Source organism: Symphalangus syndactylus, chromosome 4, assembly GCF_028878055.3.
Source record: "Symphalangus syndactylus isolate Jambi chromosome 4, NHGRI_mSymSyn1-v2.1_pri, whole genome shotgun sequence".
Taxonomy (NCBI): Eukaryota; Metazoa; Chordata; class Mammalia; order Primates; family Hylobatidae; genus Symphalangus; species Symphalangus syndactylus.
In genome coordinates this window covers 149,529,892-149,601,980 of record NC_072426.2, presented here as the reverse complement: position 1 = coordinate 149,601,980, position 72,089 = coordinate 149,529,892, and the positions used below count along the sequence as shown (strand labels likewise).

Sequence of the window (72,089 nt, the reverse complement as noted above, 5' to 3'; positions counted from 1 at the left end):
TTTTCTCTAGCAAAATTAAAGATGTACATGCCCCAACTGGCAATGATTCCACTCCTTAGAGAACGTTACGTAAATTTGTAACCAAATGTGTCCAGAAATATTTACAGTAACATTGTTCATAAGAGTTCAGAGAATAGAAGGAAGTGAAGCACAGAGTCCTAGGACATTAGCATTTAGAAATCCAACAGAAGCAGAGATACCAGCTAAAGAATCCAAAAAGGAGTATTGCATGAATTAAAAAAAAAAAAAAAGTAAAAAGAGTCATGGAAGATGCAAAGAATTTCAAGTAGGAGAGAGAGAACAATTGTTTCAAAAGCTCCTGAAAAGGCTCGTAAGATGAAGAGTCAAAGTAATAAAGATTTCCAAGATGGTGGTCATTGGTGACTTTAATATAAAACCATTTCTCCAGAGTGGTAAGATCAATTGTCCAAGAGTAATGGGTTGAAGTGAGATGAGAAAGGAAAGAGGAGAAGGAGAGATAAATATAAATAACTCCTTTAAAGTATTGACCTAAAAACAAACAGATTTGGGGAAGAACTTTTTTTTAGTATTGGTTTTTTTGGTGAGTGTACTTGAGGAATGTTAATGTGCTAATGGAAATGATTCATTAGAGACAGAGAAATCAATGCTGTCAATTAGAAAGGGAATGAGTATAGGAACACAGTCCATATAAGCCAAGAAGGAATGGGATGCAGAATGTAAATGGAGAAGTTAATATAAATACCATTGTTCAGAGAAGGAAGACAGAGCATGAGGGAAAGGACAAATGTATGTTGGTGGGTTTAGTAATGGGAAGATAAGTGTTTTAAATCATATTTATTTTTTAAGTAAGCATGAAACTAGGTCCTTAGTTTAAAATGTGGAAAGAAGATAGAAGTAATTGAATGTGAGAGGTAAACTAAAGAAGTTGTCAAATAATTGTCTCAGAGAGCGGGAAAGTTAATTTAATAGATAAATATAATGGCCTTGTTTGGTGCTTATTTGAAATGTTTGTTCACATATTTAAATTAAGATGTGGTCATGCAGATGTGTAATTCCCTTCTATCCATTCACTCAACACATAACTACTGATAATCATCTCCTATGTTTCAGGCACTGTAAATAAAGCAGTAAAGAAAACCAAAAATATTCCTTGTTCTTATGGAGTTTTCATTACAGTGGGAAAAAAGGAAAAAAAAACAGGCAAAATAAATAAGTAAACAAACAATATATATGTAAGAAGTGTTTAAGTAATAAAGAAAAAGAGTTTCGGGGTAGAGATAATGAATATAACGACGAGTAAGGTGAGCAGCTCAAGCCTCACTTAGAAGATGTGATGTGACCCAGGCAGGTGGATCATGAGGTTAAGAGATTGAGACCATCCTGGCCAAAATGGTGAAACCCCGTGTCTACCAAAAATACAAAAATTAGCTGGGTATGGTGGTGTGTGCTGTAATCCCAGCTACTTGGGAGGCTGAGGAAGGAGAATCGCTTGAGCCCAGGAGGCAGAGTTTGCAGTAGGCTGAGATGGCACCACTGCACTCCAGCCTGGGCGACAGAGCAAGACTCCATCTCAAAAAAAAAAAAAAAAAAAAAGCTTTGTTAGTGTTGGTGGGTGCTTTCACTAATGTTATTAGAGACATTATTACATCACAAAACCCTGAGTAAATAAAGTCTCAAATTTAGAGCTAACCCAGACTTGATCATCAAATACAATTAAAACTGGATATTTATGTAATATTTATTTATTTATTTATTTTATTTTTTTATTTTTTATTATACTTTAGGGTTTTAGGGTACATGTGCACAATGTGCAGGTTTGTTACATATGTATCCATGTGCCATGTTGATTTCCTGTACCCATTAACTCGTCATTTAGCATTAGGTGTATCTCCTAATGCTGTCCCTCCTCCCTCCCCCCACCCCACAACAGTCCCTGGAGTGTGATGTTCCCCTTCCTGTGTCCATGAGTTCTCATTGTTCAATTCTCACCTATGAGTGAGAACATGCGGTGTTTGGTTTTTTGTCCTTGCGATAGTTTACTGAGAATAATGTTTTCCAGTTTCATCCATGTCCCTACAAAGGACATGAACTCATCATTTTTTATGGCTGCATAGTATTCCATGGTGTATATGTGCCACATTTTCTTAATCCAGTCTATCGTTGTTGGACATTTGGGTTGTTTCCAAGTCTTTGCTATTGTGAATAGTGCCGCAATAAACATACGTGTGCATGTGTCTTTATAGCAGCATGATTTATAGTCCTTTGGGTATATACCCAGTAATGGGATGGCTGGGTCAAATGGTATTTCTAGTTCGAGATCCCTGAGGAATCGCCACACTGACTTCCACAATGGTTGAACTAGTTTACAGTCCCACCAACAGTGTAAAAGTGTTCCTATTTCTCCACATCCTCTCCAGCACCTGTTGTTTCCTGATTTTTTAATGATGGCCATTCTAACTGGTGTGAGATGGTATCTCACTGTGGTTTTGATTTGCATTTCTCTGATGGCCAGTGATGAGGAGCATTTCTTCATGTGTTTTTTGGCTGCATAAATGTCTTCTTTTGAGAAGTGTCTGTTCATGTCCTCTGCCCACTTTTTGATGGGGTTGTTTGTTTTTTTCTTGTAAATTTGTTTGAGTTCATTGTAGATTCTGGATATTAGCCCTTTGTCAGATGAGTAGGTTGCAAAAATTTTCTCCCATTCTGTAGGTTGCCTGTTCACTATATTTATGTAATATTTAAACAAAATCTCTACCTTCAGTTTTCACATGATATAGGAATAGAGAAAGTAGACATGAAAGTAATAGACTTTAAAGTGAATATTATATAGTATAGTATAGAAGTTTTTTTCCTTAAATTTGGAAATAATTTAGCTTAAATACGCTAGCCATAGAGCCATTTTAAGTGCATTTTCCCTCCCTAAATTTTCCAATTTCTTTAATGATTATCATTTTACTTAAATTTTTCCTTTGTCCTTAGTCAATCATGATAATTTGTTTTTTTCTCTAAAATTAACTGTTGGATCAAGATTTTCAAATGTATTACATTCAACTTTATGTTACCCTTATTTTCCATTTTTTTTTTAATTTCAGGTTTTTCTCCTTTTTGTTTCTTTTTAGATATTTCTTATTTATTTTTTTCAAGAACTTTGTTCTTACTTAGATATCCTTGATTGGCATTTTCAAAGAGCCTGATCTTGGATTGACTTATAAATTCTGCTCTGAAAAATCTTTTTAATTTTTTTATTTCTGTTTTTTTCTTTAATGTTTTCTTCCCCTTGCTTTCCTCAGATTTGCTCTTTATTGTTTCTTTAAAATATTTGATTTAAATGTTTAGCTTAATTATTTTTATTTGTATTTATGAACGCTTGTGATAAATTTACTTCTTAACAGAGCTATGGCAGTATTTCACCCATTTTCTTATATACTGTTGAAATCTGTATCTGCTGCCAAGATGGGATGATAGGTGGATAGAAAACACAAAGATGTTAGTAGTGGTTATTGCCATGTAGACAGGAATATGGCCTCTTTTAATAGTGCTGTCCTTTCACCACAGCATATCAGGGTGTGGGGTGGTGCTCACCAAACAGGCAGCAGGGACCTGTCTGGGCTTCTAGGCTGCTGTGGGGGCCCTGACAATGGCTGGTGCTTGTGGTGGAGGCGGGAAGATCCTAGTTGTCACCCTATTCTGTACAGTCCCTCCTGGTTCACTAGGCTCGTTTCAAAGCCCGCTGACAATCCTTTCATTACCTTCCTTCCTGCTCTCCTCCTCTCAAATTTAGAGGATTCTTTCTAGTCTGGGATGGGAGGAGATGTTTTGTGAATTTTACTCTTCCTTATTAGAATTCTCCCAAATCTGTTATTTCAGCCCCTGAGAGCCAGACTTCTGAAGTATAAAAGTAAATAATTTAATCCTGTTGTTTATACTTTCACTGTACTCAATGTATTCAATGGGGAAGGGCTAAATGGAGGAATAAAATACTGTAAACAAAAAAATACATTGGTTAACATTGCAGCTACCTTTCCTAACCACACTATTTTAAGTCACCTCCCCAACTGGATGTCACAGGCTACAGCTTTGAATATAGTATTTTACAGCTTGTTGAATTCAGAACTTTTGTTTCATAACACTTACAGTATTTTAACTGTTTGTAGAACTTTACCATTTTGCAATCTGTTTGGTTTACGAAGGCATCGTAGTCGGAAGTCTCCCAGTGATGAAAATGGTATTTTTATAGAATTAAGGCTCTCTGAAGCACAGGATGAAAATAATTTCTGATTCTCATAATCCAGTTCAACAAATTTGGGTAAATACTCAGCATTCATCAATTACATCTTCCTTTATGATATCATTTAGGAAGTGTTAAAACCTTTTAAAATCTTCTATAGTCGCCTAAGCTTAACAGGTGAATTTCCTTGTCTTTGAGGTGTGCTCTAATATATGGAGATGCCACGGAGTTTTCAAAAATTTGAGAGGCTTAATCTTTATTGAACAAGGAACAAATTTTACTTTACAAATTATAATTCTATTGTACCTACTTTTCCTGATATGTACTTTCCTTAACACTATACTCTATCAGACACCCACAAACAGCTCTCTATTCCTGTCTCTACCTGGGCTCAGGACTTGCCCTCAATGTGACATTATAACTGATCTTGTATGACAAAAGTCTCCATAAGTTAAAGGGCAAATGATGGACTGGAAGAAAATATTTGCAATGTATGTAACTGCTAAAGATTAAATTTAGAATATGTAAAGAAATGGTACAAATAAAACAAAAAAAGATAAACATAAGAGGGCAAAGTATGTAAATGGGCAATTCACAGAAGAGGACATATTCTGAAAGTTGGGTAAGTGAAAATTAACCAATAATAAAATTGAATACTATTTTATATATCATAGTGACACATTTTCAGATACAATAAAATCTAGTATCTACTAGGGTGTGGGGAAACTAGTATTAACTTACAATGCTAACAGGAACATAATTTGGTCCAATCAATTGAAGGTGGCTTGACAACATCTATTAAAATTTTAAATGAACATCTTTGGTGCCCCTGAAATTCTTATTTCTGAAGTGTACCAACACTGAAATATCTCAAAGACTATTAGCAAGTTTTTTTTTTTTTTTTTTTTTTTTGAGACGGAGTCTCGCTCTGTCGCCCAGGCTGGAGTGCAGTGGCACCATCTCGGCTCACTGCAAGCTCCGCCTCCCTGGTTCACACCATTCTCAGCAGGTTTTCTTAAAGCAAGTTGCAGCAGAAGAATAAACACGTGTATCACATAAAAAGTGACAAAACATTAAATGTCCAGCTAATAACCATCGTTAGCTGTGGGAAGGATTACAGATAGTTAAGGAGGCCTTTGGATTTATCTATATTTTTTTCTAATTTTAACAGTGAGAATGTATTCATGTGATAGTTGTGAAGTTGAACATAAAATTCATAATTGAGAACCCAGAAGAGCTTCATAAGAAATAGAGATATTTCCTCTTATTACCTTCTTTGTAAAGTATCCTGAAACCTGAAGAAGGAACCCCCTGATGGTGTCTTTCAATAGCAGAAATATTTCTTACTGAGAAGTGTTTTAAAAATTGCCCAGCAATGGCTCCTTCAGTTAAACCTGTATTGCTTAGGCGGGCTCTGTCTCAGCATCAGTGGCTTCTTAAGCTCTCTGGGTAATTTAGACATGCAGCTAGGGTTGAGATCTACAGTCCCAGAGGACCTGGCCTCTGCCTATCTTTCCCACCCCTCATCTTGGCAGCATGGATCTTCTTCCTTTCTTCCAATACATCAAACTTGTTTCCTCCTCAGGGCTTTTGATCTTTCTGTTCTCATTTGTCTGGAATATTCTCTTTCCAGGTCTCCTCATAGCTCACTTCCCCTCTTCACTAAAGGTCTTTAATCAATGTGATCTCATTGGAGAAAACTTCTTTGACCTTCCTATTTAAAATACTTCCCTTCTTCTTGTCCCATCCCCAACCCTACCTCATAGCTTTGTGTAGTATTACCATGCTCAATTCTACAGGAAATCTTGTTAGATTATAGATAATATTTTACTTCGAGTTCACTACATGCCAGATTTGCATGATCAAGGTTCTTTTCTCATTAACTATTTTATCCTCAGTAGGAATCTGATAAATATTTGTTGAATGAATGAATATAAAGCAGTAGACTGTTAGATAAGCCCTCAGGGAATGTGTCAAAGAAGAGGAGAGAGTGGAACTGAGTCTCAAAAAAGCTCACTCACTGTTTGGTGGGAGAGGGAGTGGTTGGAAAAGGGCAAGATGCAGGGAGAGAAATATTGCAGAAGAGAAAGGAAGACGTAGTGTACACAGACAAGGAGGCCCTTTGGCACTTTCAACAGCAGGTAGACTGTGAAGCTGAGGTTCGATGGGGAGGTGGAGCTATAGAAATGAATCTTTGCAGGTAGGCAAGTCCCAACCCTGATGGGCATTATGTAACAAGAACAAGCTGAATTGTATCCAACAGGCAATAGAAATCTAATAAAGGATTATAAGGAGCAGAGTGACATGATGATATTTATCCCCACTGATGCCATCTTAGAATTGACAGCATACGTACTATAGTAATATAGTGTTGGGACTCTGGAGTGAGACCAACCTATGTACAAATTCCAGAACTTACTACTCATAATTTTGGGCAAGTCACTTCACTTTTAAGAAAGAGTCCTCATCTTAATAATATGGATAATAATGTTTCTGAAGAAGATGTAATAAAATACTGAATGCAAAGAGCTAGCACAATATCAAGTACGTAGTATCTCTGCAATGTTAGCTCTTTGCTTTGGTATGAAACCTCATGGCAGGAAAGGCTAATGTGTTCTGTGCTTTTCCAGCAAAATTTCTCCCAACTGAAATGATGTATAGGTTGATTCTTCACCCAGCCACTTCCCTATGATTACAGCGTTCATCCACTTTACCCCTTATCATTTTCTTTTTCCCTCACTCCTGGGTCTTGAGTCGCTCACCAACCAATGTAAAAAATTATGGCTTTCATTGAAAGCCAATCCAATTCTTCCTTACGCCACTTCTACCTGACCTGCTTCTATTTTTTAGCCATTTCTTCTCTACTTTCCTTAACCCTGTTAAACTATCAAGGAAAAACCCTTTTCTTTGTTTTTTTTTTGTTTTTTTTTTTTTTTTTTTTTTAGACAAGGTCTCACTCTGTCATTCAGGCTGGAGTGCAGTGGGGCAATCTTGGCTCACTGCAACCTCCACCTCCCAAGCTGAACCGATTGCTCTGCCTCAGTTTCCCAAGTAGCTGGGATTACGGGCACCAGCCACCACACCTGGCTAATTTTTTGTATTTTTAGTAGAGACGCGGTTTCATCATGTTGGCCAGGCTGGTCTCAAACTCCTGACCTCAGGCAATCTGCCTGCCTCGGCCTCCCAAAGTGCTTAGGATTACAGGAATGAGCCACCATGCCCGGCCAAATATTTCATTTTCCAAACTTTCATCTATTAAAGCACATACCCAGCCAGGCGCAGTGTCTCACGCCTGCAATCCCAGCACTTTGGGAGGCCGAGGTGGACAGATCATGAGGTCAGGAGTTTGAGACCATCCTGGCCAATATGGTGAAACCTCGTCTTTACTAAAAATACAAAAATTAGCCAGTTGTGGTGGCACGGGCCTATAGTCCCAGGTACTAGGGAGGCTGAGGCAGGAGAATCGCTTGAACCCGGGAGGCAGAGGTGGCAGTGAGCCAAGATTGCACCACTGCACTCCAGCCTGGGCGACAGAGTGAGACTCGGTCTCAAAAAAAAAAAAAAAAAAAGGAAGAAAACGGACATACCCTTTACCAATTCAGTTGTGTAAAACACAACTTTTCCCTATTGACCCTTCTCTCCTTCTCAAATTCTCTCAGAAAGAAGTTACAAATTCACCCACATCCTCCAAACTCTCAGTGCTTTTCCTTATACTCTATCCCATTTTCAGACTTGTTTCAGGACGTTGGATCAATACGCCTTCACTGAAGTTCTACTAGATTGCCTGTGGGTGGAGACTCTGGTGTACTTTTTTTTTTCCTTTCTTAGGATTCTTCTCAGTGATTTCTACATTCATGTGCAGAGCCCAGGCAGGTCTTGGTGCCACATTCCTCTACATTGGTTCCCATCACATCCATGCCACTCAGATGTCACATAGGATAACATGTCATCTTCAGCATCTCCTTCTAAAACACTGTATTCTGAAATCACGTACTTTACAAAGAATCTCATCTCCTTCTAATTCTGGCACCCCTTATTCCCACTAAAATTGCTCTTAAATCTCTCCTGACCTTAAGCTCTTTAATGCTTTCCTGTTCTCTCTGGAGATCAATCTCTGGTCTCCATTCTTTATTTAATCTAAAAATTGTAACCCATTATTTCAAATATGCACACAAGTAACTCTTGAATGAGCCATAATCTTTTGTGTGATGAAATCTACATTTCATCATATTATTTAGCTAAATGAAATGTCTTTCTTCTTCATCAAACACTACAATTCTTTTTAAATTTAACCAACCTAGAAAAGTACTATTTGACTGTAAGGTATACCAGAACAGTGGTTCCCAACTTTTTGACACCAGGGGCCAATTTCATGGAAGATAATTTTTCCATAGACCAGTGATGGGGGATGGTTTCAAGATGATTCAAGCACATTACATTTATTGTGCACTTTATTTATATTATTATTACATTATAATATATAATGAAATAATTATACAGCTTGCCATAATGTAGAATCAGTAGGAGGACTGGGTTTGTTTTCCAGCAACTAGACGGTCCCATCTGGGGGTGATGGGAGACAATGACAGATCATCAGGCATTAGACTCTCATAAGAAGCATGCAACCTAGGTCCTTTGCATGCACAGGTCACAATAGGGTGTGCATGCCTATGAAAATCTAATGCCAGTACCAATCTGACAGGAGGCAGAGCTCAGGTGGGAATGCAAGCAGTGGAGAGCAGGTGTAAATACAGATGAAGCTTCCCTCTCTCACCTGCCACTCACCTCCTGCTCTGCGGCCCAGTTCCTAACAGGCCACGGACTGATCCCTGGCCCAGGGGTTGGGTATCCCTATACCAGAATATAGATGTGTAGGATGCTTATAATAGGGCTTTCATTGTCTTTACTTTGAGTACAAAATACACAAATATACTGTAACTATGCACACTATAATAATTAGCCAATAAAATTAACTCAAAGAAATAATGGACTTTATGAAAAATAATCAGTCATTGCTGTTTACTGACTCAATATAAAACAGCAGGACCGTAAGATAAGCATTCAGGGCAGGTGTCAAAGAAGATGAGAGGCAGGAACTGAGTCTCAAAAACTCACTCATTCTTTGGTGAGAGAGGGAGTGAATTGGTTTTATAAGCCAATTCAGTCAAAATCGCTGAACCAATCGTTTTCTCTTCAAATTTTTCTCCCCAATATTTTTCTCTATTATTGTCACACATGCAAACACACAGTGTTCATACATATTAGAGTTACATATGTTTACTATTTGTAGCACATAAATTTAGACTTCTAATTTGGAACCTTTCAGTGAGGAATTTAACATGTCAAAATTTTTAAAACTCATTCTATAATATACCAAGACTTTTGAACTAAAGTATTCTAAAAATCAAAACCCGGTCTTTAAAAACAGTAGCACTACACAGACTCTGCCAAAAAGTTCATGCTGTGATACATGCCCTTAGGGAAATAGTTGGACCAGCTTTACACAGTTATACAAATCCATTGAATTCAGTCACAATTGTTAAACAAACAATTTAGCTTTACATTAGACATGGGAGATGGGGGAGGTAATAGATACTTGGAAAGACTGGGAAGCTATTTTTCAGGATTATTAAAATAAGAATGAGTCTGAGCTAAGCAGAAAATAAGGACAGAGTACACAGGACTCATTTGAGTTGTAAAAACTGCATAATTACATGACATGGCTAATTAACTTAGCCTTTTATCTTTATATCTTCCCCCCTCAATACTTAGTACACTAACTTGCACTTATAGTACCCTCAAAAATATTTGACGATGTTCTATCAAGAATTGCATTCTTAAGAACCTGCATCTACAGCAAGTCCATTTAAATGTTATATGGAATGTATTTTTAATGTATTTCAAAATGGGAAAAGATAAAAGTCCAAACAGAAACAAACATAACAGTTCATCCTTGCGATAACATCTGAATGTGGGGGTTCCAAAGTGAAGAAGCTTTGCATTAAGGAGATAATACTATAGCAGCAAATGCAAGGTGCATTTTCTTTATAGTTACTGGATCAAAGAAGATGCAATCAGCCTATCAGCTGAAGCCTTTTTTTGTTTCCCTACAAGTGGAAGGTGGTTTCTAGGCTGCAAACACCACTCTCAGTCTTTAGAATTAACTGGTTCCCATATTCGTGATTTGAAGATCATTAAAGTTATCTTCCGTTATTAATGACAAATTATCAGATTAGTAGAAAGACACCTAACAATATTCTCTTGGTTAAAATTTGGCCATCTACCCACTCCTCCATCCTTTACCCAATAAATACCAAATTCCTTAGTTTGGTATATATGGCCCTCCAGGGTTTGGCCCCATTTGCCACGACTTCCTAATATCCACTCTAGTCACAGTCTCCCGTCAATATCACCTTCTCTTCTGACCTTTGTATATAGCTTCTTCTGCCTGAAATGGCTTGGTCTTCCCATGCCTCCTTCAAGTCCAACTTACCCATTACTGCTGATGTGAAGCCTTTCCTTACCTGCTTGCCTTGCCTTTATCAAGGTACAGTCACTAACAATAGTTATAATAATGGTGTAATGTGCTCTTACTATGTGTCAGGAAATGTACTTTTCCTTAGAAGGAAGTAAAGAGTAGTGGTTAAACTTAGAGATGCTGGAGTCAAACTACTTGGGTTGTCATCTTAGTTCCATTATTCCCTATGAATAAGGTATTTTTGGTACCTTAAGTAGTCTTCCTGTGCTTTCAGTTCCCTCTGTACAATGGAGCTAATAATAGTTCCTCATGATGTTGTTGTCATTATATCCAAAGTGCTCACACATAGTAAGGGCTACACGAATACATGTGTTTTCTCAATACAATCTGCTTCCCAGATAAAATAAATTAAGGCTTATGATTAAGTAACTGAAACTAGTAAGTGGTAGAATTGGGAATTAAACAGCGATCTCTGAATATGAAGCCTATCCACTTAACCATTGCATTATCCTGCATCCAGAAATTTGTTCAATTCTTTCAGATACCAAAGTGTCTTAAATGTTTCTTTATTAGCACTTACCATAAGCCATCAAATTATGTCCTTAAATATGGAGCACCTTGAGAATGGGACCTGTTCTCCTTTATCTCTTTGGTGAACTGCCCAGCGCCCAGCATGATGTCTGGCACAATACAGATGCCCCATAATTGTGTACTGAGGAAGAATTAACTTGTTACTAAGGATATAGAGGCAATATCTAAAAAAATTCTCTACTCTGTTTGCCAGAGCCTCAAAAGCGGTAATTAATTTGAAAGCTGAATATGGCCTGCAGATGGAATTAATATTTGGGACAGGATATCTTGCTCCTAAATAACATCATTTGTGTAGCCATTTATTATGTCTATTTCATTTAGATTCCCAAATTAAAAGTAAATTTAAGCAGCACCCTTACCTTATGACTGTTACTTTGTTTTTGTATATTCCCAGCTATTCTCAACACAGACTGTGATATAAGTAACAAGGATTAAAGTAACTAGTACCCTGTCCTGGGCCCTGTGTTTCCCTGGCCATGTCTTCACAAGAACTTCGGAGCTCATATGACCAAGGAGACATTATCCCTTCCCCACATGGAGCCCACACTAACCCTTCAAGACTTTGCTATCGACATATCAGTCCCCCAACTGCCTGCCCACATAGCTCTAAGCCTGTTTCCAGGATTGTTTTGGACTCTTCCCTACAAAGGTGAGTATGCCTAGGTGTCTGCACTCTTAGGCCCTAGGGGTGGCCAAGCAGCCGCTGTTTGTTGAATGAGGGAGGTATGGATGGAGCTTAGAAATGATCCAGGCAGCCAGGCGCGGTGGCTCATGCCTATAATTCCAGCACTTTGGGAGGCCAAGGCGGGTGGATAACCTGAGGTCGGGAGTTCAAGACCAGCCTGACAAACATGGAGAAACCCCTTCTGTACTAAAAATACAAAATTAGCCAGGTGTGGTGGCGCATGCCTGTAATCCCAGCTACTCAGGAGGGTGAAGCAGGAGAATCGCTTGAACCCAGGAGGCGGAGGTTGTGGTGAGCTGAGATCGCGCCATTGCACTCCAGCCTGGGTGATAGAGCAAGACTCCATCACAAAAGAAAAAAGAAAGGAAGAAATGCATCCAGGCTGGGCGTCCACACCTGTGCATGTGGGGCCTTTCATGGCGAGGGGCAGAGCTGAGGGTGGGAAAGGAAAATGTCAAGTCATATGCCTGAAGCCAGCTCCAAGTCTACCAGCACATTCCAGCTCAGGACCTGGAATGGTCCAGGGAAGTTTGAATTCAGACCTATATTTCCGAGCCATCATGAAAAGAAATGTGTTAAGATAGGAAAATAGGAAAGATTTTTTAAACATTCTGTTAGCTTGATTTATAATTGCTAGATATTTAGCCAAATATTATGGGGTTTACATTTGTACTTTTGCTCCAGATCCTGCTAAGGTTAGTGGCAGGTTTGCAAACAATAATATACTTACAGTTAAAACCACAGTCATTTCTCTCTTTTCCTAGAAAGAATTAAGGAGTTTAGTAAGAAAGCATCAACATATTAATGAGAAAATGCCTGGGTACATCTGTTTCCTTCTTGATGGTAGATTTAACCAATGTGGATAGGCAGCCTTGCTTGTAAGTCTCCGTAATCACCAACAAATGACTAACATGAGATTTTTGTAAAAACCTCTACTTTGTAGCATGACCGTTACCATATTTATTAGAAAATAAACGTCTCCAATGTTATGATTTTTCCTAACAAGATCCACACGCAAAAAGGAGAGAAGGTTAGCAATAGAAAGAAATAAATATGTTTGTCAAAATCTAGATCCCCAAGAAGAAAGCCTCTTTTCATTTTATAGCAGAGGGAAGTTTTCACTTTATCATCAGTAGAAATGCTTGTTAGCCAGATTAAAATTTCAGAGACTTGATGGTGGAAAACCCTTGTAAACAGAATGTGCAGCTGTGTTTCCAAACCAGTGAGGAAAAGCCACCTGCCAGTGTAAACTCAGGCTACATTGTTTTAAAGCAGTGGCTGCCTCTCTTATCAGAAATGTGCACATCAGAGAAGAAAGTGGGGAGGTCTCAGAAGCCCACCTAAGTTCAGCAAATCAAACGCCGTGTCAGACTGGTTCCCGTTATTAGGATGGACATTGTGAGTTATAATAAATCCAAGAGGTACCTTTGCTTTTTAAGGAAAGGAAAGGAAAGGGAACTGTGGGACTTTGTAGGAAAGGAAACTGCCAGTGAATCCAATCTACACAGAAATCAATTTCACACGGCCATAATTCAAGGAAATGGGGCAGTATGTAATGACGTGGACATTCATTTTGCTTTTTAAAATTCAAACGTTCTTCTTGGCTACTATAGTATTTTTGAAAGCAGCTTGGGCTTTTTTCCCTCTCATCTCCCTCTACAAGCATTTTTGCTGTACATGGGAATCTGTGAAACAGAGCCTTGCACTGTGACTCAGCCCATTGTTTCTTTTAACTTTTCTCACCATCTCCTCCTGCATCATTTCCCTTTCTCAGGACTAAAAAACAGTCACGGAAAAAAATCAGTGTTTTAAAACATACATTCAACAAATAGTGGGAAATATACTAAAATGAATTCACTAATTTGGCTTTGATTTTCACTAGTGCATACTTTGAAGTTCACACACAACTCACATTCTAGGACAGAATTGTATTCCTTGCATCATAATTAGTAAATTTCTGTTTCTTTTTCCCCTTCTTGTCGGGCTGGGGAAAGAGGGCTATAACTTTGTTCTAATTTCTACGTCTACTGAAGGTATGTTCTTGAGTATCTGTGTATGATATCTGCTATGAAGATAATGTTTTAACACATTTTAAATAACAATGGTAATAATAGCATTAATATATTGAAAAATATGTCCAGGACCTGAAGAGATGGAAATTTGTTTATTTGACTCCATACATTATGACAGCTATGACTTTAAGACTGACCAATAGATAATGATGCTCAGGTTAGATTTTTTTTAATAAAGATACTAATACTGTAATGTCACCTTTTAAAAAAAATTCAGAGGCAAAGACATGGCACTTTAAACCATATAATGGAAAACAGAGAAGAAGTGTCATATTCTAGTTATCTCTAACAGAAGGAGGACATCATGATGGGAAGTAACTATATACAGTTTATATTGGGGAGGAAGAATTGAGTACATTGTATAAAACAAACTCGGAGTGCAGTAATTAAAAAAAGGTATAGAATCCAGCCCCCACCACTGCCAACATGGACTTCAGAAATTAGCAATCTGATCATCTCATCTGCCAAATGAGGAGGTCAACACTCAAGGGTTGTGGCGTCTCAACCAGGTCACACCAAAAGGGCAAGATTTCTTAGATGAATTCTCAAGATTCCAAATAAAAGACCTGTGTCTCTGACTCCCTGCCTTTAACGCTAATAACACCATCCAGAATCAATTTTTTTTAACAACAAAAACTTAAGAGCTAGTAACTTTACTAATGATGCTGAATAGATACACTTTTTCTTGAGGTAGAGAATATATAAACATAAACTAGCATTGAATCTCATTCATTGATCCTTTCACTATTGTGTTTCCAGTATAATGGCAGCATCTTGTAGAAGAAATAAGCATGGACACTGGCGCAAGAAAGATCTCACAACTGCCAATGTCTTTTATGCATGACAAAATTACTCCAACTTTCTGATTAATTTTTATCTTGTGTACATCATGATAAATATTGTATGATTCATGAGCCTTTGTGAAAATTAAATTACATGACATAAATGAAAATACCAAGTATTCTGCCTGCCACCTAGGAAATGCAGAATATAATACCTGATGAAGAAGGATTAATACCTAAAAATTAAATGGGGATACAATTGAACCCTTTTTTTAAGAAAAAATAAATAACTAGAGAATAATTCGAAGTTGTTTGTTGAACAAGTATTTATATTTTAGTAGTGTGACAGACAAAAGCAATGAAATAGGGGCTGAAGAATTCATGAACCAGCAAGAACAACAGCAAAAAGAATCAGTGTGAGGGGTGGCTGCACAGAGACAATATCTTTAGCTGAGTTTGAAAAGAAAAAGAATAGGTTGATAGGTGGAGTTGACAATCAAAGATGTTCTAAGAACAGTATGAAAGGCTAGAGCTGAGAAGGAACCGTCATGTACAAAAGATATAGAGCAGGGGTGTCCAATCTTTTGGTTTCTGTGTTCCACATTGGAAGAAGAAAAATTGTCTTGGGCCAACATAAAATACACTAACGATAGCTGATGATCTAAAAAACAAAACAGCAAAAAAATCTCATAATGTTTTAAGAAAGTTTACAAATTTGTGTTGAGGCACATTCAAAGCCACCCTGGGCCTCATGTGGCCATGGGCCTTGGGTTAGACAAGCTTGATTGAGCATCATTGGTTTAGGAAAATCCGAGAAAACTTTGTAAGAAGTAGTAAAATATGGATAAATAAACTGAAGCCTATCAAACAAAGGCCTTGCATGCTCACCTGCGTGGCTCAAGTTTGATATAAAAAAAATACATACTAGATTCCAAAGTAGAGGAACGATTTAGTGATTTAGTGATCTAGTGATTTAGAAGCAAGCAATCTGGCAATCAAGAGCATGATGGATCACGCTGGAAAAAAACTTCAGAGAAGTGGAGAGCATGGATAAAAGCACTTCTAATAACCCCAAAACGAGGTGATGGAGGCCTGAAATGAGACAGTGGTGAGGAGTCCAGCTCTAGCCAAAAACCTATAATGCTCTTTCAAACCCGACCACAGACAATTGCAAAGGATTTACCTGGCAGGCTTCACAGGGAAAAGTTGTCCTCTCCACACCAGACTGTGTGCAGCCAGTTAACTGCAGTCTCTGAAGGGAGCTGCAGTCAAGGGCTCAGGCACTCCATCCTCAGCACCATGCGATTATGCATATCTGCATCTCTAGCCGTCCCTGCATTCAGAGAGAGGAGGTCTCTTCATTGGGGCATTCTGCGGAGGCCTCCTCACTGGGGAGGACACTTGAAGACTGTTTTTTCACTCTGACTCAATATTCCCTGTTTCCCACACTTAGTCCTCCCCTCTCCAGCTCACCCCCATCCCCACCCCTGGGTCCATAAAATGGCCAGAGCCCTTTGTTCGGGCTCCCGTAGGTGGTGAGATAATTCCCCGCCCCGCTCCCCCGTGTGCACTGATACATTGGACCTTCACCCAGTGCTCTTCTGTGGAGAAAAAAGGAACATTAAAAGGGTTAAGCTTTTTTCTCTTGCCTATTCTACTACCTTAGAAAGTCATTAAAGGCTTGGCTGTTACTTTCACTTTGGCTGGTTGTCTTAATTGACCACTCCAGCTACGGGCATCTCAGCTCTCTCCAGCTCATGACAGGTGGCAGAGCGGATTTTGAAAAATGTTAAATATAGTAGACACCCTAGTTCTGATCTCCATTCTTGTTTTAAGCAAATCTCCTACACTCTCAGAACTATAAACTACAATTGTAAAACATTTCTAAGAGAAAAACTTACAATATTTAAAAACTAGTTTTAAATTCTTTAAACAAAGATCATGACAGTTTCAATTTCAGATTTACAATATAATATGCTAAAAGTCCATACTTCATGGTCTAGACTAATTTGAATGAAATTTTTGTATCAACAGCATTTGTAATGTAAATCCAAGAGTCGAGAGATCTTTAAATTATTGCATTTCAAAAACATTACTGGAAAATGATAAACTATAGGGACCTAAAGTCTCAAACAACTATGACAATGATTGAATACCTGACAATCTTTAAAAGTAGGGATGTGTGAAAATGAGGAGAGGATTTATTTGCCTCCATTGCACTCATCTCTAACATTAAATATTCAAGTTCATGGAAAAAGCAATGTGTTTATTTTATGGTGCTCTGATACTGTGATAACTACTGTGACTTCTTATGGGAATATTGCTGCATAGCAATTGCCAGAGAAGCTCATCAATCTGTGTTTCTCAAATGTGAGCAGTTCATTAGTACAGTCTCCACCCAGGGAACACACAGAGCTCCCTTCTCTGCCTCATCCTGTGATCTCCATCATGTCCCTGGACCATCATTACTATTTGTATTTGTAAAATCCTTCTCTTGCCTCTTCCTTTCTGTTATCATTTGATCACTTTGCCCTAAAAGCTGGATAACTGAGTACTCAGTCACTTTTTTTTTTTTTTTTGAGATGGAGTCTTGCTCTGTTGCCCAGGCTGGAGTGCAGTGGCGCGATCTCCACTCACTGCAACTTCTGCCTCCCAGGTTCAAGCGATTCTCCTGCCTCAGCCTCCCGAGTAGCTGGGATTAAAGGCGTCCGCCACAACCCCTGGCTAATTTTTGTATTTTTAGTAGAGAAGGGATTTTGCCATGTTGGCCAGGCTGGTCTGGAACTCCTGACCTCAGGTGATCCACCTGCCTCAGCCTCCCAAAGTGTTGGGATTACAGGCGTGAGCCACCACCCTCTCAGTCACATCTAAAGGGGACAATGTGTGAATCAATAACAGACATGAGTATTGCTCTCTTCTTTTACTTTGTAAATTCCTATATATGCATTCCTATATATGCTTTGATAACGTAACATTTAAAGTTTTACAGAAGTTTTTGAGGAAAAGGCCTAGTATAAAAAGTTTTAAATCTAGTATAGAAACTACCATTAGGTTAGAAAACTAAGAGTTTTCTGCATACAAGCTTTTCAAAATGATAGCATTATTTCCCTTCTCAAATATTAAACTGTACTGTTTTTCTTAAAGTTATTAAATAGTTGTTTAGTATGAAACTAGGTTTCTTCTTTTCCTAGCTTTTCTCTAGTATGGTATCTTTTGTCCTGACAAATAACTACTGTTTAATATACATTCCTTAAAACTAGCTTTGTATTTAAAAGGTATGTAAATTATATACAAAGTGAAAAAAATCTTCAATAAATAAAATAAAGAGAAACATGGTAATTTTTATTTCACCTGGTTGCAAATGGCCTGTAGACAATGAGGATCTATCTAAGGGGCAGAAGCAGGTTAAGGTGGGATCCCTGACAAGCATTCTAGCTCTGTGTCCCTCCTTCAGCAAGAGCCATCAGATATGAGCAGAAATTCCTATACTAAAATACAGCAGCACTCAGCCAAACTGTTTCAATGAACTGATTTGAAATACAAGAATCACAAAACAGAAATGAAGAGACATCATCAGTTTTCCCACAATGCATTCGAGATTTGTTGAGAAAAACTGGTAATATTGTTCCCTTTTAAGGAACATATTCTTTGAGGATAAATGATTAATTCCTATTAAAAGGAGAAAGTAGATTTAAAACACAAAGATAGTTTGAGAAACATCCAAGGATTCATTGACTTTTGCACTTACTATATTTTCTTTAAAAAAAATAATTTGCACTTACTATATTATTCTGCAATAACACACTAACATAATCAGGGCAATTAGCTACATATTGTACTCTCTCACTTTTAGAAAAAACTCAATTTGTGCAAATTAAGCTTGTTTTACCCAGGTTTTATAAAATCTGCCCTTACCTGACAAGCCCTGTGCTAGGATCAATGGCTAGATATAATGATTGTTTGTGATTGTAGCAGGAATGATTAAAAGGCACATTGTTTCACCCACATCTGCATGAATATACACCACACTACATGACATTTTAAAATTCTAAACTATGAGTAAAATCATAACTTTACATTGACATCAAGGAGTGATTTGTCTTCTCACAGGCGAGTGCAGATTATTTTACCACAAGTGCAAATTTAAATTCTCTGCATGTCTTCTCTGGCTTCTCATTTATTTTCTAGTTGCACACTTTGGAAACTGAGATGGAGATTTTTTTAAATAATTAAACGAGAAAATAAAAATTCATCATTGTTTGAATGCAAAATGGCTCAAGTCCCTGATAGGTTAATAGGGAGCATTATTATTGTTACAGTTCAACAAACATGTCACTTTGACATAACTAAAGGTGATTTCCCTTCAGCTGGTCATAGGCAGGTGAGACTAAATGGAGATTATTTAAAGAGAATGACTGACATCTGCTGGAATACAAGAGAAATGAAAACAATGCAAGCATATAAATGCTCACAGTTAACAGTTTCAGAATACATCAGTGTTTACAATCTGTAACAGAACAATGTTAGCATAAATCCTCAAAAACAGAGGAATAAGGGGGTGTAATGGAAAGGGGTGCCTTGTGTAATTCTGTTCTGTTGCACTATGCTGAGTCCAATCAAGATAACTTCACCCTAGAGCAGTTATACAATCTCTAAAAATAGTGCATTTCTGTTGCCTGTGATTTTTCTACATGTTATTATTGATTTCTATAGTCTGTGGGTTCCTATACCTTGACTCTGGCCACGTCTGTGCAATCAACTAAATGGGCTTTACAAATCTACAACCAAGCAATTAATTAGAATTGATCATTTGGAGGGTCAGAACACAATTTAGCCCCAAAACAGACAGATCCATGCCATCAAACATTGCTGATTTATGCCTTAAATTGGGCTTTAACATAGTTCCCATTTTAAAAATGATTTCTTAATGAGGCAAGGGGAGAACTATTTCCTGAGAGCTTACTAAGTTATTCCATTTAGGATATCCTATAATTTCACGTGGTAGGTATTTTTAACTCCATTTTGTAAATGACAAGATGTAATGTCAGAGAGGTGCAGAAATGTGCCCAACATTACACAGATTGTAAGTGACAGAGCTGAAATTCATTACTTAATTCTGCCTGATTCCACGGTTGGTGCTTTTCGCCATACAATCTAATTCAAGGTACTTTTATATTTTCCAGTGTCAATACCATTTTATGCTACTTTTTAACTGTATACCTTTCTAATGAAAAATTTTAGGGACTGTCCTGAAGAGTATCACGATCTGGTCCTGCTTTTGGATATTCTCTGCAAGCAAGTATTTGGTAAAGATCTGTAAATCAGTAAGAGAGTACTCAACAGAGTCAATGGAACCCATCTTTCCTTTTTTTCTCTAGAACAGTTTAAAAAGCAGTCACAGTCCTCAGTTTCTTCATTAGTACAATGATGGAGATGGACTAGATAACTCCTAACGTATCTTCCAGGGGTGCATCTAGTTAGGAATACAGCAAAGGAAAACGGGTTCGTTCAGTTCATTATTATTCTGCAATAACACACTAACATAATCAGGGCAATTAGCTACATATTGTACTCATCATTCATTAATTGAAAAAGCGTTTTTTTAATTTTTGTTGTTGTTTATGATGCCTCACGGAAATTGAAGTGAAAATATGTACTCGAAGATAGTCTATTTTTACACACAAACACACCTGCTCAAGAGGCTATCTTTCCTGACAGAAACATTTGAAACAAAAATATTTTCATGTCATTTTTCTCTTACTCTTTCCATAGACTAAAAATGAAATCTACATTTTGCCTTAAAAAGAAAATGACTTTGATCAGAATTTAAAACACATGCAAAAATTATTTAAAAAACACTGTTTCATAATAAAAGATTATTTCTATGAATTACAATACATCTAATATTGTACCAGCTCCTGAAGTAATTTTCAAATTTCCAGAAGTTGTATTTTTTTAAAAAAATTCCAATACGCATAAACATAGCCTGAATATGGTTTCAAATATTAACATAGACGGTAAAAGTAACACAATACAAATGTCTTCTGTAATTTATCAAATTTCTGCATTAAAATATATAGCAGGTTGAATCTTGAATTCAATAGTACCATCTAGTGGAAATCAACCAAAAATGCAGCAGGTAATGCTACTTTTGTTTTTTCACAGGTACAGCTGCTATTCTTCCCATTGTCTTGCAACAACTAATCCAGTGGTCAAAAGACTGGTGAGAACCTCTTTGAAATAAGTATTTTCTTGTAACAAAAACGTTATTTGTTTTATTATGTAACACGCTTATGGAATATACTAAACAATCTGACCGATTATAAAAATATAAAGTAATCATGAGCTTATTCTTGACAACCAATCTCTCGTACAAGACATTTATATATATATGTGCTTTTATATAAACATAAGTAAGACATTTTATATATAAGACATTCTATTATATATGAAATTTATGTATATTTATTGTGTTTTGGATGCAATTTGCAAGTATTTTTTGAGGATTTTTGCATGTATATCCATCAGGAGTATATATATAATTATATATTATATATATTACAATATATTTTATATATATATATAATTTTAAGGAAAAGCAGAGAGTTTATTCAATGATTTAACTTCCTTAAAGCAAGCCCTTTTGAAATTCTTTTTGCTTTGTAAATACATAAACCAGTAACATAGTTGTTCATTATCATTATAAAGCATCATGTACTGTACATAATTTTATTTATATTTAGGAAATACAGGTACAAGTATCTTACATGCATATATTGTCCTGTGGTGAAGTCTAGGCTCTTAGTGTACCCATCACCCAAATAGTGAACATTGTACCCAATAGGTAATTTTTCAACTCTTACTCCCCGACCCCTCCCCATGTTTGGAGTCCCCAGTGCCTGTTATACTCATCTGTATGTTTATGTGTACCCATTGTTTAGCTCCCACTTATAAGTGAAAACACGCAATTTTTTATTCTCTGTTTCTCAGTTATTTCCCTTAGGATAACCACCTCCAGCTCCAACTATCCATATTGCTGCAAAAGACATAGTTTCATTCTTTTTTTTGGCTAAGTAGTATTCCATGGTGTATATATACCACATTTTCTTCATCCATTCCTCCATTGATTGAGACTTAAGTTGATTTCATGTCTTTAATATTGAGAGTAGTGCTGTGATAAACATATGAGTATAGCTGTTTTTTTTTAATACAGTGATTTATTTTCCTTTAGGTAGAAACCTAGAAGTAGGATTGCTGGACTGAATGATAGCTCTATTTTTAGTTCTTTGAGAGATCTCCATACTGTTTTCCATAGAGGTTGTACTGATTTACATTCCGACCAAGAGCATTTAAGTGTTCCCTTTTCTCCTCATCCATGCCAACATCTGCTAGTTTTTGACTTTTTAATAACAGCCATTCTAACTAAGGTAAGATGATATCTCATTGTGGTTTAAATTTGCATTTCTCTGATGATCAGCAATGTTGACAATTTTATAATATGTTTGTTGGCTGCTTGTATGTCTTTTTTTGAAAAATGTCTGTTCATGTCCTTTGCCACTTTTTAGTGGGGTTGTTTTTCTTGTTAATTTGTTTGAGTTCTTTATAGAATCTGCAACTTAGTCTTTTTCAGATGCAGACTTTGCAAATATTTTCCCCCTTTCTGTAGGATATCTGTTTACTCTGTTGATTGCTTCTTTTGCTGTGCCGAAGCTTTTTAGTTTAATTAAGCCCTCTTTATTTTTGGTTTTGTTGCATTTGCTTTTGAGGACTTGGTCGTAAATTATGTATCTAGGCCAATGTCCAGAAGAGTTTTTTCTAAGTTTTCTTCTAGAATTTTTATGGTTTTGGTTCTTACATCTAAGTCTAATCCATTTTGAGTTAATTGTTGTATTTGGTGAAAGGTATGAGTCCAGTTTCATCCTTCTACGTATGGCTATCCAATGTTCCCAGCACCATTTATGGAATAGGATGTCATTTCTCCAGTATATATTTTTGCAGACTTTGTCAAATATCAGTTGGTTTTAAGTATACAGCTTTATTTCTGAACTCTTCTCTTCCATTAATCTATGTGTTTATTTTCATATTGGTACCATGCTGTTTTGGTTACTATAGCCTTACATTATAGTTTGAAGTCAGGCAATGTGATGCCTAAGCCTTTGTTCTGTTTCCTTAGGATTGCTTTAGTTATTTGAGCTCTTTTTTGATTCCATATAAATGTTATGATTCATTTTTTTAATTCTATGAAAAATGGTATTCATAATTTGATAGGGATTGCACTGAATCCATAGGTTGCTTTGGGCAATATGGTCATTTTACCAATACTGATTCTTCCAATCCATGAGCATGGGATGTGTTTCCCTTTGGCTGTATCATCTATGATTTTTTTCCTCTGTGTTTTGTAGTCCTCTTTACATAAATTATTCACCTCTGTGGTTAAATATATTCCTATGTATTTTTTTGGTATTGTAAATGGGACCGAATTCTTGATTGGGGCCTCAGCTAGACTATTATGGATGTATAGTAATGCTACTAATTTCTGTACATTAATTTCATATCCTAAAACTTTACTAAATTTGCTTATCTAAGTGTTTTGGTGGAATAGTTTTCTAGATATAAGATCATATCATCCATGAACAGACATAATTTGAATTTCCGTTTTCCAATTTGGATGCCTTTTATTTTTCTTCTCTTGCCTGATTGCTCTGGTGAGGACTTCCAGTACTATGCTGAATAAGAATGGTGAAAGTGGGCATCCTTGTCTTGTCCCAGTTGCTCGAGGAAAGGCTTTCAACTTTTCCACATTAAGTCTGATGTTGGCTGTAGGCTTGTCATATATGGTCTTTATTATGTTGAGATATGTTCCTTCTATGCCTAGTTTGTGGAGGAGTTTTATCATGGAGCGATGCTGAATTTTAGTGAATGCTTATTCTGCATCTACTGAAATGATCACATGGTTTTTATCCTTAATTTGGTTTAAGTTGTATATGTTAAACATCATTGGCCGGGTGCAGTGGCTCACACCTGTAATCCTAGCACTTTGGGAGGCTGAGGTGGGTGTATCACAAGGTCAGGCGTTCAAGACCAGCCTGGCCAACATAGTGAAACCTTGTCTCCACTAAAAATACAAAAAATTAGCCAGGTGTGGTGGCAGGCACCTGTAATCCCAGCTACTCAGGAGGCTGAGGCAAGAGAATTGCTTGAATCTGGTAGCCAGAGGTTACAGTGAGCCGAGATCACACCATTGCACTCCAGTCCATGTGACAGTGCAAGGCTCCATCTCAAAAAAAAAAAATACTTGCATCCCTGGGATAAATCCCAGCTGATCATGATGTGTTATCTTTTGGGGGTGACTTTGGATGTGATTTGCCCGTATTTTATTGAGGATTTTTGCATGTATATTCATCAGGGATATTGGTCTGTAGTTTTCTTTATTTGTTATGTCTTTGTCTGATTTTGGTATCAAGGTGATACTGGCCTTGTAGAATGAATTAAGGAGAATTCCCTTCTCCTCAGAATTTTTTTGGAATAGTTTCAGGAGGATTGGTATTGGCTCTTCATTGTGTGTTTGGTAGAATTTGGCTACGAATGCATTTGGTCCTGGGCTTCTTTTTGTTGGGGGATTATTATTGATTCAATCTTGCTACTCTTTATTGGTCTAGTCGAGAGTTCTGTTTCTTTCTTGTTCAATCTAGGGAGGTTGTGTGTTTCCAGGACTTTATCCATTCCCTCTAAGTTTTCTAGTGTGTGACTGCATAGTTGTTCATAATAGTCTCTGATGATCTTTTGTACTTCTGTAGTATCAGTTGTAATGTCTATTTTTTTTTTTTTTTTTTTTTTTGAGACGGAGTCTCGCTCTGTCGCCCAGGCTGGAGTGCAGTGGCGCAGTCTCGGCTCACTGCAAGCTCCGCCTCCCAGGTTCACGCCATTCTCCTGCCTCAGCCTCTCCGAGTAGCTGGGACTACAGGCGCCCGCCACCACGCCCGGCTAATTTTTTTTTGTATTTTTAGTAGAGATGGGGTTTCACTGTGGTCTCGATCTCCTGACCTCGTGATCCGCCCGCCTCGGCCTCCCAAAGTGCTGGGATTACAAGCGTGAGCCACCGCGCCCGGCCATAATGTCTCTTTTTTCATTTCTGATTATGTTATTTGGATCTTCTCTCTTATTCTCTTGGGTAGTCTAACTAGTGGTTCAACAAAACACCTTACCCCTAAAGACTGACAGTAAAGGGATGGAAAAGATATTACATGCAAACAGAAACCAAAAGCGAGCAGGAATAACCTATACTTATAATAGATAAAACAGATTTTAAATAAAAAACAGTAAAAAAAAAAGACAAGATCATTATATAATGATAACAGGATCAATTCAGCAAGAGGATATAACAATCCTAACTATATACGCACCCAACATCAAAGCACCCAAATTCACAAAACAAAAATTACTAGACCTAAAGAAATAGACAGCAATACAATAATAGTGAGAGACTTTAACATCCCATTCACAGCACTAGACAAGACATCATCAAGACAGAATATTAACAAAGAAACATTGGACTTAAATGGAACTTTAAATGGACTTAACAGACATTTACAGAACATTTTACCCAAAAATTACAGAATATACACTCTTTTCATCAGCACATGAAACAATCTCCAATACCCCACATATTAGTCCACAAAACTAGTGTTAACAAATTTTTTAAAATCAAAATCATATCAAGGATCTTCTCAGACCGTGTTGAGAAAAAACTAGAAGTCAATACCAAGAGAAACCTTGGAAACTATATAAATATATGGAAATTGAACAGCATGCTCTTGAACAACCACTGGATCAATGAAGCAATTAAGACAGAAATTAAACATTTTTTGAAATGAATGAAAATGAAAGCATCCCATTCCAGAACCTGTGGGATACCATAAAAGCAGTGCTAAGAGGAAAGTTTATAGCATTAAATGCCTACATCAAAAAAGTAGAAAGATCACAAATGAACATCCTAACATCACACCTCAAGGAACTAAAAAACTAAGAACAAACAAACCCAAAGTTAGCAGGAGAAAAAGAAATAACAAAGATCAGAGTGGAACTGAATGATATACATTATTTAGCTAAGAAGTGGCCTAGAGGAAATAATACCTTTCAGTAAAAAATAGAAGACCATGATGTATAGAATCAAATATATTTGGACTAGCATCTCAGCACCATCACTTACTAGCCAAGAAACACTGGGTTTCAGTTCTCTCATCTGAAATATAAAATAGTACTTAATTCTGGGGGGAGGTTATAAAGAGTTAAATTGTATATGTGTGTGCATACATGTGTATGTGTTTGTGTGTATCACACAAACACATACACATGTATGCACACACATATACAATTAGCAATTGTTCTTATTCTTAATTCCTAATTTCTTTTATTTTGTACTTCTGCCACTATGCGTATATCCATGGTAGTCTTGCATAAACTCCTGTAGTCTGCTTAATCTTCTGTTGATAGACACTAGACTAACCCCCCGTGTTCCTCTGACTATTTCTACTAGTGTCACTTTCTAAATTATCCTGGCCACCTGATTCATGCTGTACTCATTTCTATACAGATCTATTCTTGATACTGTATTAAAAAGATGCCCCTTTTTTGCAGGGTAGTTCTGAAATTCTCTTGTAGTTAATTCTGGGCAATGGTAAAGTCAAGTTAGTGAAGGTTAAATAACTGGCTTTTTGGTAAAAAGTCACCAGAAAGAACAGTTCCTCCAGGAAGAAACAGACTTGTTATTTATTCCTGACTGCAACCATTGTCAAGATAAAAGAGAATATAGGCCTATGGATGTTTCAGAACTGAAAGATGGCTGATAATCCTGCACTGTTCTCATTGTATAGATTATAAATAGTCTCTCTATTCAAAGATGATCTAAAAGACTGGCATTGTCTGATTCACCATACTCTTTTTAAATTTTTTTTATGTATTTTCCAGCTTCAGAAATCCTGGAAGTTTGTGCTGAGATTGAGTCTCCAGTTGCCTAGATCAGGGGTTCTGATTACAAAGATCAGAGCCTCTGCTACCGTCTTAGACATGTATCACAAGTAACAAAATAAACATGTACTGTTATTAAGCCATTGAAATTTAGAGACTCTTCACATTTGCAGCACAACCCAGCTAATTCTGATGAAAAAAAATTGGTTAGTTAAATGTGAAATATATAAGGCAACTCATAAATCCATTTAGCTGAATAAAGAGAACTATATTTTAATACACTGAAAGCAAACAAGTGAGGTTATTCCCCAGACCCTCTGTATTTTCGATTCCTACATTCTCTGAGGATAGTGTATATGTTTTATGTGACCTCTGACTTGCTGACATCAATTGAACAAAGATCCTAGGGTCAGGATATTTACCCTCTCTGTTCACAACTGCTTCACCTGTAAAATGATGTTAATACCCATTGCCTGCCTAAAAGTAGGCATAATGACTACCAGGGTCCCTTTCAACCATAAAATTTATAATTCTTTAAAGTAGTTTTTTCCAATTCTGTGAAGAAAGTCATTGGTAGCTTGATGGGGATGGCATTGAATCTATAAATTACCTTCGGCAGTATGGCCATTTTCACGATATTGATTCTTCCAACCCATGAGCATGGAATGTTCTTCCATTTGTTTGTATCCTCTTTTATTTCATTGAGCAGTGGTTTGTAGTTCTCCTTGAAGAGGTCCTTCACATCCCTTGTAAGTTGGATTCCTAGGTATTTGATTCTCTTTGAAGCAATTGTGAATGGGAGTTCACTCATGATTTGGCTCTCTGTTTGTCTGTGATTGGTGTACAAGAATGCTTGTGATTTTTGTACATTGATTTTGTATCCTGAGACTTTGCTGAAGTTGCTAATCAGCTTAAGGAGATTTTGGGCTGAGACAATGGGGTTTTCTAGATATACAATCATGTCATCTGCAAACAGGGACAATTTGACTTCCTCTTTTCCTAATTGAATACCCTTTATCTCCTTCTCCTGCCTGATTGCTCTGGCCAGAACTTCCAGCACTATGTTAAATAGGAGCGGTGAAAGAGGGCATCCCTGTCTTGTGCCAGTTTTCAGAGGGAATGCTTCCAGTTTTTGCCCATTCAGTATGATATTGGCTGTGGGTTTGTCATAGATAGCTCTTATTATTTTGAGATACGTCCCATCGCATCGCCAAGTCAATCCTAATCCAAAAGAACAAAGCTGGAGGCATCATGCTACCTGACTTCAAACTATACTACAAGGCTACAGTAACCAAAACAGCATGGTACTGGTACCACAACAGAGACATAGATCAATGAAACAGAACAGAGCCCTCAGAAATGATGCCGCATATCTACAACTATCTGATCTTTGACAAACCTGACAAAAACAACAAATGGGGAAAGGATTCCCTATTTAATAAATGGTGCTGGGAAAACTGGCTAGCCATATGTAGAAAGCTGAAACTGGATCCCTTCCTTACACCTTATACAAAAATTAATTCAAGATGGATTAAAGACTTAAACGTTAGACCTAAAACCATTAAAATCCTACAAGAAAACCTAGGCAATACCATTCAGGACATAGGCGTGGGCAAGGACTTCATGTCTAAAACACCAAAAGCAATGGCAACAAAAGCCAAAATTGACAAATGGGATCTCATTAAACTAAAGAGCTTCTGCACAGCAAAAGAAACTACCATCAGAGTGAACAGGCAACCTACAGAATGGGAGAAAATTTTTGCAACCTACTCATCTGACAAAGGGCTAATATCCAAAATCTACAATGAACTCAAACAAATTTACAAGAAAAAAACAAACAACCCCATCAAAAAGTGGGCAAAGGACATGAACAGACACTTCTCAAAAGAAGACATTTATGCAGCCAAAAAACACATGAAGAAATGCTCATCATCACTGGCCATCAGAGAAATGCAAATCAAAACCACAGTGAGATACCATCTCACACCAGTTAGAATGGCAATCATTAAAAAAGCAAGAAACAACAGGTGCTGGAGAGGATGTGGAGAAATAGGAACACTTTTACACTGTTGGTGGGACTGTAAACTAGTTCAACCATTGTGGAAGTCAGTGTGGCGATTCCTCAGGGATCTAAAACTAGAAATACCATTTGACCCAGCCATCCCATTACTGGGTATATACCCAAAGGACTATAAATCATGCTGCTATAAAGACACATGCACACGTATGTTTATTGCGGCACTATTCACAATAGCAAAGAGTTGGAACCAACCCAAATGTCCAACAACGATAGACTGGATTAAGAAAATGTGGCACATATACACCATGGAATACTATGCAGCCATAAAAATGATGAGTTCGTGTCCTTTGTAGGGACATGGATGAAACTGGAAAACATCATTCTCAGTAAACTATCACAAGGACAAAAAACCAAACACCACATGTTCTCACTCATAGGTGGGAATTGAACAATGAAACTCATGGACACAGGAAGGGGAACATCACACTCCGGGGACTGTTGTGGGGTTGGGGGAGGGGGGAGGGACAGCATTAGGAGATATACCTAATGCTAAATGACGAGTTAATGGGTGCAGGAAATCAACATGGCACATGGATACATATGTAACAAACCTGCACATTGTGCACATGTACCCTAAAACCTAAAGTATAATAAAAAAAAAAGGGAGAAAAAAATAAATACATAAATAAATAAAATTACAGTTATTACATCCTTATAACTTTATGTTATGTGCTTTTAAAGTCCTTGTGCCAATAAGTTACAGGCTTTGACTCCTAGGTCTAAAAGGACACCAAGTTCTGCTGAATCTTATCACTGACAGCAACTAAAGCCTCTCTTCAGACCCCATAGAAGATACCAATCAAAATAAACTGTGTTTGTGAGACACAGGGCCAGAAATTAAAGCTATTCAACTCCTCAAGGCCCAGGAATTACTGTGGAAGTGGCCAGCACATGCGATTGTAAGAACCAATTTTGAGAGATAAAGTAAGTTCAGTTTCTCTATAAAGTAACCATTAATGTCAACAAAGGCACATTGATGCAAGCACAGCATATGGGCCCCAGTATCAGATTTACAAGGTTTTCCTGAAGCATTAGCCAACTCCTTAATAAAGGTTATAAAAGACTTACAGAAATTATATCTTATGTCAAGATGATTAAAATTTTATAGATTGTTTATAAAATTTTGAAAACAAATTTAACTGGCTTCATGATGTTTTCATTGCACTTATTTTTTGAAAAATTAAGTCTCCTCTCTCAAAGAATGAAGATTTTCATCTTTTTTTGAAATCCTTATTACTTTGGTTAAATGTATGATTTATTTTATGACGACCTGTGATCCTATCTTGTAATATCAAGTGTTTTAAACTTTTGATATTTGACAAACTTTCCAAAATCAAATTATAAATTATGTCTTTTTCTGACCTAATTAATCTTTTAAGGCATTAGGTTCCCTAAAGTCAAAAAATGACATATTTGGCTTACTTGGCATAAAAATCATACAGGAAGCATTGTCAAATACGAAATGTTGTTTGGCTTTCTTTGGGCTATAGTTCTAAAAATATGCTACTGGTAGGAGTTCCAACATTATGGGAAACTGCTATAATTCTGATATGACTTAGTGCACATTATCAGTCATAACTATAATTGTTATGTTAAATTATCGTGTGCCACAGAGGTAAAAAATTTCCTTGTCAAGTGTGTCTTTGACTATGGCTGCCTTAAAACTTTTTGTCATTGATAAACAATTGTCTTGTTTTGGTCCTTTTTAGAAGGTGGCTATATAATCAGCTATAAAACTCTAACAAGTGTTCTTCAATACAGGTTTATGATAACTTTGGAGATTGTTACATTAAAATAGAGGAAAACTTTCAGGACTCTTATGGTGGGATGGAATGTCCATGAATATCATGCAGAACAGGAGGTAACTGTATGGACTGAACTAATAGAAGACTGAATTAATCTTTTGACCTTTTTGCTTAAAACATTGCTGATCCTTTGTTTTGTTTTTCAGAAACAAGAAAACTTTTGAGCTATTTACAGCTTGTAGCAATTGAGTATACTCCTGTGAACAAAATTTGGAGCATATCTATTTCTACCTGATTTCTCCAGAATTTGTAAACTTCTGTGAGTATTCTTAATTTATGGCAATATAGTTATTTGCATAAGTGCAAATAATACTTTCTTTTGCAACAGGACATCATTGGAGAAACTGGTTATTTTACCAAGGCTTTGACTGGAATGGTGTGCTTTCCTTTAAGGAATCAAGCTTGACTTATAGAACCAATAAAAGCCTCTTGGGAAAACTGGCCTCATACCTTGCCTACACAGTTTTTGTATAGGGTTCCTGACCTGTAGTAAGCAAAGAATGTCACTTTCTGACAGGCTCAGGAGTCCCAAGTTTTCTTGGGACCTCAAGAGGAGAGGAATTTACCCAACTCATAGATATTTGATGGTACAAATCCATGGCTGGGCTTTTAAAAAGTCTTATCTGAGATTCTTTCTATGAAACAAAGCTCTGATTAATTAATAAATTAATGATTAATGATTAATTATAATTAATAAATTATTAATTAACAAAGCAAAATTAAAAAGCCTATGTGAAAAATAATTATTCTTGCTGCGTGTTGTACAAATAATCTGGCCAAGTATAATAAAACAAATCACTCCTACCATGATTTGTCTTTGGTAAAAATGGCAAACTGGAGACAGAAAAATTCAAAAACTATAGTACACCCATTTTTAGATTCTAGTCTTGCCTAATGTTTTTCCATTTTTATTATTTTCTACAGTTTGGACTGAATTATATTTTTTCCTGGCTATAATGAAAAATGTCTCCAAAATAATGTTTTCAATGTGTTTCTTCTTTCTTTTCCTTTTTTACCCCTATTTTTCCTAATTTGAAATTGTTGAAAACTAAGCTGTTTTCTTAAAGCCCTATGAGCTAAATCTAGGCAACTTAAACTTCAGAAGAAAATAACAGAAGCCTATTTACATACATAAGCCACTTTCATACCTGCCTACTAATGTATGGACTTCAGAGTAATGTGGCCTATATCGATCTTCCAGGGTTGCTCTTTCGTTTGTTGTTTTCTCCCTTCTTCCCCCTATTTTCTCTTCATAGGACATGAGACTTCACAACCTGTTAAAATGAGCTTTCCTAATAATTCAAGACCTTCCTGTCTAGGAATAAACCATCCTAGCCAAGAGAGATCAGACAAAACATGAGACCAGAGATTCATTTTCTTTTAAAATGCTTCCTCCAAAAAGATTTTTAAAAGAAAAGCAGGGGAAATGTGAAAGAAAAATAAGTCTTCGGGCCTTACAATCACTAAGCTAAAGGGAAAAGTCAAGCTGGGAACTGCTTAGGGCAAACCTGCCTCCTACTCTATTCAAAGTCATCCTTCTGCTCACTGAGATAAATGCGTATCTGATTGCCTCCTTTGGAAAAACTAATCAGAAATTCAAAAGAATGCAACCATTTGTCTCTTACCTACCTATGACCTAGAAGCCTCCTCCCCACTTCAAGTTATCCTACCTTTCTTTGAAGTGTCCCACCTTTTCAGACCAAATCAATGTTCATTTTACATATATTGATTGATGTCTCATGTCTCCCTAAAATGTACAAAACCAAGCTGTGCTTGGATCACCTAGGGCACATGGTATCAAAACCTCCTGAGGCTTTCTCACGGGTGTGCATCCTTAACTTTGGCAAAATAAACTTCCTAAGTTGGCTGAGACATGTCTCAGATATTCAGGGTTCACAATGAGAATGATGTCCAACTTTTGTTCAGTCTAAGAAAGAAGTAAAATAATGGACAATAGCAGCATTAGGTCATAAGCAGGTGAATGTGGCTAAGATGTTCTGAGGTCCATTTATTGCCCAGAAGTTTTCTAGGTGCTGGTGATGGCAGCAGTGGCCCATCTGGAGCAGCTGCTTTGAAAACACCAGCTGCATTGGGGGAGGTGTGGCCAGGGCTGTGTGCTCCACAGATCCAGCAGGAGCCAGGAATAGGCAGAAGCCTCACCCACTTCTGATTTCAAGGAGTAGGAGCCCCGCCCTCCAGGGTACAGCTGCAGCTGCTCAGCCAGGGCTGTGGACCCAGGCATCCCTGCGTGCCGAGACCAGCTCAGTCATAGAGACCCTAACCCAGTGGTGCTAGAGGAATTATAAAGACACACATACAGAAATATAGCATGTAGAGTGGGAAATCAGGGGTCTCACAGCCTTCAAAGCTGAGAGCCTCGAACAGAGATTTACCCACATATTTATTGACAGCAAGCCGGTGATAAACATTGTTTCTATAGATTATAGATTAACTAAAAGTATTCCTTACAGGAAAGAATGGGATGGGCCGAAATAAAGGGATGGGTCTGGCTAGTTATCTGCAGCAGGAACATGTCCTTAAGGCACAGATCACTCATGCTGTTGCTTGTGGTTTAAGAATGCCTTTAAGCGGTTTTCCACCCTGGGTGGGCCAGGTGTTCCTTGCCCTCATTCCAGTAAACCCACAACCTTCAGCATGGGTGTCATGGCCATCACGAACATGTCACAGTGCTGCAGAGATTTTGTTTGTGGCCAGTTTTGGGGCCAGTTTATGGCCAGATTTTGGGGGCCTGTTCCCAACATGTCCCCCTTCTTTGTTTTGCAAAGCGATAAAAGCAAAGGCAGCTTTGTCCCAGTGAGCTACTTCTCACAGGAATCTGGATCCTCATCTGCAGACTATACAAAGACAAAAAACACAGCTTAAAAGCACAATCATCATTGAAATCACAGAGCTTCCAAGTGTTTTTATCCATTTTAATGGGTTACTAGCTGCTAATCTGTCTGCAGCTCCTTCAAGCACTCCAGTTCCTGGCATTTAGGTCAGGTGTGCCTGGGATGCTTTAAATATTTGTTCTTTTAATTTTGCAATGTTCAAAGACAAGTTTGGAGAGTGTCCTTCTAGATGCTTTTTTGTTCTTTCATAAATTTTGATCTTATTAAGAGCTATTAATAGTTTCCACAAATCCTTATGTTTAGCTCCTAGAGCGGGCCATATCATTTGAGATTGAGGTGCCAGTATACCGCCATGTTTCCACATAATAGGAACTCTTGCCATATTTCTTGCTATTTCTACTATCTGACCATTTAGTTCAGACCAGCTAAACATAGTGTGGCCATGGCATCCAGACTGAGAGGTGCAATTCAAGCTAAACGTCCCCTTAGGGGGCCAATTAATAATGATTCCATAGGAATTGTTGCATAGCACCTCTGTATGTTCTGCAATGCAATCTTCCCAAACGAGTATGTTCATCACTTCTGGCCAGGTCCAATCCTGTTTACAAATAGGTTTTTGAGGGTTGTATGCCTCAATTATAGGAGCAGATTTATTACAGTAAATACTAAGATCAGAAAGCATGTGTAACTGTGTCATAGAGTGATTACATCCAGGCATTATTGCCAGCCAAGATTGATAAATATGCCCAATATGTATAATTGTTCTCTGTGTCAGCCCTTGTTGAAGGAACACTCACAGCAATGGTGATCACCACTATCATAGCTACCATTAAATTACTCATTGTGACTGGCTGTCCCGCTTTCCTCAGGTTTTCTTCCGCCATCTGTGACAGCTTCTTGATCTGTTCCCAGGTGGGTGGCTGTGTTCAATGGGTGTTGCCTGTAACAGTTGGGGTCCTCCTCAGCATCAGTCTCGACGTGGCTGCAACTGGGGGGGCGTCCTCGGGATCCTCCGAGAATCTCTTCCTCAGCATCTGGCTCATTATAAGATTTCAGGTGTCTTGATGGTATCCAAATCAGCTGTTGATTCGGTCCTGGAGGAACACAAGCATAACCTCTACCCCAAGTTATTGTTTTACCTATTTCCCAACTTTTTGTTATCGGATCTCTCCACCAAACCAGTTGTTCTGCTTTTGTCTTTGTAGCTGGTTTCTGTAGATGCTGTTCAGCTGCTGATAACACCTGGCCTTTAGGCAGGCTCAAAAAATTTAAAGTTAATAATGCTAGATTCAGTTGCATATGGGGTGTCCTGTAGTCCCTGTTTCTCTTCCTTTTTTTGTTTTTGCAACTGCTGTTTCAGGGAGAGATTCATTCTTTCCACTATGGCTTGTCCTTGAGAATTATATGGGATATCAGTAATGTGTTTAATATTCCACATGGAGAAAAATGTAGCTAGAGCTTGGCTAGTATAGCCTGGGGCATTATCTGTTTTAACAGAAGCTGGAATGTCCATCACCACAAAACACTGCAAAAGGTGACATTTATCACAGGCAGAAGACTATCCTGATTGGCATGTAGCCCAGAAAAAGTGAGTAAAGGTGTCCACACATACATGTACATAAGCTAGTCTCCCAAATGAGGGAACATGTGTGACATCCATTTGCCAAAGAGAATTAGGTTCCAATCCTTGAGGATTAACTCCTCCAGTAAAAGATGAGGAATGCACCATTTGGCAAGTTGGGCATCACTGGATAATAGCTTTAGCTTCTTTCCAGGTAATGTTGTATCTGCGTTTGAGACCAGAGGCATTAACATGGGTTAAATTGTTAAAGTGTCTAGCATTAGCTATTGCATTAGCAACTGGCGATCAACCATTTGATTTTCTGCAGTCAAAGGTCCTGGAAGAGGTGTATGAGCCCTAATGTGAGTGATGTAAAAAGGGTACATTCTACTCCTAACTGCTGTTTGCAATTGCGTAAAGTCATCAGTTGTTCATCTGTATGAAATCATAACTGAGCACTTTCAATTAATTGTGTGGAATGAACCATGTATGAAGAATCAGAAATTGCATTAATAGGCATATTAAAAGCAGTCAATACCTCAAGTACAGCTATAAGCTCCACTTTTTGAGCTGAAGTATAAGGCATCTGAAAAACTTTATGTTTCGAGGCAGAATAAGAAGTTTTACCATTACCAGACCCATCTGTAAAAACATTCTCAGCACCTTCAATTGGTTTAAATTGAGTTATCTTAGTGAGAACTCAACTAGTTAATTTCAAAAATTGAAACAGTTTCGTTTTAGGAAAATGATTATCGAGAATACCCACAAAGTCAGCTAAATGGGTTTTCCAAGTAAGACTATTTATAAAAGCTTACTGTATTTGTGCCTTTGTGAGAGGGATAATAATTTTTTCCAGGATCATATCCATGTAATTTAACAATCCAAGTTCTCTCATTTCCTATCATAGTAGCAATTTGATCCAAATAAAGAGTTAGAGTCTGTGAATTAGTATGTGGAAGAAAAAGCCATTCTACTAAGTCCTGTTCTTGGACAATAACACCAGTAGGTGAATGCTGAGTTGGAAAAATTAGCAAATGTAGAGTCTTCTCTGGATCTATTCTATTTATTTGAGCTTTATGGACTTGCTTTTTGATTAGCTGCAGCTCTGCCTTAGCTTCTTTTGTTAATTGCCGAGGGCTAGTAAGACTAGGATCTCCTCTAAGGATAGAAAATAGATTACTCATGGCATAGGTAGGAATGCCTACAGCAGGTTGTATCCAATTCATGTCCCCTAGTAATTTTTGAAAGTCTTTTAATGTTTCAATTGATCCCTACGTATGGCTACTTTCTGAGGCACAATGGTAGTGTCATTTACTAAGGTCCCCAAGTAGGAGTAAGGAGTAGTCTGAATTTTATCAGGAGCTATAATTAAACTAGCACAAGAAATCAAATTTTGCAAGTGATCATAACATTGGAGTAATATTTCTCAAGTGGGGGCAGCACAAAATATATCATCCATATAATGAATAATGTAACACTGTGAAAATTTTTTATGAGTAGGTTCAATTGCTTCCCCTACATACGTCTGGCAAATTGTTGGACTGTTTAACATGCCTTGTGGCAACACTTTCCAATGAAAATACTTAGCAGGCTGCAGGATGTTTACTGCAGGAATTGTAAATGCAAACCGTTCATAGTCCTGCTCAGCTAAGGGGATAGTAAAAAAAACAGTCTTTTAAATCTATGACTATTAAAGGCCAATTTTTTGGAATCATGGCAGGAGAAGGCAATACTGGCTGCAATGCTTCCATAGGTTGTATAATTGAATTAATGGAGCTCTTAAATCAGTTAACATTCTCCATTTACCTGATTTTTTCTTAATTATGAAAACTGCAGAATTGCAAGGGGAAAATATTGGAGCTATGTGTCCTTTTTCTAATTGTTCAGTAACAAAGTCCTCTAAAGCCTCCAGTTTCTCTTTACTCAGCGGCCATTGTTCTATCCAAATTGGCTTATCTGCTAACCATTTTAAAGATATAGGTTCTGGAGGCTTAACAATGGCTGCCATCAAATCCTAAATCTTGGAACATTGTCTTTCTGCTTGAAGCGGTTCCTTCAAAACTTGCAAATGTTTTCCTAGTCCCATACCAGGGGCATACCCCATTTCATGCATCATATATTGACTCTGAGGCCTAAATAATTGTTCTGGAATTAGAACTTGTGCTCCCCATTGCTGTAATAAATCTCTTCCCCATAAATTTATAGGTACAGAAGTTATAATTGGTTGAATAGTCCCAGGTTGTCCATTGGGCCCTTCACAATGCAAAATATAACTACTTTGATATACTTCAGGGGCTTTACCAACTCCAACTATGTTAAATTGAGCAGGTGGAATTGGCCACATGGACGGCCAGTGCTGTAGAGAAATGATTGAAATGTCCACTCCTGTAACTACCAAACCTTTAAATTTCTTTCCCTGAATAGTTATTTCACAGGTAGGACATTTATCAGTAATTTGACTTACTCAATAAGCTGCTTTGCCTTGTTTATTTATGCTTCCAAATCCTTGTTCATTTAATTTCCCTTTTCTCCATTTCCACATACAGCACAATCAGGAGCTGTGCTATAAGCTCTCCTGGCTCTGCTTTCCAGGGAACAGAAGCAGATATAACAATTTGAATTTCCCCAATGTAATCTGAATCAATGACTCCTGTTTGTACTTGTACCCCTTTTAAATTTAAACTAGACCTGCCTAGAAGTAACCCTATTGTCCCCGCTGGCAAGGGTCCACAGTCCCCTGTTGTAACTTTTTGTGGGGGTTCCCCCAGCAGAAGACTCACAGCTTTTGTGCAGCATAAATCTACTGCAGCACTACCGGCTGTGGTGGGGACAGACATTGTACAGTGGTAAGGGAATGGTCTGAGCTGGAAATGCCCCGGTTTGCAATGGGGACCAGGAGGGGCCCCTCATGGCATTTCCTGAAATCAGGTTCCCATCTTTATCAAATTTAGAGTGACACTGATTAGTCCAATGTTTTCCTCTTCTACATTTTGGACATATTTCAGGCTTAGCAGTTTTCTTTTCTCCCTATTTGGCAGCCTGACTCGCTGATTTTTTCTACATTCTTTTTTAGTATGACCATGCTTCCCATAGTTAAAACAAGCTCCAGGAAATGGAGTATTTCCTTTATCCACTCTCAGTCCTGCCACTGCCTGGGCTAGCAGAGTAGCCTTATGCAGATTATCTCCGATACCATCACAGGCCTTGATATAATCAACTGAATGTGCTTTCCCTCTAGTAGGTCACAGAGCAGCCTGGCAATTGGGATTAGCATTGTCGAAAGCTAGTAACCACAACACTATATCCTGAGCAGCCGAATCTGTAATCACCTTTTTAAGAGACTCCTGTAACTGAGTTATAAAATCTGCATATGGTTCTTTTGGTCCCTGTCTGACAGCACTAAAGGGAAGGTATTGTTCTCCTCCTGAAGTGATTTTTTTCCCAAGCTCTAATGCACACTACTCTAAGCTGCTCTATGGCATCATCCTGCATGACCTCTTGTACATCTAAACCAGCCCAGCTGCTGACCCCTAAATGTTGGTCTGCAGTTATATTAATTTGAGGTTGGGCCTAGGCATTGTGAGCAGCCTGAATGGAAACTTCATCGGCCCACCAAGTTTTAAATTGTAAGAACTGAGAAGGAGTTAGACAAGCTTGATTGAGCAAAAGCATCCCAGTCAGTAGGAATCATCTGACTGGAAACAGCAACATTCTTTAACAGTTCCATTACAAAAGGAGAACCTGGTCCATATTGATTAATAGCTTGTTTAGATTCTTTGAGTAATTTAAAAGGAAAAGGCTCAAATGTAGCTATAATATTTCCCTGTTGATCTGGGGGGTGTATTCTAATGGGGAACTGCCAAGCCTCTAAATCACCCTCTCTTCTAGCTTGCTGAATTCCTGCCTGAATAGAACTGAGAGCAATCGCTTGAGGCACTGCTTTAACAGTCACTGGGGCAACCACTTTTTGCCCAGTGTCCTCCAGAAACGATCTGGAGGGTCAGGCCACTCTTTTTCTTCAAAATAAGGAGGGGGTGCAGAAGGGTAGGGATAAACCTCTCCCTCCTTTGCCACTTTAGCTTTAGCTGGCAAACAAACCTGCTCTGTTACTTCTTCTGTTACTTCATTATACTCTCCTTCCTCCTCATCATCAGTGTGAAAAGGTTCCAAGGTGGAACGAACCAGAGCCCACACTTGTCCCATTGTTACCCTGATGCTTCTGAGCTCCCCTTCTTACTCACCATGGGGATAGCTTAAGAGTACTCAGGTGTCCTCCAGCATAGTTCCACATTCTCCAACTGTCGCTCTGGGGACCCTTCGACCTGGGTTCGAACCTCCATGTCGGGAGCCACTTGCCGAGACCAGCTCAGGCGTGGAGACCTAATCCAGTGGCACTAGAGGAATTAAAGACACACACACAGAAATATAACATGTGGAGTGGGAAATCAGGGGTCTCACAGCCTTCAGAGCTGACAGTCTCAGAGATTTACCCACATAATTATTGACAGCAAGCCAGTGATAAACATTGTTACTATAGTTTATAGATTAATTAAAAGTATTCCTTATGGGAAACAAAGGTATGGGCCAAAATAAAGGGATGGGCCTCGCTAGTTACCTGTAGCAGGAACATGTCCTTAAGGCACAGATCGCTCATGCTATTGTCTGTGGCTTAGGAATGCCTTTAAGCGGTTTTCCGCCCAGGACAGGCCAGGTGTTCCTTGTCCTCATTCCAGTAAACCCACGACCTTCAGCATGGTTGTCATGGCCATAACGAACATGTCACAGTGCTGCAGAGATTTTGTTTATGGTCAGTTTTGTCGCCAGTTTATGGCCAGATTTCGGGGGCCTGTTCCCAACACCTGTGCTCTCCAGAGCCCAGGAAACCTTCCTGCCCCCGCAGGCTCGGAATTGCCTGCTCCCAATGCCTGGCCTCTCCCTGCTTCTGGCACCCGCTCCTATTTTGTAGTAAATTTGAGGATGAGCCTGGGTGCTGTCACAACCTAGCTGGGTGTGTGTGTGCTTGAGGCAGTGCTGACATGCCAGCCCCCTGCCACCTCAGCCCCCACTCGACTTTGGGCACTGACAAGCACAGGAGGGAGGCTGAGGGGGGGCTGAGGGCAGCCCAGCGCAGGGCCTACAGGCACCCCTTGGCACAAACAGCCTGGGCACTGTGGATGGCAGGTTGATGGTGGCAGGAGGTAGACACGCTCCCGGGCACAAAGGAGCAGGTCCCCCAGTGAAGCCCCACCTTCAAGCCAGGGATAGATTGAAGCCTGAGGGCCAGGCTATCAGTTCTGCAGACTGGATAGAGAACTTATGGTGCTTTTTTCGGGCCTGCCCATGGAACAGTCAGCAAGCAGTATCTCCCCTCTAAAGCCCATAAAACCCCCAGACTCAGCCAGGATTGGGTAGAGGATGGGACAACTTGCCTGTGGATAGGAGCTACCAACTCTGGGCCTCCTCTCCACTGAGGGCTGCAGACAACAGGTTGACCTGGCTGCAGAGAGGAGCTACCTCTGTGGTCTCCTCTGAGCTGTTCTGTTGCTCAATTAAGCATCTCTTTGCCTTGCTCACTCTCCACTTGTCCACATACCTCATTCTTTCTGGACATGGGACAAGAACTCAGGAACCGCCAAATATGGCAGGGCTGAAAGAGCTGTAACACAAGCAGGGCTGAAACATGCCCCTTGCTCACCACATTGCAGGCAACAAGAAGGAAAGAAGAGAGAAAAAGAGAAGACTTGCAGCCTTTCAAGGAGCCCAGATCTAGGAGCTCCCAAGCCAGGGCTGTGAGGCCTTCAATGGGGCTCTGCAGTTCCTGGCATCTCCAAGCTTGTGGATACCACCATGTTCCCCAGTGCCAGCCATGGAAGATGCTTGTGGTATGCCTGGTCCAGCCACAGTCTAGCAGGGAGCCAGCACCCTTGCCAACATCTGGAGCTGTCCACCCCACCACAGCTGGCATACCTCAGTGTGTGCAGTGACTGAACCCCACACTCACTTGCTCACACACTGCTCAATACTCTGCACCTGGGTTTCCCTTGGCAGGTGAGGGATCCAGGCCAGTTACATGAGTCATGCACAGCCTGCCAGGCTAAGTGGGCAGAACGAGCCCAGCAGGCCTGAGCGAAACGCGGGCAAAGACACCAGCAGCCACAGAGGTTTCTGGTGGAAAAGCGACACCCCAAGGATCCTGTGACTCTGGGAATACAGCAGTGGACAAAGACAAAAATCCCAGCTCTCATGGAGCTCACATTCTTAATACCTTACATTTTTAACTAGTAAGAATCACTAGCTTAAGAATTTGTTAAATCTGCATGACAGTATTTCAAGGTTAACATAAAATTTTTTAAATCAATGAATACAAAATGTAAAGACAAAGATTCAATTAATTCAAAATAAAACAAGATGAACAAAACAAGTATAAAAATACATTATATACGAATAAGAGGGGCAAAACAAGCCCAAATACATTATTAATCACTATAACCACCAATTTAAATTTAAATAGCTTACCAGACTGGATTTTAAAAATCCAGCTCTACACTATTTAAAAGAGACATACCTATGAGGACATGAGGACAAGGAAAACACTTCCATAGTTTTAATGATAGAAAATCATGTAGTGTTGGGCCATACTGTTTCCTGTTGTCAACCAATTTGTAGTTCAGATTGCCCAGAAAAATACCATGCTGTCAGTGGGTTATTCACCATTTTTAATTTACTTGCCTTGTTTCAATGAAAGGAGATTTATTGGCAATATGCACAGAGAAGTGGTAAGACTGATTTATTTCTGTTAGTCTATTAGAGATTTAAAAATTTTGTTCTTTGCCACTGATTAGCGTAGTCTCAGTTTATGAAGTTAGACATTGCTGCTGGGTGCAGTGGATCATATCTGTATATCCCAGCACTTTGGGAGGCTGAGGTGGGTGGATCACTTGAGCTCCGGAGTTCAAGACCAGCCCAGGCAACATAGTGAAATCTCATCTCTACAAATACAAAAATTAGCAGGGCGGGGTGGCACGTTCCTGTGTTCCCAGGTACTGAAGGAGCTGAGGTGGGAGGATCGCTGGAGCCTGGGCGGTCCAGGTCGGAGTCAGTGCAGATTACATCACTGCACTGACGCCTGGGTGACAGAGTAAGAAGCTGTCTCGTGTTTTAAAAAGTAGAAAAACAAACCAACAAGACTCCCACAAAGTTAGAGATTGCTTTATCTTACATTACTGCTCTCAACTCAAAACTTTTAGCAATTTTTATGTGAGGCAAGACTAAATAAACTGATAAGTGTACAATTATTCTTGTGGGTAATTTTTCTTTATGCATTATGTTGTTGTAAATTGTGTACTCTAGATGGCAATACTATATAGTGTGAGAGACAGAATTAGCAATCTAGTACTTGCTTTCATCAGCTATATCACCAGAGGGCACCAAAGCACCAGTTATGAGCAAAAAAAAAAAACCCATTTGGGAAAAAACCACTGTAATGATTGTACTGTTTTTCCCCAACCTTTTCACAAGCACATATCTGGCCAGTGTGAAGACTTTCCACCTCATAAAGGTAACATGAAATACAAAGCTTCAGGGTATCGGGTCTACACAGTGCATAATGCCATGCCAAAGGCTCTCTGGTGCTATCACTTTTTATCATAAAGAAAGAAATTTTTAAATCAAGAAACTGGAAAAATTACTTTCCTCTCTAGTGACTTTACTGCTTACACTAGATTAAAAAATATTTCAATTATAGCGAAAATGATTCTCCAGTGCTATCTCACTAATCATTTAATTAATTGAAACAGTAATGCACTAGACATATTTGCCTCTCATTCATCTTTGGAAAGCTTGTAGTCCTGAGTGTCTTTCTTTTCTTGACAATTTCCTTTAAAATGTGATTTCTAGCAAGGGTAATTTGACTCCTTCAGTTAACCAGAAAATGTTAGATGGCCATCAAATATTTAGAGCAAGAGTCTGGATAATGACACATAGTAGATGAGCAGTCACTAGCACATGTGGTTATTTGTAATGAATAGAGCACTGACTTTGGAGTTAGTTAGACCTGTGTTCAGTACCCTCTAAGTCTGACCTTGAGCTCAATGTCCTAAGCCTATTGTGCATTTGAATCATAACTCCACTGTCCTATCCTTTGAATTCTCCAATATGCATCTTGCCTCAAGGTCTGGCTCTTGCTACACCTTCAGCCAGGATTTCTCTTCCACCCAATATCCCTGCGGCTTTCTCTCTCATCTCCTTCAGATATCACCTTGTGAAAGAAGTCTGCCATGACCATTTTACTTAAACTAGCATCCCAGTACTCCTTATCTGCCTTCCCTAATTATTTCTCTTCATAGTACTTACATCCTATGACATGAAATATGATTACTTTCTCATGTGTCTGTTAAATATTCTCCCTGCTAGACTGTAAATTCCATTAGTGAATTTTTTTTTTTCCTGCTTTGGTCACTGCTCTGTCAACTAGAACAATGCCTAGCAAATAGGAGCACAATAACTATGTGTTGAATGAATGAATCCCAAGAATGTTATGACTGGTCATTTTCTTGGAAAATCACCTACCACATAATAGGTAGCCAGTAAATTGTAGCTCTTATTATGAAAACCTTTAGGCTCTTATTATCATTACTTTTAATGGCAAAAACCGCAATTACTTTTGCACCAACCTAACAATTCTTACTACTGTTTGAACTGACTTTTCTTTTAAACAACAGTCTTGAACTTGATTTACCAGGTAATAACCACACATTTTTTTTAAATGATATGAAAGAATAAATGAGCATATCCAGAAGTGTATGTATTTCATGAAACTTTAATTGTAATTTTGTGTGTGTGTTATGAATGTGTTATAAAAGCACAAAAGATACTGACAGATCTTTCATAGGTTTTCCTGGAGATCGTATGCCTCTTAAATAATGGATCTTCCTTGCTGGAAGGAAAATGACCAACACAGAGACTTAGATTTGAAAGGACTGATCCACCTGGCCAAATTTGGCAATTCCAACCAGGTAGTGATGTTCCTTATTGTTTTCACTCATGGCAAAGATTCTCAGCTATCTAGGCCTTTGCATCCGTCGGGAGAATTCTAACTAGCTGGCTCAATGTGACAAGCGATATGTTATCCCCCTGCCTCCAACCCACTTTATTTATTCTTTAATTAATAATCACTGCAGTTGCAATATTTTAATTCTTGACTCTCTAAGACAAGTGGAGAAATCTTAAAGGCAGGTTTGAGAATTGAGGCCACACTACAAAACAAAACAAAACACCTCCCAAGAAAGTGTAAAGTGTTTTGAAGAACTGTCTGTATTACCACATTCCATTCCAGAGTATAAGCAGTGTCTGGCCCATTAAAGATACTAACACACACAAATGAACCATGTAAAACGGATGAAATCTGAAGAGTCTATTAACTGTACCAATGTCAATTTCTATGTTTTGATACTGAACTACAATTAGTAAGATGTCACCATGAGGGAGAACTAGGTGAAGGGTACAGGGGACCTCTCTGTGCTAGTTTTCAACTTCCAGTAAATCTATAAAAGGATCAATAAAGGCCTTTAATCAATATAGTCTCCTTACGATCCAAGACCCTTTTCAAAACTGAAATTATTGTATTTCTAGTTAGTAGGGATGGGTAGACAAAGGAAAAATCTTAGAACCTGTCAATGGTTTTATAGGATCATTTCACTATGGGAAAGATCATCAAAGATTGTTAAGTAGACAAACGACCAATGGAGTTATTAATATAATGCACTGATTTCAAGTTAAAAATTAAAATAAAGAACTTGCTAGAAAAAAAAAGATGCTGAGCAAATATTTAATTGAATTTCTTGATTTACAATCAAGTGCAAAGAGCTGGTCGGTGGCCAGTGAACTATCAGTCTTTAAGTTAAAGTTATAAATCATTTCGGATTTTGGGTTCCTCATCTCTTTGGGGGATTAGGCTCCTGATTAGGTTTGTTACACATTTGCTTTGACCATTGTGACTGCCTGAATACTGACCCATATCCTTGCTGTTACAGTAGAGGATTCCGCATTTTTCTTAGCTTTCCTAAACGCAGTGACAATGTTGAAAATTTCCAGAGCCCTGTGCTCCCAGGAAAAAGCAATGGTTTAAAAAAAAAAAAAAAAAAAATTCCCCCACCTTTTATGTTGTGAGAAACAGTTAACTTCAAGGAACCATTTCCCTTGGCATATCCAAGAACTAATCCCCCCATCCCTCCCCTTGACTCCCTTGTTTACCTGCCTCTATAAAACCCCAAGCCTCCTTCATTTCTTTGACACATTCTGCTGCGGAAGTGAAAATTCTCCCTATTGTAATATCTAGAGCAAAATTATCTTTATTGTCTGGTGCATTTTGTCTTTCATCCCAACTTCCATTCAAAGCTTTATTATTTGTTTTATCTGGCCCTTTTTAGGCCACATGGTTAAAATCAGGGTATATTTCCCTATACGCTTCAAGATCATTGAGAAATTAATCTATATGATTGAGCTAAGAAATTGATTTTTTTCTATTCTTACCAGAAAAATACTAAGTCTGTTGTTCAGAGAACATCTGTCTCCTACATCAAAGATACTGAAGAAAGACTCATTGTTTTGAACAAGGTAAAAGAATTATTCAATTTGCTCTACAATTATCTGTAAAAAAAAAAAAATACATACGACTTTGCAAAGAGACTTTAATGTTTGTGTTCTGTTTGGTTCTGTTTCGTCTACTCCCCTACATTTCACAGAAATAACAAAAACCTGCTATGTACTAAAAATGCTGGGAAGTCCTTTCCCATACATATTTTTTTGCTCACAGCAATTCTAAAAGAAAGGTATTCTCATTCCCATGTTTCTGAGGAAGAAGCACAGTCTGTATGGAGGAGAGTTCAGGCTCTGGTGCAGGTGCCAGCCTTTGAATATTGGCTTTACCACTACCTACCATACTGACCTGGAGCAAGTTACTCACCTATCTTGATCTCAGCTTCTTTTTCTTTAAAATGGGAATGATAATAGTACCTACCTCATAGGGTTGTTGTGAGCATTGAGTTTAATATATGCAAAGCACACATAATAATGCTAGGCACAAACAATTAATATCAAACATAAGGCTTAGACAACTTACTCTAGTGAGCATTGCTTAGCCAATTTCACCTTGCTAGAAAGTGGCCATACCAGAATCCAAACCCAGATATTGCTGACTTCAAAACTAAGACACTTTCTATTTCATAACACCGTAGAAGCTGGGAGAAAGGTTAAAAGAGCATTATTCAATGAAAGAAAAGCCTGATATATTTGATTATATTAAGAAGCTTGATTGATCAAAAGGAACCATGAAAAAGTGAAAGGGTAAGCCAGAAGACTCAAACTGAGAGTATATAAAGAAATCCTACAAATCAATAAGACAAATAGAAAATGGACAAAACTTGAACAGGCACCTTACAAAAGAAATCCAAATGAACAATAAACATGAATAGAAGTTTCTCATTTTAGCAAACAGAGAAATATAATTTACAACCAAAATAAGATACCATTGGATATTCACCAGCTTGGCAAAAACTAAAGTCTGCAAACCCAAATTTAGGCAAAGAGAACTCACACTTGGAAAAACCACTTCGGGAAAGTTTGGTAATATATAGTAAAGATGTTGATATGAATTCCATAAGACTTAGGAATTTCCAATCTTAGGTGTGTATGCTAGAGCAGTGGTCTTCGATTAGGAGGAACATGGAACTCTGTGCATGGTGACAGAGGGCTGTATGGAAATCAGCTCTGCTCTCATGCGTACTTCTAAACTGATCTGGCTGGTAATGCACCCAGGCTTGAGGTTCTTTCCCTCCATCATCCCTTTCACAATAGAAAGCCTCACCTCATCCAGAATCTTGCTACGGTGTGTTGCCACAAGGCATCAAACCTTGGGGACAAAGAAATAATTTAATAATTCCCTTAATGAAAGCAACATAAATTATCCCCATATCTAATTCCATCTCATCAAGAGTTACAATTATCTATCACATTTCTAATATACTTCTTGTTTTGATCAACTGTGTACTATTGATAACTGCAGAATTAACTTACTCCAGAATAACTTTTAAACCCTTAGAACTTAGAATATTGGGGTCAGAGGAAATTTTAAAAGATAAATTTCAATTTACATGCACATTTTTGTTACAAAGAAATGTGGTAGAGTTATCAATAAAAGACTTGAAAATAGCACTCTCTAGAGTATTACCCACTAGGACAAAATTTTGCTAGAGGCATGTAAATATAATTTGAAAAAGAAATGATAAGAACTTTGACCATTAAGGAAGAATTTATTCATTAGAAAATGAATGATTGTATCAAATCATGTAAATACCATATTCCACCGGATACATTTAGATACATTTTTAAAGTAATGCAAAAAAAAGTAATGTGCAGTTTCTACTTTAAAATGTTAATATTTGCAATGTGCCAAAAATTACATTCTATAACAAGATGAAAATTTTTCAGTATTTAAGAAAGTTTAAAAAAAGCTTTGATATGCTATACAAGCAACAAAATGTGAAGATCCCTTTCCTAGAGAAACACGTACATCAGGCTACCTGTACAAGAACTTTCAGAGCACATGTCTGTCAACAGAACAGGTAAATAAATTACGCCTACTCCGGATACCTACTATGGATGACTATATTACAATGAATTACTGCCTAATGATGAAAATGAACTACACCTTCACACAAAAACATAAATGATTCTCTTAAAGTTAATGCTGAGCCAAAGCAGCAAGACCAAAAATTCTTATGGTAAGATTACATTTATCTTCATAACCAAACCAAACTATATCGCTTAGGAATGTGTGATAGCTTATATTACATTTCTAAGAACTCCCTCCTCCTTTCCTGTAAGAGTATTACTCAGTGCCATGTGACTTGTGCTCTTTCCCTATGGAATCTAGCTCCCCAACCCTTCAACTCCTTGGCTTTGCCATGTGACATGCTTGAGTCAATTAAAGGAGTAGACTGATGCTCATCACCTTCAATCAGAGGCTCCAAGAGTTTCCAACAGTTCTAACTGCCCTTCGGAATCCCAAAAGGAACTGTTCTCTCAATGTGGAATCTGGAATGAAGAGATGTGAGGAGTATATCCTAAGCCCCTATTGATGCAAGAAATATACACTTGTTTTTGTAAGCCACTGAAATGTTCCTATTATCCATGATGGCAGTAAAGCTGATAGGATGCAACAGAGGTAGTAAAATTTTCAAGTAAGGCAAGAAAATGGCTAACACAAAAGTGACCACAGCAGAAAGGTAACAGGTTGTGATCCAGAAGAAGTATAGGGAGGGAGGCATGGAGTAATAGTATTGTTCCAACTGCTGATCTGAGTAGTAGTTACAAAGGCACATGCTTTATATTATTCAGTAAACTATATACAAATATCTCATAAGCTTTTCCACGTTTCCTTTTTTCCATTACAAATGTAAAAAAAATGTGAAAGACATTAATTCACAAGGACTTATGATTGTCCTTAGCCTAATACTTTTCAAATATAAATTACTCCATATACCTCCGTTTACCATTAATGTTAAACATTTATCACTGAGATACTACTAGGAGATAACATTTTACAGTAAAAATCCAGTTTATTTATCCTCTGAAAATCTGTCATGGAATGTCCTGAAATGCCTACCTTACATGAGACAAAACACCTGTGTAAGCCAACATAACTAAAATTTATTAATCACACATTTTTTGCTTTTAATTTACTCAGCAAATATGTGGTGTCTTGTAGTAAAATGAACAAGATAAACATAGCCTTCTCGCTCATGAAACTGACAAAACATGAAACATGTGTGTGTGTGTGTGTGTGTGTATATGTGTGTGTGTGTGTGTATATATATTCCCAAGGGCAGCAAGAGCTATAAATGCTGCTGCAAAGTAAGGAAATAATGTTCTAGGAAAAAAAAAAAGTAAGTACTGGATGATTAGGCTAGAGATTAGATCAGGCAACTCATGCCTGATAAGTGCTTTAAAATCTAACCCTTAACATCTAATATGCTCACCTTCAGAAAATCCTTAATGCACTACAGACAAGATACAAAAAAATAAATAAAATGTTGACTATAATAAACTGGTATTCCCTGCTGGGATATAACAGGGGCTGGTCAGCTTAAGCTGGTGAGCATAAGCAGAAAGTGATAGAATGACTATGTGAGAAAGATTTATGTTTACAATCCACCACACAGTTGTTTCTGAGAAGTGATTACCCAACTAAAGATTGTACTTCCCAGATGCCCCTTGCTTATCTGCACAGGGACGTGCAATTTGTTTTCACCCTTGGAATGCCAGTTGGTGATGTGATACTCTGGGAGAAGCTAATTAAGCAGGTGGGCCTTCTCCACTCTTTTCCTCAACCCCAGACTGCCAACTTCAAGTGAAGTCTTGTCAACCCTGGGGTGGCAGTCACAAGCTGGGAGACACGTGGGTCCTTCAGTCACACCATGTGGAAAGCTGCCTCAATACCCACATTGGTTCCTTGTAAAAACGAGAAATAAACTTCAGTTTTCTTTTGAGATGGAGTCTCACTCTGTAGCCCAGGCTGGAGTGCAGTGGAGCTATCTTGGCTCACTGCAACTTCCACCTGCCAGGTCCAGGTTCAAGCAATTCTCCTGCCTCAGCCTCCCCAGTAGCTGGGATTACAGGCACATGCCACCATGCCCAGCTAATCTTTGTATTTTTAGTAGAGATGGGGTTTCACCATGTTGGCTAGGCTAGTCTTGAACTCCTGACCTCGTGATCTGCCCCCCTCAGCCTCCCAAAGTGCTGGGATTACAGGCGTGAGCCACCGTGCCCAGCCAAACTTTTTCTTATGCTACCAAGTTTGATGTTACCTATCATAGCACTTGGTGTTATTTTAACTAACAGAGTGTTTAATTAGACTTTCAAATGTTGAGATGAGAGCAAGAGTCAGGTAGCAATCAATCTCTCAATCTCAATTAAGTGTGATTCCAGTTAGACTTTTAGTCATCCTTGGTTGTCGGTGCACGTGCAGAGAATTAACAGCATTTAGAGATTCTTAAAGCAGCAGCAGAGGCTGCAGCAGTTGGACAAGCCATGGACTTGTCAAATAAATTTGAGCGAGACCCACACAACCTTCAGCAGACTGATACGATGAATTTGTTTCAGATTCCTCAGCGTATGTCAGAACCCACTTCCTCCCCACTCACATCTATTAAATTCCTTGCCACCCTTTGTACTCACTCACTAGGGAGCTTGCAGCCATTCCAAACCACTCACAAGCAAGCGTAGGGATTAGGAGTACAAACATGGTAGTTTTTAAAAGAAATGCACAGAGGCTTTGTCTCCAGTACAGTACTCATCAGTCCCTTTACTTCTCAACTCTTAGGTGCCTATTTCCAACTATACTTAACAGATACACAAGTGGAATGTGTATAAATTATGCACATGAAAAGCGAATACTTCAAAGCTCCTTCAAGCTTGAGGTTTATTTGAATATAAAGGTATACTTATTAAAGTGGTAAGTTTTCTTTTCGCCATGGCAACTCATTAATCAGGCAACAATTTACTGAACTCAGAATTCTTAACACTTCACTGGGAGAGAGGGAAAAGGACAAGAGAGTATGAGGGAAAACATTTAAGAGAGAAAGTTCTGGTACACACTTGCCCAGGTTGATAGAAAACAAAGTAAAATGTAGCTGACCTCTTTTATCATTCCTGGTAAGGTACACTTAGGTTAAAATCTCTTACCCTCTCGAGACCACGGTGAAACCCCGTCTCTACTAAAAATACAAAAAAATTAGCCGGGCTTGGTGGCGGGCGCCTGTAGTCCCAGCTACTCGGAGAGGCTGAGGCAGGAGAATGGCGGGAACCCGGGAGGCGGAGCTTGCAGTGAGCCGAGATCGCGCCACTGCACTCCAGCCTGGGTGACAGAGCAAGACTCCGTCTCAAAAAAAAAAAAAAAAATCCCTTACCCTGTAAATGCAATGATTTTCTGTTGTCTTGAGGGAGTATTTCTGTTTTGATTGTCTGAATTCACTGGTAAATAAATGTTCCCTTAGTGAGCCAGACCAGCCAATGTGCCCAAGAAGCTGGTGGAGGATCAGCCAACACCCTGGCCTTTCAGAGTCAGCTACTTGTTTTAACCCATTTCTTCCTGAGCTATACTTTAAACGTGCATTCTGAGATTTTTTTTTTCTTGGTCAGGTCTACGGTAGGGTTTTCTAGTGTTATTTTAAAGTAAAGCAATTTATGTATCAATCTTATCACTAGCCACTATCACTTGGCTCTCTTAGCAAATGTCAGAAAGAACATAGGTCACGGCAACTAGAGCAAGAGCAGCATTTACCTTTACTGAACTGTCCAACTGACCTCGGTAAGATCTAATGTCATTAGCAGCTCAAGAATGAAAAAAAAAAAAACGGCACTTACAAAGGAGGGCAGTATTAATGGCAAAGAATCCCCATGGTTTGATCACATTAGAAACACAACGTCTTCATTCTTCATCAATATTTATTGGGCGCCTATTATGTGCAAGGCACTATGCTAGGCGCTGGGGAAGATACAAAGATAAATCTGACAGACTGCCCTCAAAGAGCTTACAGTCTAGTATAGGAGCATACAGTCTCTGGAGAAGATATTTTAAGTGTAACTAACCTCCCCCATCCCACCCCCACCAAAAAAAAAGAAAAAACCTACTAGACTTGGGTTTCTTCCATTCACTTTTAGTTTAGCAGCTTCACGTAAAAAGCATAAATCTGAAAGTCTTTTAAAATGTATACTTTTACTCGTAAACAAAATTCATTTTCGTTAGAAAAAATGCTGAATATTTATTGCAATTAAGAAAAATCTTCGGCCGGGCACGGTGGCTCACACCTGTTATCCTAGCACTTTGGGAGGCCGAGGCAGGTGGATCACTTGAGGTCAGGAGTTTGAGACCAGCCTGGCCAACATAGCGAAACCCCATCTCTACTGAAAATACAAAAATTAGCCGGGCGTGGTGGCGGGCTCCTGTAATCCCAGCTACTCCGGAGGCTGAGGCAGGAGAATCGCTTGAACCTGGGGGGTGGAGGTTGCAGTGAGCCAAGATCGCACCACTTCACTCTAGCCTGGGCGTAACAGCAGATCTCCGTCTCAGAAAAAAAAAAAAAAAAAAAAAAAGGAAAAGAAAAATCCTCAAACATATGCTCAGTATTTTCATGAATTTTTTATGAATGACAACATTGTGAAGTAAACAATTTCCCAAATTGCATCAAAAACATGCAACAACTTTTTGAAACATCTCTTTAAACTACTGAAAGTCACATATGTAACGTATACAGGCTTCTCTCTGCTAAAAGCAAGGAAAGCTTTGAAATGAATATATGCTTGTTTGCTACCAATGTTCACAGCTTATGGTTTTTCCCCCATGAACCCACTTCATGTCAATGCAAAGTATTATAAAATAATACCTCCAGTGACATATACCCCAAAGATCCGAAGCTCTAGATCTCTAAGCTTCAGATAAAAAAAAAAATAGTGAAAAATGTTCATTATCAATTAATAGCTGGGCTTTAAGATTATCATCTTAGAGAAAAAGCCCAGCTTTTCATCTCTAAGATGAAATCTTTCAAAAAGCCCATCTATCATCTCTAAGATGATAATCTTAAAGCCCAGCTATGAATTGGCTGACAAGACCCACCAAAGAACTGTAAAATAATTCCAGGAAACTCAAAACCCACTTTCTTATTACACCCTTAGGAATTTCTGAAGTTTTTGTTATTTTCCTTTCAGAATAAAGAAACCAAATGTAATAAATTAGGGCAATAAAAAAGCACTGACACAGATGTTTGTCTAGGTTAAACTGTTAGAGAAAGGGATATGTGAGCACATTTTTAAATTAATTCATTTCTAACCATGATTACTTTTAAATAAGTGTCTTGAAATTATTCTCTTTTCTCAGAATTATTTCTGGGCTCAGGTATTTCTAATCATACTCAGTTTTGTAGAAGCCTGAAGCTTTGTATCTTTGTAGAACATTATGAGGCTTCTTTAAAACACTGAGACTAAAGCAAATGAAGTGGTTATCACACTGAACACAAGTCAATTTTTTAAATGTAGAAACTGCACCCAAAAATGAGTTCCTGAGACTGAGGGTCCTTATTCACATGTTGGAGCATTCTTGTTCTGAGCAATTTCCCTTAGTCAAGCAAACAGAAAACTTTCTTCACATTGTGCTAGTTGGGCATTTTTACTTCTCTTCCTCACCAAACTCTGAAAAAAGTGGGCTTGTCAAATAACTGTAATTCAAGTAAATTTCAACATTAATCTCTACCAGACTAACAGATCCACTCATCACAGAAGTATAATGAACTGTTAAACTGGTACCAGGTCTGGTTAAGACTGCAGGCTTATTGAGCATACCTTCTTCAAAGAGGACACACCTGATTTTTAAGCTTTGACACCTGCACATTTTAAGTTTCCATGTCTAGTATTTGTACAAACTAAATGATGTGAAATTTTCGGGGCGTAAAATCTAACAGAAATAAAGTAGATCAATATGAGTTATGTGTTAGACTTTCATTCATTTGCCTGTCTTCATATTACTAACGTGCTTTTTTTGTTCAATCTCTTTGCTAAACAGATAAATTTTATAAACTTGTGTGGTATAAAAGGATCGCCATTAAAGTTAACTAGTACAACTCTGTCATTTTACAGATAAAGAAACCAAGACCCTGAAAAGTTTAATGAAAAAGCTGGGAGCCAAGCAGTTTAGCATTCATGGAACCTTTGACATTTCTGCTGGTTTGAAAAACCACAGGCTTTTGCACGAACTATACAACTCCATACAACAGATGTTAAAATCAATGTAATTAAATAGTGATATATTTCACATAAGGTAAATATAACAAATGTTTGTAATTTAAACTATTCTTAGAAAATATTAGCCCTTTTTGGTCACTGCTAATAGTGTAACTACAGTGTTTGGTCTTGCTTTTCTAAGGGTAACTGATTTGCAGTTCCTACTTTGAGGATGTTTATTTGTCCACTGCAGAAAAAAAAAATCATGTTAAATACAATCATGTATTCAATCATGTATTATGCACTGAATTTCGAAGTTATTTTTACATACATGTAGATTTCCTTATGCTTTTAATATAAGTGAAATGAATTTATTCAGAGAATAAAATATTACCTCGATATAAGTTGTTGGCAGCTTGAAAATTAGCCACTTCTATATAAAATGGGAAACCTTTTCTAGAATAGAAAGGGTGTCCAGGGTAACAAAAATATCAAGAAGGTTTTAAATGAAATTTGATTAGTCTGCAATCTGAGGTATAAGAGAAAGGATGAGCTCAGAAAATTAGAAGATCTGAGTTCAAGTTTTAACTCCACTCCTTGCTCGCTAGGTAACAATGGAGCAATTCAATAAACTTCTGGGTTTCAGTTTCTTATCTGCAAAGAGCTAACACTTACACTACTTACCTCATTAGATTATTAAGGATGACATACATTAAAGTATATGAATGGTTTGTAAATGGAAAGCATACCACAATTATTATTATCCCAATAATTATTAAAATATAGACCTACAAAAAGTAGTAAATAATTCACTTAGTGACAGTAGGCATGCTCACTAGAAGAAACCTAACTCAGAGGGTAAACCATGCAAACATTTTAACTTTCAATGACAACGCTAAAAAAAAGTACAAAGCTATAAAGGAACGTTTTTAGAGAAAGCACTGAAGACAGACATTTTGTTGACCTAAAAGATTTTAAAATGAATTAGAATAATTTACAGCATATAAAGAGGTATTTAGTCTTTAAGTGGAGAAAGTTGCTAGTCACATGTAAGAAAAACAAGTATTATGGGCCTTCCTAAGACAAATGGAATAAAATTCCATCACTTTTGGCTTTTTTATAAACCAGACTTCGAACAAATAACCATATTAATTTTCCAGTAATCAAACATATCCTAAAAGAGGAAAACAAGAATGTCTACTTTTAAATCACATTCAGCGTGAACCTGCCTGAATGCAAGGCATAAAATACAGAGTTGTTATGACTCTACAGGCACCTGAAAGTTTTAACTACCCTTCATGCTCACTTTATATTCCATAAAGAATAATGGAAATACAGGAAATACTTCAAATATGTATTTTTTACAAATCCGTTTTATGTAGTTCTTATTCTTGTAAGATAATATTCCACTGCGGCAGCCTTGTTTTTTTGTTTTGTTTGTAATATTAAGTAGCCCATTAAGCTTTCCCTTCAAACAGGCCTTTTGATGTTAGTTCTTATAACCAAAAAAAAAAAAAAAAAAAAAAAACAAACCAACAATAAATGAAGACGTAAGGGAAGAAATTAATGAGATACAATTCGTTAAGTATAAAAATATGTTGTTTCAAATTCAGAATAATTTAATAACTCTTCGTTATTTCATATGTATCTGGAAATGGGACAGATACGTGTCCTGATCCTGTCACAAGAGGTAGAATTCCAGCATTTGGTACGACGTTCCAAGACAGGGTCAAAGTGACATTCCTGTTTCCCCTATAAAAAGATATAATAAACACAAGTAATCAGAAACACTAGTAGTTCAAAAAAAATTTTTAAGTCAAACACTGAGATGTCAAATACTTTATTTATAACCATCTATTCCTAACAGAAATCCTAGTATGTTAATCTGCAAAAAGAACTATTTTCTCATGTCACTTAAAATCCAAGGACAATGCTAGAAGACATGGGCACTACATTTACTGATATCCCAGGATGACTCATCTGAACTCACAGCTGCAGTTAATAGAACTATCAACCGAAAAGTTTAAATGACTAAAACAGTAAATGTAAAAAGAGACGAGCTAAGAATCAGAGCAATGATTTGAAGCCTAACTCTGTCAATTATCTAGATGGACAAACCTGAACAAAATTCTCATGTTCTGAAATTTTCATTGCAAATACAGAGGTTTGGCTTGGTCAAAATAGCTTTCTTCTAAAATTATTTCCAATGTTTACGACTAGAGTCTAAGAGGTAAAAATAACCTGAGACATCAATCACTCTGAGTCAACTGAGCTTTAGAGAAGTCACATTTGGAGAACCAATACTACTTCTCTTAACTATTATCAACTCCTAGACTCAACATGCTGTTTCTAAGGTTTCCCGACTCACGCACAGAAAGGAGCCCTTTAATTTGACAACCACAGCCCTATCACATCTGAACAAGCCCGTATTCCTTGTACACGCTTAGTATAGAAGCTTTATTAGTTTGACTATGACATTTCACAAACTGCAAGAGAATTGCTTATCTTAGATCTCACTTTGCATTTCCACCCAATCTTTCAGTTCAGATATGCGTAAATACTTCTTTTCCAATTTTTCTTTTACTCTCGAGTATTTTTCTTTAAAATAAAAATACATCTTTCTCTCTTTTTCACCTCTTATTAAATGTAAAAAAATGACCAAGAATTGCTCACTTGAGACCATTTCCATCGTCAAAGAAAAAATATTTTGTTTTCATATCTTTCAGCAGCAGCTTCGGATTATCACCTCTCAAAACAATCTTGTCCCATAGGACAACTTGGTTCAGAGCCTATATTAAAATGAAAATTAATTAGATAACTCATCAGAAATACCATCTTATCACTTCACATTAAAAGTATTAGTAAGCAAATAGTTTGACATGTTAATGAATTCAACTTTGAGGAGCTTGCTGAAATCTTAATGCATACAAATGATAGCAAAGAGAGAGATAAAAAAAGGGGCAAACTTTTCTCGGAGAGAAGAATGATAATTCCCTGATGGAATTCATTCCTTCCGCTAACTCAACTGTATTACTTAGGGCCTTCATAACTTAATGCAAGGTTTTTGATTTATAAGATCTCCAAAAAGTGAGGCCTTTGGAGGAACAGATGAATTAAATCCCTAGAAGGGAAGTATTCTTTTAAATCACTTTTTCCTGTAAAATTTCTAAGACCCTCCAGCTCAGCATGGATCCTAAATGGTGCCAGGAAAACAGACAGAGCCAATCCCTGTTCCATCACACTGCTAATACAGGTTACTGCTGATTAATTATGTCATGAAAATTTATAAGAAATCTTCTCCAAGATTTCTTTACAAAATCTTGAAGAGATCACTAAAGAAATGAAGCCTTTTAAAGATCTTTTTTCCCTTTAATTAAAAAAATATATGCATCGTTGTCTCATCAAGGCAAAATTCTAGAGGTCAGACAATTCTTTTAAGCTACTCTTTCAACATATTACAAATAAGTTCCATTTAGAAAATTAAAAGTATGAAATGGAAATAAAAAAAATTTGTGGCCACTACTAAATCTCAAGGAATTTGTTCTTATTAAGTTAGCATCTATTAGCTTTTAAGGCCAATTACTCAGTGTATGATGATTACATTAACTAAAAAAAAATGTAGAGCAGTTCTTTCTTTCTTTCTTTCTTTTTTGGAGATAGAGTCTTGCTCTGTCACCCAGGCTGGAGTACAATGGCACAATCTCAGCTCACTGCAACCTCCACCTCCCAGGTTCATGTGATTCTCCTGCCTCAGCCTCCCGAGTAGCTGGGATTACAGGCACGCACCACCACACCCGGCTAATTTTTTGTATTTTTAGTAGAGATGAGGTTTCACCATGTTGGCCAAGCTGGTCTGGAACTCCTGACCTCAGGTGGTCCACCTGCCTCAGCCTCCCAAAGTGCTGGGATTTTACAGGTGTGAGCCACTGTGCCCGACCTGAACTAGTTTTTTAAATCACAAATTATAATTCATAATAAGTTTTATAATTAAAAGCTATTAAACCATTATATCGAAACCTATTAAAACTATTAGTTTATGATTGAAAGTTATTAGCATGGTGGCGGGTGCCTGTAATCCCAGCTACTTGGGGGGCTGAGGCAGGGGAATCACTTGAACCCAGGATGCGGAGGTTGCAGTGAGCCGAGATCATACTACTGTACTCCAGCCTGGATAATAAGAGTGAAACTCCGTGTTAAAAATAAATAAAAACAACAACAACAACAAAAAACAGTTCAAGTACTCAGATACTCAGATTAATGAATCCCATGCAACCCTAAAACAAAGACAAATTGTTCTCAATTGGTAGGGATATTAATCAATTGTAGCTATATGGCTTAATGAGACTACCAAAACACCTCGCACCATGTTTTTTTGTTTTTTTTTTTTTTAAAGTATCTGGTACTAACATGGATTTTAAAATAATCTCAGAAGGTTCAAAAATTATTAACAATCTTTACAGCTTTTGATTATATATCGTCACAATGAGAATTATAATCACAGGTCTCAAATTTTGTTGATTCAAGTAAGTCACCATGCAGCTCTCTAATTGTAGCTGTGGAGAGAGAATATTTTAGCTTAAAGAGTAAACAACAGCCGGGCGCGGTGGCCCATGCCTGTAATCCTAGCACTTTGGGAGGACGAGGTATGCGGATGACCTGAGGTTAGGAGTTTGAGACCAGCCTGGCCAACATGGTGAAACCCTGTCTCTACTAAAACTACAAAAATTAGCTGGGAATGGTGGCAGGCGCCTGTAATCCCAGCTACTCGGGAGGCTGAGGCAGGAGAACTGCTTGAATCTAGGTGGCAAAGGTTGCAGTGAGCCGAGATCGACGGTGCTACTGCACTCCAGCCCGAGCTATAAGAGCGAGACTCTGTCTTGAAAAAAAAAAAAAAAAAAAGGAAACAGCTGAGTGGTGGCAATACTACTGGCTACTCGCTCCATTTCCTAGTTGATAGTTCAGCAATATCTTTCTGATCTTACTATTGAAAGTGGTCTCCAATAGTTTTTGGATCACAAATCCTCAAAATATGTGTTATTATAAATTATGTAGGTAATACATATGCACTGTTAATTAATATCATTGAGAGTGTCTCAGCCAACTTATCAGATCTATTTAGGTTGTCTTTGTGTTTTTTTTAATCCTTCAGTGTGACACAGCAGCTCAGAAGAATACAAGTATGAGCTCCACCATTTTCCTACTGTTTACATATGTATGGATTATTAGCATTATCTTCAATCTGTGATTTCTTTGCAGAAATCTTTTTAAGCCACTTTTCCATTTTGAAAGGATTAGCTAAAATTAGATAATATAATCCACTTATGTATTGCATATACTGCAATATTTTGCAACATGCTGAAAGCAAATGAATAAATACTAGGTAGCATGGTGAACTTCTTGACCTACAGAATTCCTCCTTTCCTCCAGAATATCTGCATATTGTAGAAGGCATGTGCCCATCTATCTGACTTAAGGGCTGAATATGAGCATTAACGTCAGTTCATATAGCAAGTCTCCATTCTGGAGACCCCAATGCTAGAGAGCTAAATAGAACAAACAGAAAACAAACAACAACAACAAAGGCTCCCAAAAGTGCAAACGTTTTCCTAACAGAGCTACCTCCACAGGCTTGTGATTTTTTTGCTAGGTAACTCAGGTCAAGTATTTTAAATATATAAAAATGTGTATTCTTTCATAAAGAATAAGACTTTAAATAGCTATTAAAATACTTCTAATTAGATATACTTACATTATTTTTTGTTGAATATTCTGCTGATAAATAAAGAAACAACTGCTTAACATTCCAATCAAATATATTCTCTAGATGTAAGTAAATTAAGGAAAATATAAATTTATGAGCAATATTTCTCACTTTTAAATAGATCTTAATTATTCTTAGGTTATTTATCCCTAACAGTAATACTAAAGTAGAAAAGAGAGAGGCGGCCCAGAAACATAATGTGCCACTAATTTAATAAAAATATGCAGAAGATAAATACATTGTGAAATCCAGCTTATTCCAAAACAAAAAAATGTCAGTATGAGATTACCGGCATCCTCCCATACTCCTCCAAGGATTACCAACCGAGATACTTTGACTAGTAAAAAAAGAACAAATCCAAAATTTGGTTTTCTGTAACATCAACTAAGTTAAAAAAAAAAAAAAAAGAGGACTTGATATTTCAAGCAAATACAATTCCACTGGAGCTCTAAAGTATAAACAATCATCACTATTTAAATTTAACAATATGCAAACATAAACAAGGCTCAATAATTAACCAAGTATAATAAATTGTACATGTCACTTTTGGTCACATGCAAGTAGACATTAAAATGTCTCTCAAAGATGCAAATGACACCAATGTGGCTCAATTCAGTTTCCCAAAGAGGACAAGAACTTCACTAGAATTAACAAGACTGGTGCCAATACCAAGAAATTAGCGGGGTTAATATTTGGATTTTTAAGTATTATGTTAATTGTTAACTCATTTTACTATATGAGTTTCCATACTGGTAGTAACACATTCGTTACATTCCATTATTAATTATGTGTAACCACTAAGAATCACTCCTTTAGAACTAAGTCCAGGACTGCTGTTTACAAGAACAGGTGCAATTTCAAGTAGTAGTAGCGGCAGCATTAAGAAAATCTGAAGAAACTACAAATAATGAGATTGGTAATATATAAATACCATAGATATCAGGAAATTTCACTATAATTCTCTGGATACACAAAATTACTACTCTCACAGTAGACCTAAATTCCCTTGAGTAGATTTTTTAAAATTACACAGACTTAAAAATACACATGAAATTCAGCATAAGACTCTTCTGATGGTACACTCTATTTCCTAAAAATGGTACCTACAGAACCAATTCTTAGCCTATTTCTAAATCCAATAATTACCAAAACTTAAGCTGAAAGTAAATTTCATGGTCATAGAAAGGCAAATTAGATAAATTCCCCAAGTATATGATCAGCTTTAACTGTTCAGACAGGTACTTTCACACAAGTTCAGATTGTTCAATCTCCATAATCATTTAAATCATGGGGTATTAAAAAGGTAGATGAGATCAGGCTAGAAGTGGCAGAGAACATTACCAAGATATTAACCTAAGAAAGAACCTAAAAAAGACTAGCCTGGCAAAAATGATCAGAGTTGTCAAAAGATTTAAACTCAATGTCAAGAGAAAATATTTAAATATCACCACCAAAGAAACTCTTATAATTGTTAATATTTTCTGACTTTCATAAAAGTCCTTATAAAAAGAGTTATGACGGCAAAAAGCAACCAGTTTACCAATAATTTTGATATGATCTTTTCCAATCATAACACACGTAATTCACTTTTTAAACATATGTTTCTTTCTGCTATAATAAAATATGGATATTTGAAATTTTACATGAAATATTTATAGGCAGGCTAAGCATTGGTAATATTTTTCCTTCTTATCCAAATGATCTAATTGTATCTTTCTAAAAAACAGATTCAAACTTTCTTATGTAGCTTTCAATCAATTTAATGTCTCTGTTAAGAATTTAAAGTATGTTCACACAACTACTCATGAATCTATGAAGTTTTCTCCAAGTGTGATGGGGAGGTATTAACATTATTTTACTGATGAAAAAGACACAGGAATTTCCAAGGTTTGGCTGATACAATGAAATAGTCACACTGTCTCCCAAATCATTAAACAACACATATCTCATTATAAAACTACAGAAAACGCAATGAAATATTTTCTTAAAGGATATCAGCAGTTATATCAAACGTGATAAATCCCAGATCACTTCTTTCTCTAGGTCCAGTGAAATCTTCTACATTTTTTCTAGGAGTAAAGATAAAAGTTTTACCATCCTTCCAACAGAACATACAAAATTAACGTAACATCTTAAAGAGAAAGAATACAGTTGTGTGCACAGGTGAAACAGCAATCCCACAAAGAAACGAGTCAACACCAGAGAAACCTGTAAGTGTGAAAACAGACGAAACATTCTAATCCAATATGAAAGTAGGTCTTCAGCTAATTGCATATACCTCAAGAGAATCCCTAACAAAACTCAGGAGATTAAAACTGCTAAAAAGAATAGTAAATACTTGATGTAAAGCAATTTTGCAGAATGGGTAGAAGAAAGCTACACGTGACTGACTACAAGGTGATACGAATACTAACAGATGACATATTAAAGGATGATACAGTAATCACCGCCTTATCCGAGGTTTCACTTTCCGATTTCAATTATCCGCGGTCAACCCGGTGTGAAAATAGGTGAGTCCAGTAAAATAAGTTATTTTGAGAGAAAGGCAAAGAGATCATATTTACATAACTTTTATTATAGTATATTGTTACAGTTGTTCTATTATGTTATTGTTAATCTCTTATTGTGCCTAATTTGTAAGTTTTATCATAGGTAGGTGTGTATGTACGGTATAGGAAAAACCCAAGTATATATAGGGTTTGGTGCTATCCGTGGTTTCAGCCATCCACTGGGGGTCCTGGAACGTATACTTACCCCATTAAGGGGATACTACTGTAACCAGCTGCTATTTACTGTTTACTACCGGTCAGACCCACTGACAATATTTTTCACATTTCAAATAATTCTCACAACCTACCAATTAGGTATTACTTCCATCTTAAACAAAAACAAATTAAGGCCCAGAATGGTAAGAAACTTGCTCAAGACAACAGCTAACATCTGTTCAGTGTTTAATATTCACCAAGCTCTTCTAACCCTCATAGGGCTGACAGTAGCAGTGCTGATTTCCACCCCAGGTCTATTCGAACAATATCTAACAAACATCAGTACAGTAATTTAAAAAAAAAAAAAAAAAAGGTGGGGGGAGAAGGCTCGCTATTTGATGACTGGCTTCTTGGCGATTCTGACAAAGAAATAAACTAAGGCTAAAGAGCTTGTTGGAAGATGGAATAGAGTAGAATGGTATGAGAAGAGGGGGAAAAAATACGACGATTAAAGACAAAAGTGCCAGAGAATAAAATCAAGGACAAAACAGGCAATAGCGAAATGGCACTGTCATTTCGAACTGCATTTTTTGGCGTTTCCGCAGACTTCTTCAAGTGGTTGGCAAGAAAAAGAAAAAGAAAGAAAGAAACCCAACGAAACAAAAATCTCGCTGTATCAGAAGGCTAAGATGCTTAATTCTCTCAGTGCTCAACATCTCTGGCCAACTTCAAAGCAACTGTTTACTGCCTTCTGAAGGTGCAAAGGCAACAACTGTAAAGGGAATGTCAAACAGGGCAAACTCGGGTGATGAATGACACAAAGACAACGCCGTCCTGTGGCCTCCAGAGCCGCCAGGAAACCCCACGGAAGCCTGACCCAGAGCGCGGCGGCAGCGCCTGGAGGGCCTCGCATGCGGACCACGAGCGGCACCGGACGCGCGGGAGGCGCCAGCCCAGGCGGGCGGCGGCGCCGGCTCTGCTGTTGTGTTGCTCCCTCATTGGCCAGGCGTGGGTGGAGGGAAGTGAGGAACAGGAAGCAAGCGGAGGCACCGACCTGAGGAACGCTCAAAATTAAAATTTAAGAGCAAGCCCGGGAATTCACGGTGGAAGGGTGCAAGTTCCGAGGGGACGCCGGAAAAGCCTGCGACGTCCACCCCTGACGACCGCCCTCGGGGGCGAACTGCCGCTCACGAGGGCGATCCGGATGCCCTGCCCGCGGCCCCAGCCCCGGCTCGGCGGCCCCGGCACAGCAGCCCCGGCACGGCGGCCCGGCTTCGGCTTCCGCCCTAGCCCGGTCCCGGCGTCCTGCACCGCCAGCCCGGCCTCGGCCGCACTCACAGCATGATCCGCGAGACGTGCAGCCGCACCGGGACGCTCCTGTCTTTGAAGGCGGTGGTGATGAAGCAGCCGAAGGTGAGCGCCGCCATCACGCTCAGCGAGAAGGCGAACAGCGAGTTCGCCCGCGACAGCACCGTGTTCATCGCGACTGTCTCTCACGAGCCCCGACTCCACACGCACACCGAGGATCCCGTTCCGGCGGCGGACCGGCTCCCTGCGATCCGCGCCGTCTGCGGTGCGCGCGATCCGGGAGCGCGCCGCCCCGGCCCCGCCTCCTTTCCCGTCCTCCGACGCGAGCGCGCGCGCGCCCGCTTCCCGAAACACACCCACAGCGCGCACGGGACCGCGCGGAAAAGGAGCGACCCAGCCGCGGGCCCGCCCCTCCGTCGCGGCCTAACGCCGCCACCAATCAGCGACGAGTGAGGGAGGGGCGGGGTTTGTCGTGGAAGACCCACTCCCTACTCTTCTAAAGTGCTTCTCCGACCCTTCGGTTCAGAGAATTGGGAACCCGTCGTTCGCTGTCGTTTTTCGGTTCTTTGGTCAGAGGTCTGGGACTGCGACTTCTTGATTACTTATGTACCATTTATTTTCAGTTGAAACCGGCAGCAAGTTAAGGTGGTTTAGTATCTGTCCTGACGGGTGGCGTTTGGAAGCAGCACTTTACAAAACGCCTGGTCGTCTCCCTTCTTTGTTAAACGTGGTCAAAGTTAGGACTTGAGCTTTTTTTGGAGGATCTGAGGAGGAGTGGGGAGTGGGGAATTGGCCGCCCAAGTCCGTAAAGCTATCACGTGCATCAGTATTTCCACCTCCAGCGTCAGTCCAATTCCTATTAATGCTTTGCTTTCTATGGATAGCTAAAGATGTTTTAGAAGATAAGGGTTGAGGCTACCAATCCTAAGTATTTGCATTTTAACATGGTGATTTCTGATAAATAAAAGTATAACCTTTCTGGGTTCTTAGGAGCAAATAAGATAATGGCTGCGGAATTGCTCTACAGCATAATGTATAAGAATTTCGTTAGGTCATTAATAAATAATGCAATTATTTTATCACATTTTCAATATCCTGAAGGGCATTAGAGTTCAAACCGAGCCAATCTTGACTGATTATACTATCTGCCAAAACCTTTGTTCCTTTCACAGCTAAGGATTTTTATAAAAATGGATTCAGGGTCTGCTGAAATAAATTTTTTAAAAAATTTCATTCCATAAACCAAAACAAAAACTTCTGTCCTAGAATGTGATCAGGAACAAACCAGAAAATTGTGAACATCTGACCTTGATACTGGCTTATGTTGTCTCTTGTTAAGCTTTTGCTTCTTTGCATTATTCATGACCAATTAATTTTTGTATAGCCATACAGGTAGGATTATTACTAAGTGCCTACCGTGTACCAGGAATAGTTCTAAGCCTTGAGAATACAGCGCTAATAAGGCAGACTCCCTGCTCAAATGGAATAGAGCCAACTAATGAAAAATCGATAAAATAGAGACTAAAGAGAGATCCTTAGTTGCGTTTAAAATCTTAGTTTTTAACTTCCAGGCTGGCACAGTTTGTTAAAAAAAAAAAAAGAATTTTTATTGAATGCCATCTATACTGCAAGTGATACAGAGATTGTACTGATCACTTTCTACACTCAAAAGTATACAATCAGGTAGAGTTAATAAAATAAAAACAAATCTGAAATGTAAAACAAAAAAATACCCTGGGAAGTTACATAGCAAAGGAGGAAGGAATCACAGCCCTGGGAATGTGGGACAACGCAGTGTGCAAATTATTTAACACAAAGCCTAAACAATACACATTATTATTATAGCATGTTTTAGGGAAATAATTCTTGTTGTTGAACTGCAAGTACAGGTATATCTAAGAGATACTCAGAAGGCTGGTCCTGATAAACAATGCATGTATAAAAGAGTAAGCAGAAATAAGCCTGGAAAGGTAAGTTATGGTAGAAAACCAGGTCAAGAAGTTGACTTTATATCAGGGAAATTACATGTAAAACAAACATCGCTACACAGGCAACCATTTACCAGTTATATGTGGAGAGTGAGTGATTGGACCCAAAAGGAAGACTGATAGGAAGGGCATTTCAGAAACAAACTCTATGTTACTTAGCAACTGCCTAAATAAGAGTGGGGGTCTGCAAAGCACAGAGTGAATGCAGATTGTGAACACTCAAATGAAATTATTATTATGACACCATAGTTTTTAACTTGACTTACTGGTAGTGCTAAAAACACATAAAAGTCCACAAAAAGAGCAGAATAGGGTTGGGATAGGGAATTTTCTTATTCTGTTTTATTTTTCCAAGTGTTTCTTTAGATTTTCTAGACATTTAATCATATCACCTACATTAGATATCATTTTCCCTTTTCCTTTCCAATTATTATATTTCCAATTGTTTATTCATTTCAGTAGCTAATATTTCCAACATAATATTCAGTCAGATGGGGACAACTGATATCTTTTTCTTCCTGATTTGAGCAGGAAATTTCATTTCTCCATCAAGTAAGATGTTGGCTTTGAGATGGAAATTGTGCATGTGTGTGTGTACATGTATCATTATATAATATATATTGCATATTGATAGGAAATATCTATTCCTGTTGGGAAATTTTTAAAAAATAAACAAATGCTAAATTGTTTTCAGATGCATTTTCCCTATCTTTAAAGGTGGTAATATAATTTTTCTCCTCTACTTATTTAATGGGTTATACGAATAGATTTTATAATATTGACCCACTAAGCATTCCTGGCAGAAACTCCACTTGGTCATGACGAATTAGTTTTTAATATGCTCTTGTGCTTTGCTAATTTTGGGGTTTTTTGTTTTTTAGTTTGTGTAATCAATATTCATAGTGAAACTGGTGTGTTTTTTGATTATTATACTCAAATTAGAAAATATATATTTCTAATATAACAAGGAAAATAAGTTTTCCTTAGTTTTCTGTGCACTGGGATATTTTAAGTAGCATTTGGATCTGGTCTTTAAAAATTTGTTAGAAAATTTGGTAGAAATTCCCAAGGGAGTCTATTCTTCTATTTTTTTTTTTTTTAATCATTGTTAATTCTAATTATGTATACTTGTGCTTTCTACCTTTTTCATTTATTATTTTAATTAGTATTTTTTCTTGTTTTTTTTCAAAGCACTTCTGCTCTACTGTTTTCTAACTCATTAATTTTGGTTTTAACATTATCAACTTTTTTCATTCCACTTTATTAGCTTTGGAAATTGGATATTTAGTTGGCATATTTTTCATGTTTATTGTTATGGTAACTGCTTTAGCTGTATCCTAAAATTTCTGACTATGAATTTCCAAGAGAAAGTACCATTTTTCCTTTTGATTGCTTTAAATTAATGTCTGATTTTAAATCATGTAGGCAGAGAATGTTGTTTGTATATTTCTATTGTTTGGATTATTGAGGTCTTCTTTGTGGCCTAAAATGTCACTTTTGTGAAAATTCAATGTGCAACTTGAAAGAAGCTATTTCCTCTTAATAGTATATAGAATTTGATAGATACCTATGAGATCTGCCTTATTGATTATGTTATTTATGTCTTTTACATCTGTAATAATATTTGTTATCTTCATTTTCTTGGATTCTGAGAGATTTGTTAAAATCTCCAGTACTGTGTTTTGTCTGTTTATTCCCACATCTCCTATAGTTTCTCCTTTACAAAAAATGTTGATATATTATTTGGTAAGCAAGTATTAATAATAGTTACATTTTCATTATGAATGGTAGTCTTCAACATTGTAACGTGTTATTTTATTTTTAATGCTTTTTGATGCAAATACTACTAGTCAAACACCGAGGTTGTACTGAAGGAAACTGAGGCTGTTGTTTATCTGAAATAGTATTACAGACCTTAAATTAATACGTAGCATTTTTAATCTAAGTGTCTTGTACTCTTTAATGATTTCAACTCAGAACCTAGTGGCAGTAATGGGGGGAGCAATTGGCATGCTTTGTCAGCACTTGAGTAAATAGTGATCAGTTGGGGAAGACATGCCTAACTGTATTTCTGAAGGATAGAAAGAAGCCTAGAATAAATGTAAAGTTTTGATCTTCATATTTGCAAATAATTATTTTTCTGTAACATCAAGCTAAGAAGAAGTAAGAACAATAAATCACTTTATGAGGAAATCTTTAAATAAAGCTGTGTGCACATGGACGGATAATGCTTTTTAGGGGATAAACTTAAAGATACAATAAAAGCCTTTTTTTTTTTTTTTTTGAGATGGAATTTCGTTCTTGTTGCCCAGGCTGGAGTGCAATGGCGCGATCTCGGCTCACTGCAACCTCCACCTCCCGGGTTCAAGCAATTCTCCTGCCTCAGCCTCCCGAGTAGATGGGATTACAGGTGCCCGTCACCACGCCCAGCTATTTTTTTGTATTTTTTGTGGAGACAGGGTTTCACCATGTTGGCCAGGCTGGTCTTGAACTCCTGACCTCAGGTGATCCGCCTGCCAAGGCCTCACAAAGTGCTGGGATTATGGGCATGAGCCACCGCACCCGGCCAATAAAAGCGTTCTAATTAAATACGGTGTTATTGGGAATATCCAAAGAGTCCACAAAGCACCAAGCTTCCCAGGGAAGGAAGTTCCTGCAATGGAGCATGGTATAGATCTAGCACATTAAGGACTCAAATGGTTTTCAGAAAGCGACTATGATTTATATTGTTCATCATAGAGAATGGGGATCAGGTCTTGTTCATTTTTCTATCCCTTTCAGTGCCCAGGACACTGAGCCTTGCACATAGTAGATGGTCAAAAAAATTCTTATTGAATTGAGATACCTTGAAATCATAGATCATGATATTTTTGAAAGAATTCTCATGTAAAGCTTAAAAGTCACACACAGGTAACAAACAGTTAAAGTGTAAATGGGTAAAATGATAAAGTGTAAAGCTAATTTGAATATGTAGGCCAAGGACAAATGGTAAAAGGCTTCAGTGCCAGGCTAATAAGTTTGATCATAATTCAGGAGACAATGACGATCTTCTGAGGATTTTAGATCAGTTGAGTGTCATGACCATGTAGGCTCTAAGTGGATAAGTAATTTCTTTGAGAGGGATGGGACTGCCAGTTTGTAGACCAGGCCAGAAGTTATTGCAGTAGGTTTTTGTTATAGTTGTTGTTTTGAAGATACTTGCTTGGTTAATTGAAAGATTTATAATCAGTCAAGACTGGTGAGTAGACTATTCCAGTGTGATAATTCCAGGAGTGCTATGTTTGTGAATCTCTTTAAAGAGGAAAAAAAAAAAAGTTCAGAAGGAAAACCAGTTTTTCCCTAGCATGTAGCCAAATTCCAGACTCTGAAAAGGAAAGCTGGGACATTGTGTGAAGATGTTTGGCATAAACCACATTGTGGACAGTTAGTCACAGTGAGCCACTCTTATCACTTAGGGAAAGTTTCCTATCAGTGCAAGGAACTGTTTACCAGCCACGTTCCCAGACACCAGCTAAGGGCCAACCTTGCATACAGGTTTTTCTAAGGATCGATATCTCAGGCCTGTTGCAGTAGTTTAAAAATATTGCTTTCAGGTCATTTTATTTCTGTTGAAAGCTTTTTTAAGAATGATTCCTATAGCACATAAGAAAATTTAAGAATATATTTTAATTTTTATTATAGTATATTTCCTTCATTTAGTTTCCTTTTTTTAATACTAAGTTTGCCTACTCAGCTCAGATCCCTTCAAACAGAACTATTTTATTCACTCAGTAGACCATGGAGAACTTATAAAAAGCCCATTGCCCACCACAGACCTCTAAGTATAGTTTTTCTCCAAGCAGCTTCTCTTCCTTTTGTTCTCCCATCACTGACACTCTTTTGTGTCTTGGCTTTTCACTCTAGTTCTTCATTCCCATCTCAGGCCCTCCTTTCTCAGACTTGCTATTTGAACCATGTTTCTAGCCCACCTGTAGGCACTTGACCTTGAGCTTGCTTGAGCAGTTAGCTCATGTATTCATAGCTGCCTGGCCCACATGCACATGTCAGAATCATTTATTGTGCATCCTTAAGAGCAGAACCAGATAGGATACCAGAGATCATTGGTTTCTGAGAATCTGTACCTCACCCTCTCAGGGAAAATGGACAAGAAGACCTTCCATATTCTCTAGACAGTCAAGGATGTCCAAAAGTTATTGGGATTCTTTGAACAGTTTTAGCAGTTAATATTCAGCTTCTCTGCTTATATTATCTGGACAACTATCCTTTTCAGGAAAGTGAGAGAGTTTGCCTGGCTCCTTGTGAAGGCTGTAGCATTCTCGTAGTTAACGAACCTAGTAAATTTTTCTGTCTTCTTGGCCTTTTCTGACTCACCCACAAACTCACTGCTGAAACTATATCTCTAATATGCTATCGTGAACATCTGGTCACCAGAGAACCTAGGTTCTAGTTTGTATCACTGCATTTTCATTCTAAAGAAACTAGTCCCAGCTGAGGTTAATGGACCTGTGAAATCACTACCAATATAAATGCTGGCTTTAGGGAAATACCTGCTACTTGAAGTCAGGCTAATCCCCATTTATGATACATTGAGACAAATAAAGCTCTAGAATAAATAAGATCCAGAAATTAAGGTCCTATATGGGGAGTTAATTATTTTACTTGAGTTTTTCTGATTATAGGAAAGTTTCTGGATTCCCATTTGCAAACAAAAGCAGCTATATGTGAAAAGGAAACAAAGAGGGAAAATTATTGTGGGAACTGTGTAGAAAGGAGTTAACATAACAGACCTGAGGCTTCTATTCTTAAAAAAGACCTGCTTGCAAGGTTGCCTCTGGGCTGGTGTTGGAGAACTTGGCTGATAAACAGTTTCCTACACTGATATAAAACTTTCCCTAAATGACAAGAATGGCCTAAACTGTTTGTAGAAACAATGTGGTTTATGCTAAACACCTGCCTTCCTTCTGGGAGTCTGGAATTTTGGTATGTGTTAGGCAGAGTGTGCTTACATTGCCACCCCTCAGTGAAAACCTTGAGCACTGGTTAATGAGCTCTCTTGGTTGATAATTTCACGCAAATCTGTTACTGGAGGAACTGAGCACATCCTGTGAGACTCCATTAGGACTCTTGGAAGTGTGTGCCTGGTTTCTTCCAAACTTCTCCTCATGCACCTTTTCCCTTCGCTGAGACAATATCCAGGCATTAGGCAAGTGAAGGCTAATGTGTGTCCATAGAGGGTATAGGGTATTAGTAGGAATTCGGGGCAAGACTCCCAGGGTAGTAAGTTGTATATCCTTTAACTGTAATACTCCTGTGAATATGATTATATATATTTAATCCTGTGAGCCCTTCCGGTGGGTTGGTCTTGAGAACCATATCTTGAGAACCCAAGGACTATCTCCCATTTCATACATTTTCATATTCAGAATGTCTTAAGGACTTCTGCAGAGCGTAGGGAAACTAAGCCTCATTCTTTTCTGTAATGGGAGGGGTATTATTATTTTTTTATCTTAAGTCCTATTAGTCATCTCAGTCTTTTGTTCTGGGTGCCATACTGCTCACACATTTTGACCTTCTGTACCTCAGTTTTATTCTCCCTGACAAGTAGAATCCTTGTCTTCTGCCCTCTAGTTCCCAGTTACCATCTCAGGCTCTACCCGTCATGTTAACTCACATGGACCCATTTCCCTAGGTTCTTGACCTCGAGTTATTTAATAGCTGCTCAGTCTTGATTTTCAGTGTTCTGCTTACACACATATACCCAGAATTGCAAGGGAGAATGCTTTCACCTCTTGTCCTTAACCACTGAGGCACTCAGTGTCTTCATGCAGCTTATCTGACCTCCATGTAAAGGGAATAAATCAGGCAAAATCCACTATTAAAGATCTGTTCTTTCTGTGGACCTATTGCTACTTTCATGTTCCTTATTTATATATATAAAGCTGAAAAGAATTTAAAATCGGTATATGAAAGAGAAGGTTAGATGAGCCATGCACATGTTTTTATTACTGAGAATACCTACAGAGTTAAAAATTCATATGCAACTCTATTATTCCACTTGGTAACTTAAAAAATGTATAAGGAAATGTCTGAATCTTTCATGGTTTCCTTTGAAAGGTCTATTCTGGAAAAAAAAAGTTTTAAAAAAATTCATTCGTTTTAGATTCTGGGTGCTAGAGAATGTGTGTTTTTTTTTTCTTTCTCATATTACACTCTGGGAACCCTTATATTGGAAGAAAGTAAAAAGTACCGTTGAAGTGATGTGGACATACTACTAAAGCTGAAATTTTTGAAGCAGAAATTCTGCTTCAGTGATTGAAACATGTCAGATCGTGGCACTATCATAAGGCATATGATATTCTAGGAGTGGGTAGGGAAGAAAAGAACTCATGGCCTGGCATGCAATCTGGTCATAGATGCTAAGAAAATGATCTTGTGCACGCTGATTTTATCATATAGACAGGCAGGATTCAGTG

General features: G+C 37.9%; 1 protein-coding gene across 1 annotated transcript; it reads right to left on the bottom strand.

Moving 5' to 3' along the window:
- Positions 1–51,568: 51,568 nt before the first annotated feature.
- On the bottom strand, positions 51,569–69,417 carry SPCS3 (signal peptidase complex subunit 3). Its single transcript, XM_055276468.2, has 5 exons — positions 63,659–69,417; positions 61,611–61,684; positions 59,604–59,680; positions 56,528–56,643; positions 51,569–55,606 (listed from the first exon to the last, which is right to left on the bottom strand). Exons 1-5 carry the CDS (start codon positions 63,799–63,801, stop codon positions 55,474–55,476), a joined length of 543 nt encoding a protein of 180 aa, XP_055132443.1. The 5' UTR covers positions 63,802–69,417; the 3' UTR covers positions 51,569–55,473.
- Between the last annotated feature and the right edge of the window lie 2,672 nt (positions 69,418–72,089).

Excerpts from the sequence above, each read along its gene's own strand:
- SPCS3 (XM_055276468.2), bottom strand. The coding sequence starts at position 63,801 with ATGAACACGGTGCTGTCGCGGGCGAACTCGCTGTTCGCCTTCTCGCTG. Across the intron at positions 61,685-63,658 it reads CACGTCTCGCGGATCATGCT|AAAAAATGTAGAAGATTTCA; the intron begins GTGAGTGCGGCC and ends CTTTACTCCTAG. Across the intron at positions 55,607-56,527 it reads GACGATGGAAATGGTCTCAA|GGGAAACAGGAATGTCACTT; the intron begins GTGAGCAATTCT and ends ATCTTTTTATAG.